General features: G+C 52.1%; 3 protein-coding genes across 14 annotated transcripts; all 3 read left to right on the top strand.

Annotated features, from left to right (window-relative positions):
- The first annotated feature begins 2,273 nt into the window (after nt 1-2,273).
- Nucleotides 2,274-20,866, top strand: UBA1 (ubiquitin like modifier activating enzyme 1). Its single transcript, XM_080653559.1, has 26 exons — nt 2,274-2,478; nt 6,804-6,920; nt 7,042-7,100; nt 7,204-7,372; nt 7,468-7,602; nt 8,561-8,667; nt 9,414-9,504; nt 9,620-9,752; nt 10,262-10,359; nt 10,454-10,600; nt 10,722-10,898; nt 11,024-11,128; nt 11,218-11,298; nt 11,881-12,036; nt 13,908-14,073; nt 14,200-14,396; nt 15,370-15,434; nt 15,668-15,863; nt 16,552-16,626; nt 16,738-16,927; nt 18,470-18,558; nt 18,828-18,920; nt 19,048-19,239; nt 20,059-20,160; nt 20,306-20,406; nt 20,539-20,866. The coding sequence occupies exons 2-26, from the start codon at nt 6,804-6,806 to the stop codon at nt 20,672-20,674; spliced, it is 3,177 nt and encodes a 1,058-aa protein (XP_080509685.1). The 5' UTR covers nt 2,274-2,478; the 3' UTR covers nt 20,675-20,866.
- Nucleotides 20,867-23,056: 2,190 nt separating this feature from the next.
- On the top strand, nt 23,057-34,499 carry CDK16 (cyclin dependent kinase 16). Of its 8 annotated transcripts, none has more exons than XM_080653675.1 (16): nt 23,057-23,475; nt 27,933-28,140; nt 28,659-28,810; nt 28,917-29,042; nt 29,149-29,205; nt 29,303-29,417; nt 30,088-30,182; nt 30,276-30,338; nt 30,583-30,706; nt 30,849-30,969; nt 31,082-31,179; nt 31,263-31,368; nt 31,454-31,496; nt 31,618-31,708; nt 33,069-33,146; nt 33,499-34,499. In XM_080653675.1, exons 2-16 carry the CDS (start codon nt 27,939-27,941, stop codon nt 33,540-33,542), a joined length of 1,515 nt encoding a protein of 504 aa, XP_080509801.1. In that variant the 5' UTR covers nt 23,057-23,475; nt 27,933-27,938; the 3' UTR covers nt 33,543-34,499. The 8 variants fall into 8 exon arrangements, with proteins under 8 accessions (XP_080509801.1, XP_080509798.1, XP_080509799.1 ...); XM_080653672.1 differs by having other exon boundaries at nt 23,063-23,475; nt 33,502-34,499; XM_080653673.1 differs by having other exon boundaries at nt 23,063-23,475; nt 33,232-34,499.
- Nucleotides 34,500-37,380: 2,881 nt separating this feature from the next.
- USP11 (ubiquitin specific peptidase 11) lies at nt 37,381-55,057 on the top strand. 5 transcript variants are annotated; one of them, XM_080651981.1, is made up of 21 exons: nt 37,381-37,594; nt 44,908-45,017; nt 45,212-45,342; nt 45,806-45,923; nt 46,307-46,452; nt 46,557-46,618; nt 46,739-46,838; nt 47,211-47,384; nt 49,005-49,163; nt 49,533-49,757; nt 49,885-49,968; nt 50,087-50,181; nt 51,128-51,334; nt 51,994-52,046; nt 52,233-52,475; nt 52,575-52,645; nt 52,841-52,953; nt 53,848-53,997; nt 54,082-54,197; nt 54,364-54,452; nt 54,536-55,057. In XM_080651981.1, the coding sequence occupies exons 1-21, from the start codon at nt 37,449-37,451 to the stop codon at nt 54,671-54,673; spliced, it is 2,730 nt and encodes a 909-aa protein (XP_080508107.1). In that variant the 5' UTR covers nt 37,381-37,448; the 3' UTR covers nt 54,674-55,057. The 5 variants fall into 5 exon arrangements, with proteins under 5 accessions (XP_080508107.1, XP_080508106.1, XP_080508109.1 ...); XM_080651980.1 differs by having other exon boundaries at nt 37,430-37,594; nt 52,230-52,475; XM_080651983.1 differs by lacking the exon at nt 37,381-37,594 and adding an exon at nt 37,991-38,227.
- Nucleotides 55,058-55,408: the final 351 nt, after the last annotated feature.

The following is a 55,408-nucleotide window of genomic DNA, read 5'->3' as shown; positions in this document are numbered from 1 at the left end:
AAGCCCTAAGCGCTTCCCGAGGGGACAGGGTTCCACCGAGCCTTCATTAGCCCGGCTTTCAGCCATTCATTATTCATGAGGAGGTGGGGCTGTTAGGAAGTCCATTTTTGCCTCTTTTGCACCTAGTGCGCTGGAAGTATGACTTGTGAATTATTCAAGAGGGTTGGATGAGCATGCTGAAGGGTCGTTCTACAGTCTTTCTGGCAAACTAGAACTCATTGATAAATCGTAAAGGTGAGTAGCTCTCCGAGTTTCCTGTAGCTTTTCTAGGGGCGTTGTGCATAATTCACGAGGGGGCGTGGCTTACACGGCTTCATCTACATGATCCACTGTTAGCTTTCCCTAGAGTCTCCAGGATTTAAACCTTTCCTCTAGGGAACGGACGAGGCCTCCCTCATACATGGTTCATTACTTTATAAACCCACTGATCGCAGATTATCGACAAACGCTGTAGACTCAAATCCCATCGATCCTTGCCAGCTGTGTGATCTTTGGCAAATCTTCCTGTGAGCCTGAAAAAATAGGTATAGGCAAAATGATGATCAGATTAGTTTACATGCATTTAGCACTTTATTGGCCCATTAATCCCCACAACAGTCCTAGGAGGTAGCTTATTATTATCCCATTTAATAGATGAAGAAACTGGGACACCAGAAGGGTAAGTAATTTGCCTACAGTTACAGTCAGTGAGTGGCTGAGCCAGCATTCACACCTGACCAGTCTAGATCCAGTCTGTAATTTGAATCAAATGCTAGAATCGACCCCCCTTCCCCAATTTAATGGTACTACTACTAATGTCAGTCATATAGCACTGTGTTCCAGGCACTGTTCTAAGCCCTTTCTGCATATTTACTCATTGAAACTGCGTGACAAGGTAAGTCACTGTTCTCATTCTGTGGGTGGGGAAACAGTGGCCCAGATAAGTGAACTATCTGGCCCCAGGTCACACAGCTAGTCATCCGTGGGTAGGAATGATGTTTGTGAGGGTTTAAGAACTCTAAGGAGGTTACCTTTGAGCTGCGACCTGAAGGACAAGAAGGAACCGATTTCCTGTTGGTGGTACAATGCATAGAAAGGAAACACCACAGGAGCCACCGTATGTATTAATGGGATCTGTTGTTATTCGACAGTGTTGGGTGCTTATTGTGTGCCCAGGGTTTATCTCTGATGATCTGGTAGTCTGCCCTACCTATTTAATGGACATTGGTGGCCTTAGCATTCCAGTGTCCTTCTGGGAGGGACATATTACCTTTGTATTAATATATAATATTTACATTTTTATATATTATATATTAATTTAAGGGTCCTGTGCCAGCACTGCCCTGAACTCATTCCATAATTTATATTCTCTAATTTTGATAACACACATTGCCTTTATGAGGTGAGTACTATCGCCATTTTACAGTTGTGGAAACCGAGGCACCTGTCAAAAGCATAAGTGAGTATGGATTTGGTTGGACCAAGGCAGCCCTGATTCACGTGCAGTTAATCAGGGGTGGGGAGGAGGCAAGTACATTTCCCCTGTGGCTCGCATCCTTGGTCTTTAATTATTCATGAACAGGAAGGAGTGGTCTTATTGCCATGCTGGAGTATCCTAATCCCGACTTGCTGGGCAGGGCTGTCCATCCAGCCTCATGCAAAATTCACGATAAGTGTGTGGGACCTTTCTTGACCTCCCCGAGTTTCCAGGTTAAGCTGCTGCAGCATCGTTATTCATTATTCATGAGCGAGGGCGGGGTGGCGGGGCGGCGGGTGTTTTTCCTGTAGTAACCCTATTTCCCTGCTTACAGGGTGTTAGACGAAGCAATAGGGCGGACCTGTCCCTTTTGTTCCAGCCCACCGGGATTAGTGCATTATTCATGAAAGATGTGGCCTCGGTCTCCTTGGCTGCCGGGCTGCTGCAAGTTCATTCATTATTCATGAGCAGTGAGGCGTGGCTTCATGTTTTAACATTGACTTTCTGGGTGCCGGGTGTTCGGCAACCAACCACCTGTCCGCATGCATAATTCATGATCCGGAGGTGTGTGTGTTTGATGCCCTTTCTTGGTTTCCATGGCAACAGCAAATATATTCATTATTCAGGTTCAATGGGGCGTGGCCTGTTTTACCTGTTTTCCTACCTGTTTTCATCGTTAGTGCCATAGTAGCCGCCAGGTGGAGCTATTCCTCTTTGAATGAGTCACAGACGGGCAGGGACCAAAATGGGCGCGGTCTACTTGCATCCGGGTTCCTGGGGGTGGGGCCGAAGGTTTTGTTCCGGCCTCGCGCTCAACGGCCGCCATCTTGTGTCGGCTGCTGAGTTAAAGGAGGTGGCAGGGACGAGCACAGCCACTACAGCCGGGGGAGGAGAAGGCGGCTCAGGCGGCAGCGACTCTTAGCGGCCCAGACAGCGGGGAAGAAGAGAAGGAGGGTGGCGGCCGAGCTCGGTTTCGGCTCCTAGAGGAGTTGGCGGCGGCGCGACCCGGGGAACCGGCATTGGTAACGAATGGCTGGCTGTTCTCAGCACCTTGGCAGGGGGTTCGGGGTGCATTGGAGGGGAGCCGGCCAGCGCTGGGCTCGGCCGATGTTGGGGTGGACTGTGCTGATTGGGATGCTGGGGATCGGTGGAGGGGGACAGATCTTGGGGCGGGGCCGACATTTCCCGTAAGGGACCAGCCAAGTATAAAAGACCTTCTCTAGAATCTCCCTTCATACACCCCTAGATCCTCATTATTTGCCCTCGCAAGCTGCCAAGAGGGGCCAGACCCTGGGGAAGAAGGATTCATTGGCTTTCGTTTCTGAGATCCTTCTCTAGCATCTTCCTTCATACACCCCGCCGCGCACGCACAGTCTGCCCTCGAAGCTTCCAAGCGGACTAGACCCTATTGAAAGACCAGCTGGGCCTGGCCTTCATGTCAGAGACCCTCTTCCACATCTCAGGTCTCCCAACCCCACCCTGGCCCGAGCATCTTCCATCAGAAACCCGCAGGGCCCGGCGCTTCTATTCCGAGGGTCCCGTCAGCATTTACCTTTAGAGCCTCCTTTCAATTTCCAGAACGCGCTCCTAGAAACGATCTCTATAAAGGAATGCCTCCTTTTTCACGATCCCAGTGTTCTCTTCAGAGACAGCCCCTTGCGGGCCTCAGCGTCGCCCCCATCGGGTACACCTAACCCCCAGTATCTTCCCTCAGAGCCTCCCAGGGGACCAGGCTCCGGAGAGGATCAGCTTAGACGCGTAATCATCCATCAGGGATCCCCATGCCAGCATCTGCCCTTGCAGACCCTGTTGGCTCCTAGCCCCCCTCCACCGGAGATTTGCCTCTCAAACCCCACCCTTCACCTCAACCTCTGCCTTCAGAAGCAAACCAGCATTCCAGCTTCTCTTCCAGATCCCTTAACCTCCCGTCAGGCTTCAGAATCTACCCTTGGAACCTTTCGAGGTCTGCACCATCTTCAGTCCGAGGCCCTCCGCTTTCATTTTCAGTTTCATAGGACCCCACATCACCGTCAGATGTCCCTTCCCTCAGCAGTCCCAGTTGTTCTCCAGCAGAGTAGAAAGCCCGCTTCTCAGCCTCTGCTCTCTAAGCCTCCATAGGATCCCACATAATCAGTCAAAGAAACCCAACCCCACACGGTAACCTAGCCAATATCTGCTTACTGAACTTTTTAGGCCCCGAACTATCTGAGCTTAGCCTCTCTACCCCCTCAGAGAAGATGTGATTCCCTAGCCTGTATTGATGGGATCTAAACAAGGCCTTCGTGCTCCCGTAGAAATCCCTTCCCAGCCCCACCCTGGGCCTCAGCATCCACCCTCCTAGCCTCCTGGGACTCTGGCATAGATGTCAAAGACACCCTTCCCCCTGAAAGCCCCTATTGTTTGTCTTTGCAAGTCCTTATTTTTTTATCAAAGGTTTCTCTCTGCCACCTGCCCCCAAAAGAACCTCAGGACCCCTGCATCCTCCTGATGGAAAGTACCCCTCCCCCCAGACCCCAGCATTTTCCTGCAGCCTCTTGTGACCCCAGAATCCCCCATGCATTACTCGAGCAGCTTCCCTTCTACCTTCTTGTAGCCTCTGGGGACCTCCAGTGTAATTTCTAGGCCCTTCCCAAAAGCTCTCTTTTCAATAATTTGAGTCTCACCCACCTGGCCTGCCCCGTCCCACCTGGCCCCAGGGCTTCTCACATCTCCTTCCTCGGAGCCTCCCTGCACTCAGACAATTGCCTCCTGACTCCTCTCTTTTATGTTCCTAGGGACTTCTCAGTTAATCCCTCCTAGGAGGCTTAACAGGCCCCAGCATCCTGTGCCCTAGGTTCATCCTAATAACCTGACCCTGTGCCTGCCCACTCTCAAACCCGCTCCAGGACTCCTACCTGAGACCTTCTCTGGTTTGAGTGATAGAGAATGCGCAGGCTTCAAAATCACCAGTTTGGAGACCTCAGGCAAGTTCTGAAACTCTTGAGTCCCCAGTTCAGCTTTGCTGAACAGTTGATAGTGTTTGCGTCCTGATCGGGGTCTGAGCATATGTTGAGGGAGAAAGGGTATCAATTTTGTGTTGGGGGTGGGGGGATCTTTAGCTCCTCCCTGGGGTTTATGCCCAGACCCCTTCTGTTTGCCTTGAGACTGGCCTGTTTCAAACCTTTGCAATTGAAATGCACTCTAGAACAATGAACCAAAAACCTGCTCAGGCCCTTGCTGCTAGCATTAGGGGTCCAGAGGTAGAAGGTGAAGATATTCAAGATCTCTCGGGCCCTCGATCATCTCTGATTTAAGCAAACCAGTGACAAGGCAAGGAGTTAAGAAATGCAGGCCACTACATGTGCCAAGGGAGGAGCTTGCTTATGTTCTCAGATCACTGAGTTCTGCCCACAGACCTTGATTTTTTTTAACCTTCCCAGCAGCCCCTTGAGGATATTTCCATTTGTCCCCACTTTTGGAGAAAATGGGGCTCAGAGGAAATGAGATCCCCAGGTCAGAGAGTCAGTAAATGGAAAAATATGATCTGCCTTTTCTCCCTAATTCACCACATCTCTTCCTACCTTGGTTGGTTGTTAGCATTCCTAGTCATAGAGCTGGCTGACTCGGGCCCTAGCCTGTCTCCTCCCCCACCCCTCATCCCTTAGCCCTGGGCCCTAGGCCCTGAGCTGGGTCCTGATTCTATTCCCCCAGGAAGCATTTGGCAAACAGTTCCACAAGCTCTAGGCAGGTGATTGGCCTTTGTTTTCTTTGTGATGTGGGCATAAGGTTATCGGGTCCTTGGGTATTGTTAGGATCAGACAAAGCCCTTTACTCTTTGACTAACAGGCAGTAAGTCCTGGGTAGATAGCCGGGAGCTCCTGTCATCTTGCTTAGCGCTAACTTGTGCACCTGCCAAGATGGAATGCTACGTGCAGCCGGGGGTACTCGGTGTGATTGTGTGTTCAGAAAGGCCCAGTGTAGAACAGAGGCCTAAGGAAGCCTCAGAGGCGAGGGGAAATGATTCTCTGGCGTCTGCATCCAGTCACCGGCCCCACCCCTAGGTTTCATTTCCACAGCAGTCTGTATTGTTCTGTCTCTGGCACCTAGCGTGTGACACTTGGCAAGTTAACTTGCCCTGTAACCTCAGGTTTTTCCCATTTGTCTGGCAAAGACGCTCAGCCCAATCACACTGGGAGGCAGCCTGGGCTCGGGCATAGCAGATCTTGGTCTGGGTCCAGCTTGGCCATTCTTTGTGGGAACCCCAGTCCCTATGTGATTTTTTTTCCCCCTTCAGTGTGAGTTAGGGAATGTTACTGGTAGCACTCCCACCTCAGGAGGGTGCTCTGAGAACCAAGTGTAAAGTACTTAGTATGATGATTAGCCCAGGGAGGGCTCTAATAAGCACTTATCCTTGTTAACCTGCTTAAGGGACTCTATGAAGACAAGGCTGGGGTTGGGGGGGGTGTCTTCTCTCCCTGCCAACTTACTGGCCTGGGTATCTCCCAGAGCTGTGCTGGGAGGAAGGGGAGGGGGTGGGCTTTGTAAAACTCCTCTCTTAGCCCCTCTGGGAACTGGGTTCTCTGCCATCACGCCACCCTGATTGATGGGTGTCCAAGCCGTGTTTCCCTCCCACACCCCTGTCGCCAGGGTTAAGGGAGAGGAGAATGGCTGCTCATTCTTGCCCACCTGCTCTGGGCCAGGCTCTAGGGCAGCCGTGGGCAAACTATGTTCTATCCGGCCCGCGGAGCCGAAAGAACGGAGGGTTCTCTTGCTCTCCCGTCCGCTCCTTTACTTTGAATTTATATTAGTTCACACAAACACTCCATCCATGCTTTTGTTCCGGCCCTCCGGTCCAGTTTAAGAACCCATTGTGGCCCTCGAGTCAAAAAGTTTGCCCACCCCTGCTCTATGGTCTGTGTTCTTTCTCAACAACTCCATGGGGTAGGTAAGTGGTATTATCAACCCGATTTTACAGGTGAGGGGACCGAGCTCATAGAGGTTAAATGCGATCTGATAAGGAGTGGCAGGCTGACCTGAATCTCCATCCCTCCTCTGACTTCCCCCACAAGCACATTCTTGTTACTCCTTTCACCCTGCAGGAGTGGTGTCTCCCTCATTATGCTGGGCTGGGGAGAAAGGCCAGTGGCCTGGTGGTCAGCAGCATGGATTGCAAGCCAGACCACCTGAGTTCAGATCTTAGCTCTGATAGCTGTGTGACCCTGGACAAATTGCCTCACCTCTCTGTTCCTGTCTCCTCTTGTAAACTGGAGATACTAGCCCTTAAGTCTTCCCTTCCCCCACAGTCGCCACTAATCAACAGAAACATACATGTTCATCAGGCCCACCTGACCCTCCTTTTTCCATCCAGATGTCCAGCTCGCCGCTGTCCAAGAAACGTCGCGTGTCCGGGCCTGATCCAAAGCCGGGTTCTAACTGTTCCTCTGCCCACTCTGTGTTGTCTGAAGTGTCCTCAGTGCCAACCAACGTGAGTGTCTTCTTCCTGGAACTGGCAGGTGGGGTGGTGGGGGGGGGAATATACTTTGTATCACTGCCCATACCCTACACCTTCGTGCATCCTTGACCCTGTTCTTGCCCTCTATCCCTAGGGAATGGCAAAGAACGGCAATGAAACAGACATAGATGAGGGCCTTTACTCCCGGCAACTGTAAGTGGGGCCTAGGTTGGATGGAGCGGTGGGGGTGGGGCTCTGAGAGGATGTGGTCAGGAGGGCCAGGCCCTGACCCTGCTTGCCCCCCCTAACCTGGCAGATACGTGTTGGGCCATGATGCAATGAAACGGCTGCAGACATCCAGCGTACTGGTATCAGGCCTTCGGGGTCTGGGCGTGGAGATTGCCAAAAACATCATCCTTGGTGGGGTCAAGGCTGTCACCCTCCATGACCAAGGCACTGCCCAATGGGCTGACCTCTCCTCCCAGGTACCTTTTCCTGACCCCTTCCTGCCCTGCCAAGGCACCAGCCCCCCCGCCAGGCTCCGTAGCCACTTCACTTCATCCCCCACTCTGCTTTGCAGTTCTACCTGCGGGAGGAGGACATTGGTAAAAACCGGGCTGAGGTCTCCCAGCCCCGCCTCGCTGAGCTCAACAGCTACGTGCCTGTCAGTGCCTACACTGGCCCCCTCGTTGAGGACTTCCTTAGTGGCTTTCAGGTACCTCAGGCACAGCCCAGCCTCCTGCCCAATTCTCTCAGAGCCCATCTCTGGTGTGTTCATTTGTCCGATGTTTTTACTGGACTGGCCACGTGCCAGGTTTCATGCTGGCGGTGCATCTCGGGGATGCAGGCAGGATTTAGATCCTAGACCTGCCTTTTGGGGAGTGGCGGGGTGGGGGGGGTGCGCCATGTGGACAGAGCACCTACTGGAGCCAGACTGCCTTGGCGTGAATCTCTGCTTCTATTAGTATGACCTCAGGCAGGTCAATCTGTGCCTTACTTTTTCCTGTTTGTAGACTCAGGTGTGGTAGGAAACCAACCTCATAGAGTTTTTGTGAGGGCTAAACACTTAGCATGGCAGCTGGCACATGATAAGGTCCACCTGGTTGTTTGTTTAATAAAAACTCGGGCCGGAAAGAGGAACCTGGGGAGCTGAGACTGCCCTGGGGTGTCCCAGCAGCCAGGACGCACTGCCATGGAACCCTGAGGTATAGGGGTAGGAGCTCACCCTGGTGGGGAAGGGTGCTCATTCAGGCAGAGAGCAAAGTCCCAAGGATTGTGGCTGAGTAGGCATTGTCTTGAGAATTGGGAGCAAGTGGGTGTGGTAGGAGTGAGCTCAGACTTTGGCTGGGACAGTTTTACCTCTTCTGCGACTCACAGGGCATGGCAGGGTTGTAGGCAGGCAGCAGTGGGTGTTGGCAAATGAATGAGTCAGATGTTCTCCAGACTCTTGTCTTCCCAGCTGCCTCTTTACCTTGCCTGGTGTGTTCTAGGGATCCGATTCCCCTTAACTTGCGTTTCACCTTTTCACCGGCTTTAAGTCTGATACATAGTAGATACTCTGTATCTGTGAAAGAGTTGAACCCGCAAAGCCTTCCAAGCTCTCCCTGACCCCTCCCACCAACCTTCCTCAATTACTCCCTCCGTTGAGCCTCCGCCTCTCTGCCTGTCCACAGGTGGTGGTCCTCACCAACAGCCCCCTGGAAGACCAGCTGCTGGTGGGTGAGTTCTGTCATAGTCGTGGCATCAAGCTGGTGGTGGCAGACACACGAGGCCTGTTTGGGTGAGTGTCCCCACCCTTTTCCCCCAAACCCTACCAGGCCCAGGTCAAGACCCCCAAGCTCTCACTGCCCTCAGCTACCCAGGTTTTATTTATGTATTTATATCCTCACCCGAGGATATTTTCCCATTGATTTTTAGAGAGAGGGAAAGACAGAGAAACATCGATGTGAGAGAAACACATCAATTGGTTGCCTTCTTTTTTTTTTTTTTTTTTTTTTTAATTGATTTTTTACAGAGAGGAAGGAAGAGGGATAGAGAGTTAGAAACATCGATGAGAGAGAAACATCGATCAGCTGCCTCCTGCACACCCCCTACTGGGGATGTGCCCGCAACCAAGGTACATGCCCTTGACCGGAATCGAACCCGGGACCCTTCAGTCCGCAGGCCGACGCTCCATCCACTGAGCCAAACCGGTTTCGGCAATTGGTTGCCTTCTGAACGTGCCCTGACCAAGGGCCTGGGCCAGGGAGGAGCCTGCAACCCAAGGTACATGCCCTTGACTGGAATTGAACCGCATCCCTTTGGTCCCCAGGCCGACGCTCTATATCCACTGAGCCATACCGGCCAGGGCAGCTACCCGGGTTTTAGATGCTGTGTGTTCACCTCCCCATGTGGCAAGAACACCGTCCGATTCCCAGCAGGGATGGGCTGAGTTTGCTCAGCAAGTATTTGCAGCATCTTGAGGGACAATATGGGGTCCCTCTCACCATGGAACTCAGGCATCAGCCCTGTTTGCCCCCTCTACAGGCAACTCTTCTGTGACTTTGGAGAGGAAATGATCCTCACTGATTCCAATGGGGAACAGCCACTCAGTGCTATGGTTTCTATGATCACCAAGGTGAGGAGACCAGCCTCAGGGGTCCTGGCAGGCAGGTGGGCAGCGGCAGGAGGCCTTCTTGTCTGCTCCTGTTACCCTAAGTGTGCCTCTGAAGACTCATTCTTCCTTTAACCAGGACAACCCTGGTGTGGTTACCTGCCTGGATGAGGCCCGGCACGGGTTTGAGAGTGGCGACTTTGTCTCCTTTTCAGAAGTACAGGGCATGGTTGAACTCAACGGAAGTCAGCCCATGGAGATCAAAGTCCTGGGTAAGCTCGGGCCGATGGGGAATTGGAAGATAGGAGGTGTGTCCCTGGGCTCTGAGCGAGAGGAATTGAATGAGAAACAGTCTGAGTGGCTGAGTTGAACCAGAAACAGTCCCTAGGGGTCCCAGCACAGCTGGTGGGCATGGGGGAGAGATGCTAGCTTATGTCTAGCTGATCCCAGGAGAATAGGTCCCTGGTATTTATGCTGAGGGGGGAAGATCTCTGGTACTTGAACAGCAGATCAAAGGATCCCCTCGTGTCTGAGCTGATTTGGACAGGGAGAAGGGAATGTCTCCCAGTGTAGACTTGGGGTCAGGGACACGGGGTCTCTTGGGCTCAGAGCTGGATCTAGGGCAGAAGGGAGATGGTTCTGATGTCCAAGTGGGACCTGGGGTGGAGGAGAGCTGGTTCCTGATGTCTGAGCTAGGCCATGAGTGGATTTTTCCTTAGCTTGTGGGTGTTGTGGCTTTTCGGGAAGGTAGGCAGCCTGACCGCTTCCCCATCTCCCATAGGTCCTTATACCTTTAGTATCTGTGACACCTCCAACTTCTCTGACTATATCCGTGGCGGTATCGTCAGTCAGGTCAAAGTACCTAAGAAGATCAGCTTTGTGAGTGTGGAGGGTCAGGGGCTGTAGGGGTGGTTCTGGGCATTTCCAGGTTCTCCGTTCCTCTCTTCTGGTTCTGATGTCCTGACTCCCACAGAAATCTTTGCTGGCCTCCCTGGTAGAGCCCGACTTCGTGATGACGGACTTCGCCAAGTTTTCCCGCCCTGCTCAGCTGCATATTGGCTTCCAGGCCCTTCACCAGTTCTGTGCTCAGCACGGCCAGCCCCCTCGGCCCCACAATGAGGTGGGTAGGTGAGCCAGGGCAGGTGACCTTGGCACTGAAGGCCCACCATGTCTCTCTGCCTCGCCACCCTTACCCACCGTGGTCTGAGAGGGTGCGTTCTTGGTTCGTTCTGCCCCACCAGGAGGATGCCACAGAGCTGGTGGCTTTAGCGCAGTCCGTGAATGCTCGAGCCCTGCCAGCAGTGCAGCAGGAGAGTCTGGACGAGGACCTCATCCGGAAGCTGGCATATGTGGCTGCTGGCGACCTGGCACCCATCAATGCCTTCATTGGGGGCCTGGCTGCCCAAGAGGTCATGAAGGTCAGCATAGGTGGAGAATGGCAGGGCTGGGGATAGGCCAGGCACCCCCCTGACTCCATCACTTGCTATTCTATGTTTTGCCCCCATTAACCCTGACCACTTTCCCTCTCTTCCCCGATTTCCAGGCCTGCTCTGGGAAGTTTATGCCCATCATGCAGTGGCTGTACTTTGATGCCCTGGAGTGTCTCCCTGAGGACAAAGGAGCCCTCACAGAGGACAAGTGCCTCCCGGTATGTGAGTGTGGCCCATGGGGAAGGCACCACTGGGGAGCATTTCTAGTAAGGCCCCTCTTTGACCCTCTTCCCTTCTCATTCCTCAGCGCCAGAACCGTTATGATGGGCAGGTGGCTGTATTTGGCTCAGACATGCAAGAGAAACTGAGCAAACAGAAGTACTTCCTTGTGAGTGATCCCCCTGGACACCTTCTCCCTTCACCTCTTCCTGGCCTGTGGCCATCTCTTCAGGGGTCTCCTGCCTCCTGAGGGAGGGTCTTTTGGTTCTTATGCCTCTATCACATGCCTTTTGCTGTTACCTATCTTGAGGGAAAGCCTTGTGCAGCCTTCTGTTAACCCCCCTCTGGTGCTGCCTCCCTCACATGACTGGCTGGTTATTTCTTACAGCCCTGGGACTTAAGTATGTGGCACTAGACCAGCCGTGGGCAAACTACGGCCCGCGGGCCAGATCCGGCCCGTTCGGCTGTTCTATCTGGCCCGCGGAGCTGAAAGAGCGGAGGGTTCTCTTGCTCTCCCCTCCTCTCCTTTACTTTGAATTTATATTAGTTCACACAAACACTCCATCCATGCTTTTGTTCCGGCCCTCCGGTCCAGTTTGAGAACCCATTGTGGCCCTCGAGTCAAAAAGTTTGCCCACCCCTGCACTAGACCCTCATCCAGGCTCCTACTGTCTTCAGGGGGAGTGAGGAGTGACGGGCAACCCTAAGCTAACCTGCATTAACCAAGCTCTGTCTCTTGGCTGCTTCCTAGGTGGGTGCTGGAGCCATTGGCTGTGAGCTGCTTAAGAACTTCACCATGATTGGGTTGGGCTGTGGGGAGGGCGGAGAAATTGTCGTCACAGACATGGACACCATTGAGAAGTCAAATCTGAACAGACAATTTCTGTTCCGGCCCTGGGATGTCACGGTAAGTTGGGGGTGGGGGGCAGGTGCTTTTTCATTTCACGTTCCTCCTGTTCTTCGTTCCCATTCTTTCTGGAAAGGAGGCCTTTCTGCCTTTTTCTTTCCTTTAGTTTCTCTCTGTCACTCATTCAACCAACATTGATTTGAGTACCCTTCATTGAATCTACAATTTTTCATCTGTTTTTTTTTTTTTTTCCTTGACCCCTTATCAGTGCTGTTGGGACAGTTTGTTGGGTGGGGGTCCTCCAAACTACCCCCAAGTTCAGTGACTCACGGAGAGAACTCACAGGACTCAGCATACAGTCAGGCGTAGTCACAGCTATGAGTTCTTCCACCAAAGAACACAGAGTAACATCAGCAAAGGGAAAGGGCACTGGGGCGAAGTCTCCTTTCCCAGTGGAGTCGCACAGGACACGCTTAATTCCCCCCAGGAGCCCGTTGCAACATGTGAAATGTTGTCAACCAGAGAAGCTTCTCAGAGACTCGGCACCCAGGGTTTTCACTGTGGGCTGGTCACACAGGCACCCTCTGCTGGGCACCTACCCAAGTTGCAGACTTCCAGAAGGAAAGCAGGTGTTGGGCACAAACCACATTGTTTGCCTAAGTAGTCTAGGCACACAGAGCCTCCTTATCAGGAATGGTGGGAACCCGCCCCAAATCCAAGTTCCCGGACGCCAGCCAAGGGCCAGCCTTCCAAGCAGGCCTTTCCTCGGGGAGTGCCTTCCGCCTGCTAGGCTCACTCTTCTCTACACACGTGGGAGCTGGGTGGGTTCTACAGGGATCTAGCTGGGAAGCCTTCTGTGGGGGACAGCGTCCTTTACAGTCCGTGATAAATGCTGTGCAAAGACAATAGCAAAAGCCAAAACCGGTTTGGCTCAGTGGATAGAGCGTCGGCCTGCGGACTGAAAGGTCCCAGGTTCGATTCCGGTCAAGGGCACGTAACTTGGTTGCGGGCACATCCCCAGTAGGAGGTGTGCAAGAGGCAGCTGATCGATGTGTCTCTCTCATCAATGTTTCTGACTATCCTTCTTCCTTCCTCTCTGTAAAAAATCAATAAAATATATTTTAAAAAAAGAAAAAAAAAAGACAATAGCAAAAGGTGGGTTTGCAGTTTTGATCACAGTGGTTGAAGAAGGGGCTGCAGACTCGCCAAAACCGGTGTGGCTCAGTGGATAGAGCATCCGCCTGCGGACTGAAGGGTCCCAGGTTTGATTCCGGTCAAGGGCACGTAACTTGGTTGCGGGCACATCCCCAGTAGGAGGTGTGCAAGAGGCAGCTGATCAATGTTTCTCTCTCATCGATGTTTCTAACTCTCTATCCCTCTCCCTTCCTCTCTGTAAAAAATCAATAAAATATATATATATATATATATATATATATATATATATATAAAAGAAGGGGCTGCAGACTCGAAGGATGTGAGGGAGTAGAATAGTGCCCAGACCATGATCCAGAGTGGGAGGGTCGCAGAGGAAGTGGGTCAGCTCCTTTGACCCTCGGTGGAGGTGGGTGCTGGGGTATAGTTATGAGCAGAGGAGGGACAGGACCTGACTTGAGGCTTGGAGAGCATCCTGCTTATCTGCGTGCTTACGTCCTGTTTTATTTGGGGGGATGTACCCCAACCCTGGGTGCTGTTGCCTGAAAGAATAATAGATGTTGTGTAGGCAAAAGACCAGATGGGTCGCCCGTTGTCTCCAGACGGTGTCTGGACACCGCTTCCCTGTCCACTGAGTCCCTGCCACATTCGTCACAGCCCCAGCCATGTGGCAACGTCATGGACTGTTTCCTGCTAAGCCAGGGAGCCTCCTGAGGTTGGTTTGGTGATGCACGAATAACTGAGTTCTGTTTCCCCATTCCCACCCTCACCCCCGCCAGAAGTTAAAGTCTGACACCGCTGCTGCGGCTGTGCGCCAGATGAATCCGCACATCCGGGTGACAAGCCACCAGAACCGTGTGGGCCCTGACACGGAGCGCATCTATGACGACGATTTCTTTCAAAACCTGGATGGGGTGGCCAATGCCCTGGACAATGTGGATGCCCGTAAGTTTGGAGGCGGGTGAGGAGGTCAAGGGCAGGTGTGTGTGTGTGTGTGTGTGTGTGTGTGTGTGTGTGTCGGGGGTGCCTGTCTTTCTGTCCTCTCCTAATGTCCCTCCCTCCCACCCCCAGGTATGTACATGGACCGCCGTTGTGTGTACTACCGGAAGCCACTGCTGGAGTCGGGCACATTGGGCACCAAGGGCAATGTGCAGGTGGTGATCCCCTTCCTGACAGAGTCGTACAGCTCTAGCCAGGACCCGCCTGAGAAGTCCATCCCCATCTGCACCCTGAAGAACTTCCCCAACGCCATCGAGCACACCCTGCAGGTGATCAGCTAGCAGGGGTCCTCAGACTTTTTAAACAGGGGGCCAGTTCACTGTCCCTCAGACCATTGGAGGGCCGGACTATAGTTTAAAAAAAAACAAAAAACTATGAACAAATTCCTATGCGCACTGCGGGCCCGGGACGAGTCGGCTGCTAAGCCGGACAGGCAGCGGCACCCGGCGGGCCGGATCAATGTCCTCGGCGGGCCGCATGTGGCCCGCGGGCCGTCGTTTAAGGATGCCTGAGCTAAGGGGTGAGGGAAGGGTGTCAGCACCCTGCCTCTCAGCATCCAGGGCCCTGGCCTTTAGGTGTTGCAAGCCTAAGTACAAGATGTGCTTTTTCTCCAAACCTTCGTCCTTCACTTCTTATCCAGCAGCCTAGATTTTTAGCATGGTTGGTTTTTTTTTTTGGTTTTTTTTTTTAACTTTTATCTTAGAATTCTTTTCAACATGTAAACAAGTATAAAGAGTAGTATGGTGAACTCAAATACCACTTGTCACCTAGATTTAACAGTTGTTCCTGTTTTGTCACATTTTCTACTTAGATTTATGTGGTTTTTTTTCCTTTGTGCTGAAGTCAGTCATGGACATCACAACACTGCACTCCCTGATACTTCAGTGTGCTTCTGCAAAGGGGGGATGTGTTTCCGCATACAAAGTCTCAACCTTGACATTTTTCTTAAATTGAAACATAACATCAAGTAAGGTACAGGAAGCTTAGGGATACTTTTTTTCTTTTGTAAGTGGTTACATTCACTATTGTAACCACTGCCAGGGTCAGGTTCATTTGTTTCTAAGTTGAGGCGCTAGGGGGTGGGGGAGTGGGGAAGTTTAGGAGCAGTGTTTGAGGGGCTTTCCTTCTCCCAGAGCAGTGTTCTTCGTATTTGATTTATTCGCTGATGGTCTCTCTATAATGTCTCTGGAAACCGAATTTGTCGGCCACTGCCCCCAAGTCATTCGTTTGCTCTGTCTGCAGTGGGCTCGAGATGAGTTTGAAGGCCTCTTCAAGCAGCCAGCAGAAAACGTCAACCAGTACCTCACGTAAGTATCAAGTGCCCCCTTGCTCCTTCCCCTGCCTACCAGCCAAGGCATCCTGTCTGCTTTCCTCAGTATCACCCAGCACCAGGGAAACGTCACGTGGACTAGTGAATGCTTGGGCTTCATACCACTGCGGGTCAGAACTAGCTTTCCGAGGAGAAAGTGGGGTTGCCCTGGAGCCCACTCCTAGGGCCGCTATGTAATCCTGCCCCTTTGACCACTCCAATTCCTGATAGAGACCCCAAGTTTGTGGAGCGGACCCTGCGGCTGGCGGGCACCCAACCCTTGGAGGTGCTGGAGGCCTTGCAGCGCAGCCTGTTGCTGCAGCGGCCACAGACCTGGGCCGACTGTGTGACTTGGGCCTGCCACCACTGGCACACCCAGTACTCTAACAACATCCGGCAGCTGCTGCACAACTTCCCTCCTGACCAGGTAATGCCCACTTGCCAGGTCTATTTGGCAAAACCTGAAATAAGAACCTGCTGTGGGCACCCCCTAACCATGTGGCTCCTCCCGGTCATTAGTCCAACTGTGGCAGGTGGCCCAAAGCATGGGGAGCTTGTTTTTTTTGCTGTTCCCTTTCCTTTGAGCAGGAGACTTGTGCTGTGGGCTGAGTCATACCAACTTTCAGGCCTCTAGGGATTATGGGGGAGACATTTTGGACTTGAGATCACAGGAATCCGTGTGCATTCAAACCCCAGCTCCATTTGCACTTGGGCAAGTCACATGACCACCTCGCATCTCAGTTCTCTCCTCAGTGAAGTAGAGATAATAGCACCTACTTCGTGGGGATTTTTGTAAGGACTTACTGGTATTGACTAATATTACTTTTCCACAGTGTTTGGCAATCCATAAAAGTTAATTGAATGCCTGTGTGTCTTGCACAAAGCAAATGCCCAGGAATTGGTGGTAGTTTTTTCCACGAGGTCCCTGCTTCAGCCTGGCATTGGAACTTCCATCTGCAGGACCCTGCCGTTTGGGTCTTTGATGATTGACTCCAGCCCCCTGTGCGTGCCAAGCTGTACTGAGTCAGGGCCCATCCAGGGCCAAGGTGAGGAGTTAGGATTTCAGAGAGGCCTCCACTCTCAGTCCTGCTCCTCAAAAATCTCTACTCCCTTAGCTCACAAGCTCAGGAGCTCCCTTCTGGTCTGGACCCAAACGATGTCCACACCCCCTCACTTTTGATGTCAACAATGTAAGTCTCCTCCCCGGGGTCTCCTAGGGTCAGTGGGTGGGTGAGGAGGCGGCAGAGACTCCCCAGATGGGGGCTGATGTGCTCCCCCTCCTGCGCCCTGCCTTCCCCTAGCCCCTGCATCTGGACTACGTGATGGCTGCCGCTAACCTGTTTGCCCAGACCTACGGACTGGCAGGCTCTCAGGACCGAGCTGCTGTGGCCACACTCTTACAGTCTGTTCAGGTCCCCGAGTTCACCCCCAAGTCTGGCGTCAAGATCCACGTCTCTGACCAGGAGCTGCAGAGCGCCAGTGCCTCTGTTGGTGAGGGTTTTTGGCGAGGAGTCACCATCCTACTCGTCCCCTGCCCAGCTCCGCCCCCCCACCAGTCCTTTGCCCCTGGCTCTGCTCTGCGACTCCAAGCCTGAGGCTTCCCCCACACCTTCCTTTGAGCCCCCCTTCCTGAAATGCAGAGGGTTGGTTAGGGCAGATTCTCCCTTACTCCTTCTCCCTTACCACTCGCTAGCCCTCCGGAGAACTACCTGTTTCTTTTCTCTTGTTCTGAGCTTATCCGCCTTGAAAGAAAAAGTGTTTCCTCTTGATCTTTACATGGGGGGCGGGGTGGAGATATGATATCCACCAATGGTCTTTGACCCTTGGCCTTAGTTTGCTGACCCTTGGTCTATGTATTTATCCATGTACCCTTCCCTTCCATCTGTCTCTCTCCAGAGGTAATGTGTCAGTAGCTATGCTATCCCCCCCTGCATTTTCCTTCCATCTCCCCCTCTCCATGTCTTCTCCTGTCTCTCGCCATCTCCCATCTTCCTTTCCAAATATGTACCCCCACCTGTTCCTCTCTGTATATCTTTTCCTATCTTCTCTTCTTTCATTTATTTTCATCCATATACTCCCTCTTCTTGTATGTATGTGGGGTATTTGTAAAACGTATATAAAACCTCCCACCTGTCTCAACCTCTTACATGCCGCTATTCTCCCCTTTTCGTGGCTTCTTTCTCCCCCTCCATATAATTCCTCTACATCCATGTCTGCCTATTTCCCCCCAACTTCCTCCCCGTGTATCTACTGCATTCCCCCTCCCCCATCTCTTCCTCCATGTCTCCCCACCTCTCTGTACATTCTCCCTAAGACAGCCGTGAGCAAACTACGGCCCGCGGGCCGGATCCGGCCCGTTCGGCTGTTCTATCCGGCCCGCGGAGCCGAAAGAGCGGAGGGTTCTCTTGCTCTCCCCTCCGCTCCTTTCCTTTGAATTTATATTAGTTCACACAAACACTCCATCCATGCTTTTGTTCCGGCCCTCCGGTCCAGTTTAAGAACCCATTGTGGCCCTCGAGTCAAAAAGTTTGCCCACCCCTTAGAGTAGAGTCTAAGCCAGCCGTGGGCAAACTACAAACTACGGCCCGCGGGCCGGATCCGGCTGTTCTATCCGGTTCTCTTGCTCTCCCCTCCACTCCTTTACTTTGAATTTATATTAGTTCACACAAACACTCCATCCATGTTTTTGTTCCGGCCCTCTGGTCCAGTTTAAGAACCCATTGTGGCCCTCGAGTCAAAAAGTTTGCCCACCCCTGCTAAGATCTCCAGCTCTCACCTGGATCTCCACTTTCTTGTGACATCGTTTAAGTTCCATAGTATCTCTAGAGATCTTGATATCCCCCCCCCTTCCTGTCTTCAGGTTTGTGCTCCGTTGCCTTGCTTTACCCTCCCCCTTACCTCTCCTCCAGGATGGCTTTCCTTTTCCAATCCGTTATCTATGTGAATACCTTTTGCCCCAACCTGGGCTCCTGTTTTCATCTCGGACTCTGGCTTGGGATCTAAGGAGCTACTGTGTCTTCTCTCTTCCTGCAGATGACAGCCGTCTAGAGGAGCTCAAGGCCACACTGCCTAGTCCAGAAAAGCTCCCTGGGTTCAAGATGTACCCCATCGACTTTGAGAAGGTGCTGTGTGGGGACCCTGGGCAGGCAAGGGTGTGGGCTAAGCACACATGGCTGGGCAGGACAGATCTCTGGGGATCTGGAGGCGGCCCCAGGCCTTTGTAGGGATTAGATCACAGGCTTTCCATGCGGCCCTGAACAAATAAGTGTTCCCAGCCATGCCTTTGTGATCCGAGAGAGCCCAGCAGGTAACTGCAGTGTCCCCAAAGGCCAGGAATCCTCTTCCTCTTCTGATCTTCATTATCTTTCTGTACTCCCCCTGCCCATAAAAGGATGATGACACCAACTTCCATATCGATTTCATTGTGGCTGCGTCCAACCTCCGGGCAGAGAACTATGACATTCCCGCTGCAGACCGGCACAAGGTGAGGGGATCTACACCTGCTGCGTCACCCGCTCCCAGGCTTGCGTTCCTTGCATTCCATCCCTTCTGTAGACTGGGCACCGCCTCCTCCTTAACTACAACCTTCCTCGGTGTCTCCTGCCTCCCAGAGCAAGCTGATTGCAGGGAAAATCATCCCAGCCATCGCCACAACCACAGCAGCTGTGGTTGGCCTCGTGTGCCTGGAGCTGTACAAGGTGGTTCAGGGGCACCGAAGGCTTGACTCCTATAAGAATGGTTTCCTCAACTTGGCCCTGCCTTTCTTCGCCTTCTCTGAACCCCTTCCCGCACCCCGTCACCAGGTGAGGGTCTGCGTCAGGGGAGGTGGGCTTGTGGTTGGGGTGTTTCTCTCTAGAGCTGGCTCTAGTTGGCTTCACAGGCTTTTGCCAGGTGGGGGTTTCTTGTCAGTGTGTAGCTGCTCCTTTTGTGGGCCCCTGGTTTAGCCACTCATATTTTTGAGCACCTTCTGTGTGCTAAGCACTGGTCTTATTCTGCCTGTGGAAGCCCTCAGAAAAGATGGGACATTTGATAGGAGATTGTTAATAACTGAACAATAATAGCAACAAGCATGTATTAGGTGCATACTATGCTAAGTTCTTTTACTTGCTTCGTTTATTAATTCACTGAAGTATTTCTTGAGCAAACCCCCCCCCCCCCAAAAAAAAAGAGCAGGCTAAGGAAGTTGAGAGTACCGGGTGGTAAGGGGTTGGGTTTGGGATTTTAAATGTGAGATGGCCACAGAGGACCTTGCTGAAAAGCTGAAGTTTGAGTCCAAACTTGAAGGAGGTGAAGAGACAGACCATGCAGGCTTCTGGGAGGAGGGCATTTCAGACAGAGGGACCAGTCTCTGGAAGGGTAGCCGTGTGCCTGCCTGGCATGTTTGACAAAGAAGTCGCTAGAGCACCGTGAGTGAGTGAGGGGAGGCGTAGAGAGCAGGACTACACTGACGTAGGGCCTTGTCAGCTATCCTAAGGTTTCAGTGCTTAGGGTGAGGCGGAAGCCACAAGAGAGCTTTGGACAAAAGGGGCTTGTGATCTTGCTTAGCGTGTCTCTGCATGAGCGGAGTGGGGAGAGTGATGGGGCTGGGCCCCCATAACACTGGTCTGCTTCTTGTCCCACAGTACTATACCCGCGAATGGACGTTGTGGGATCGCTTTGAGGTACAGGGGCTGCAGCCTAATGGCGAGGAGATGACCCTCAAACAGTTCCTTGACTACTTCAAGGTGAGGCCCCTCCCTCCCTCTTTACCCCTCCCTCCCTCCCTCTTTACCCCTCCCTCCCTCCCTCTTTACCCCGCATAGAGGCGGAGCGTGCATGTGACTGGCCTGCCCACCTTTGTGACACGCCCATCCCCCTTCCCTCCTCCAGACAGAGCATAAATTGGAGATCACCATGCTGTCCCAGGGCGTGTCTATGCTCTATTCCTTCTTCATGCCAGCCGCCAAGCTCAAGGAACGGTTGGATCAACCGTGAGTTCGGTGGCAGAGCCTCAGCCTGCAGCTATCCCACTCCTGTTCACCACCCTTCAGCTCCTGGCCCCCCCGCCTGCCCTGCCTCTCTCTCCCTTCTGCCTCCCTGACACTCTGCTCCCCCGCCCCCAGGATGACAGAGATCGTAAGCCGTGTGTCGAAGCGAAAGCTGGGCCGCCATGTGCGGGCACTGGTGCTTGAGCTGTGCTGCAACGACGAGAGCGGCGAGGATGTCGAGGTCCCCTATGTCCGCTACACCATTCGCTGACCCCAAGCCCCCCCCCCCCCCACCCCCCGGTCTCCAGAGCCCTTCCCGCCCAGGGCTCCCATTTGACTTGTGGCAGTGGCCCAGCTAGCCAAGCCTGGTATTCCCTCCTCATCCCCCTACCTGACCCCTCTTGCCACTGCTTCCTACCTTGTTCAGAACCTTGAATCCTAATAAACAGTTATTAACTCGGACATGGCATGTCCTGCTGGTTCCAGGGAAGGAAAGGACTTCCTGGAGCTGTCTGGTTCAGATGGTAACCCCAAAAGCTAACCCCACCCCCACCCCACCCCACCCCCAGTTACCTATTTTCTGGGCAGAGAAAATGTGGGAATTGCCATCTTCTTCCTCCTTCCCTCCCTGCTTAGGAAGAAGCGGAGGCACCGGTGAGGCCATAGAGAACAGGTACCTGGGTCCAATTTATTTGAGCTGGATTCCAATTCTACCTTCTCCATCTCCTAACACCCTGCCATGCTATATTACTGTTAGGTCAACAGGGCTTATGAGTGTTTAGCTGAGGACACCTGTAGAGGAAAGGACCCTTTCCTGCCCCGTCCTTCCTGTCTCTTTCCCCTGCCCCCCCCCCAACCTGGTCTGTCTGACCTGAGGCCTCTTAACTTTGAGAAGAGAGTCAGCTGTGGGTGGCTAATTGGTTAGAGTAGGAAATAGGAGGCTCACCCCAGTCCCCAACAGGACTGCATACTCTGTCTGCCCTTGGTCTTCTTGGCTGAACACTCCAAACAGTTGAAAGCACCAATGTGGCCTCTTTGTGCCTAAGGATGCCACTCATACCTCTGTCCCTCACCCAACCACTTAAAAACAGACTCCTCATCCCTTCACTCAGTTCTGGATATTGGGAGTAGCACAACCTGAAATGATGGGGCTTCAGGTGGGCATTTTTAAAGAGGGTAGTCAGGGAAGGTTTCATGAAGGTGACATTGTAGCAAGGACTTGAAAAAGGTGAGGGGATGAGGCCCGTGAATGTCGGAGGGAGGAGCATTCCAAACAAAGGGAACAACAGCAAGTGCAAAGTCCCGGAGGCTGGGTTGTGCCTGCTTTACTCAGGAACAGCTAGGAGACTAGTATGGCTGGAGCAGAGTGAGAGAAAGCAGGGTAGGAGATGAGGTCAGTTAAGTCATGGACCTGATTAGCTCACAGAAGACTTGTCAAGTACAGTGTTTCCTCATGGTCGCCTAGTATAACCCTCACTGAATAGCTGGTGTGAGCAAGGCTGTCATAAAGGGCAGCTCAGGACAGGCTGTGAGGCTGGCTTTGGGCTGAGGCGCAGTGTTAGAGATGTCCCGGAAGACCTGCTGAAGGTTGCTGCCCTGTGAGTTGGACTTGGTGGGGAGTTTTAGGCAGAGAGAGGGGTGAGGGATTAGGTCTGTCGGGCAATGCTTTGACACAGCAGGCACCCAGGAAGTAAAAAAAACCCCACAGAGCCAGGAGAGTCAGGGGCAGGGCTCTGGCGGGCAAAACAAAGATAGTTGAGAGGTGGCAGGAAACACCAATTCTGGGAGCAAACAATAGTTTTGAAGCGGAAAAGAAACCCGGGTTTTAGCCCAAAGTCGCGAGCATGCGCAGTAATGCACTCGCCTGTTTAAAGGTCCGCCTTCTTTAGCCTAGGCTCCACCCCGTGCGCCTGGCTGAGAAAGGGAGGAGGGAGGGTTAAAGGCGGGACAGGAGTTGATTGAACGTTCTTTTGACCAATCAGCTTGCGGGATATTTGGCCTATGATGAAAGGAGCTCGGAACAAAAAGGAGGGCCCGCCTCCCGGCCATGAAAACCAGGCAGAGGTGTGGTAGGCAGCGAAATCACGCCTCTTCGGTTCAGCCACGCCCTTCATTCTTGCACTGCCTCACCCCAGGGAGCAAACCCGATTGGCTGGGCGACAACCTCAAAAGGCGGGGCCGTGCACCGTCACAGTGGGAATAAGCTAGCGGTGTGGGAGTGGGGGCAAGTGGGAGGGAGAGCAGCTGGGCGGGTAAAGGCCAATGATTCTCCGGGCAGCCTTTCCCAGAAAAGTCATCTCGCGAACCTTTAAAATTCCTGCTTCCCAAGGCACCTCCAGGGGCTAAGACTGCCTCTATCTTTTTCCTCCTTGCAAAAGTCCCATTTGCTATCATGGGGATGTACCAAGTGAGACCGAGTAGGGGGAGCAAGTGGTGACTGGTACGCCGGTCACCAGCTGCTGCCCGCTTACTAGCAGTTTTCTAGCTAGATCGTAACTGAGTACCAAGCAACCTCTCCAATCCTCCCTGGCGCCGTTCCAGGGCTGGCGCCACATTCCCTGGTGGGCGCGCAATGGCCGCGTCGCCTCCCGCGGCGGACGGGGCTTTTGGTACGTGCAGTCCGAGGTGAGTCCCCTCCTTCCCACTGCGCCCTGGCCAGCGCGTGCGTGCGCATGCGCGGAGCGCGGCGCGCGCGGTAGTTGGGTCGCAGGCAGTTCGGCCCTGGGAGCCACCGCGTCTCCGCGAGCAGTGGGCTCCGAGCCGCGAGCCGCCGTGAGCTCTCGGATTCGAAGCGGCGCTGACGAACTCGGGGGCATCGCCCGCAGCGGCCAAGCTCATGGCCGGCTGAGCGGGACGCCGCCGCCGCCTCAGCCACCGCCGCCGCCGCCGCCGCCTCCTCCTCCTCAGCCGGCGGCGGCCCGGGCCCAGCAGCCATGGCCGAAGACTACTGGGACGGGCGCCTGCGGCGAACCGGAGGAGGAGAAGGAGGTCGCGCGGCCTCAGCGCGGGCCGCCGCCCCAGGCGCCTCCGCGCCGGCCCCGCGGCGCTGAGGTTGCTCGCGCGCCCCCGCCGGTGAGCGCGTCACCGAGACGTGGGGTGGGGGCTGCCCTTTCTTCTACAGAACCCACCCAGACCCCAGGCGGTGTCCGGGGGTCTGGGCTGCACTATCCGCATGGGCCTCCACCCCGCAGCGAATTGCCCAGAATGCACCAGGGCAGGGGGTCATTCAGGGCCTCCCTGACCTTGGCCCCGCCCTGGGCCCAGTGTGGGAGCTGGGGGTGGGAAGCTGCTAATGGGGAGGGGCGTGATCGAAGGACTAGAGAGAGTAGAAATGGGTGGCAGAGTGGTGAAAGAGTCGAGGTTGGCTAAGGGGGGGCCTGAGTTTTGGAGGGATCAGAGATGTGTAAGGTATGGGGTCCAGTGTGTGCTAGTGGGGGGGTTGCAGGAGGGTGGAGGGCCCCAAACGTGTATAATAGACTAGTGAAGTCAGAGAAGTGCTGACATACGCAAATTGGGTCCTAGCTGTAGAAGGGCCCTCTGTGTTACCAGGGGATAAGGTGGTAGAGGTACCGGAATGTGTGCTAACAGGATCAGGGTTTGAGGCCCTGTGTGGTGAGGGTCAGGATGGTGTTAATACGGGGTATTTGTCCATGAGGACTGCAGCGTGTGAGGTGCCAAAATGTGCTCATGGAGGGCAGCCTAGTGAAAGGACCAGAGTGTTGAGCCTTGCTAATGGGGGTCATAGCTGCAGAGGGTACAGGCGTGAGGTAATAAACGTCTGGGTAGCATGAGGCCCAGTCTATGCTTATGGGGGCAGAGGGGTGGAAGACCTGAGCCTGTGCTAATGGCTGTCAGTTGTGGATGAGGGAAGTGTTTAGCACTGTAAGAGGTTCAGTGCATTCAGGATCAAGATGGTGTGAGATCAGTGTGTGTCCATGAGGGCCGGGGATGCAAGACTCTAGGGTGCGCTAAGAGGAGGCAGGGTGATATATGAAGTTAGAGGGACTGCTAATGTGGCTTTAGAGCCTTGGAGGCCCTTAAATGTGTGCCAGTCGGGGGAGAGTCAGAGCTGTATGAGATCTGGAATATGCTAATGAGAGTCAGAACATTGCGAAGACAGTATGCTCTTGTGTCCATGGATGTGTTGAGGTTCCAGGGAGTGCTAATGAGGGGTAGAACTGTTCAGGGTTTCTAGTGTGCAAGGAGGAGGATCAGGGCTGTGAAGGGATCCAAGTGTGAATCAGCCAGGCTTAGAGCTGTGGAGAAGTTGAAGCAAAGAGAAATAAGGAGCAGGAATATGTGAATGTCTCGCTGTGCTAAAGTGGATTAGAGCCATGGGTGGCTGAAATGTGTGCTAAGGGGGGGGGGGGGTCCGGGCTGAACGAAGACCTGTGTGCACTAATGAGGGTCAGGCCATTATATAACAGCGTGTTTGCCCCTGGAGATAGGACTGAGGAAGGGTTCAGGGTTATAACAGTGTGTTTGCCCCTGGAGATAGGGCTGGGGAAGGGTTCAGGGTTATAACACTGTGCTTGACCCTGGAGATAGGGCTGAGGAAGAGTTCATGGTATGCTACTGGGAGGCACTGTGTGAGGCCCAGTGTGTTCTAATAGAGGTCAGGGTGAATTGAAGGTCTAGCTTGTGCCGATGGGAGGTGGCAGAGACAGGATAGTGGGAGGACCAGAAGATGTGGTAATGATAGTCCTATCTATGGAGGGGTCTGAGCTTGGACGAAAACAGGTCAGGGAGCTGCAAGGTTCACTTTGTGTTAATGGGATTTAGGGCAGTGTGAAAATCCAGTGAATGCTAATGTGGGTCAGCTGTAGAGGGTCCCAAGTGCATGTTAATAGGGGTCAGAATCATGTAGGGGGAACAGTGTGTCAACGGGGTGAGTGCTGTGGAGAAGCGAACAGGCAGCTGGGCCTGGGAGGGACCCAAGAATGTGGTAGGAGTTCACTTTGAAGATTCTGTGCTCTGTTGGGGCTTTGAGCTGGCGGCAGTTAGAGATAAAGGGTAATTGCAGGTGCTGATAGCAGTTAAAATGCCGAGGGGCCTTCGCGGAAGGTCCAGTATATACTGAGAAAAGGAGGACATTGAGGGCCCGGTGTGTGCTTATGGGAGTCCGGACAGGATGAGGATGGTATGATCTTATGGGACTTAGAAGAGTGTGACGCCTGTGTCCTCAGTGGTTCGGTGTAGCGCGAGGAGGTAAGTGTCCTTGGGTATTATGAGAGTATTCAAGTTAATATGTTCAGGTGTCTCTGCTCACAGGGTCCCACCCAGGGCCCCCCTACTGGGGGTGTTGCATGATACAAAGATTTTGTAGCCCATCTTCCTAAACTCCCCATAAAACTGAACTCTGGAACCTGTCCAGCCCTTGGAGTTTCCAGTTAGAGGTCATGGACCCATAGCTCCTCTAGCTCCCTCCTCATTGTCCATCCAGCCCTACTTATAATCCTCCACCCCCACCCCGCCCAGCTCCTCTATTCCCTGCGACAGCAGACAAGTGGACTGGGGATCTGTGCCATGCAGACACAAGACAGTCTTTGGAGCTGGCCATACTTCACCTGCCTCAGTTTCAGGTCCAGTGTTGAGCCTCCTGGGCCAGGATTTTGTTGGTATCCTGGGTTCTCTGGACGGAACTCATCCTCTTCACTGCGGTCTTTCTGCTAGGCTGGCCCCTCTACCCCTCCTGAGGGTGGTGAAGGCAGGCAGGCAGAGGCAGGGTGTGGGGACCGCTGGAGTAATACCTGATTTCAAGGTAACAGATGACCCACTTCTCTCCTCGGATCCAGGCCCAGCCTCATCCTCGACCTCCTATCTAGCTTCACTTCCCTTGGGCCCAGGGCCATCTTAGGCCCTGCTGTGAGTCCAGATGGTTCCTGGGCCAGGTCTTTCCCCCTCCTTGCTGGCCCAGAGCCCAGGTGGAAGCAGAAGAAGGCCAGCCTAAGCCTTTTGGTGGCCCTGTTCCCTCCAGCAGCCCCATCTAGGTAGGTCATCTTCCTGCCGATGCCACCTTGTCTGGGGTTGTTCGTGAGCAGCAGGGACTCACTCTGGTAGAGATTGGTTCTAGGTCCTCAGCCCCCTGATTCCATTAATTTCTGCCATAAGCACTTTTTGAGCATCTACTCTGTGTCAGTTACCGTTCCAGGTCCTCAGGATATAGCTGTGACCTAAACAGACAGAAATTACTCTGGCGGAGCTGATTGTCTAGTTATGGCGGTGAGGAGACAGTAAACTGATAAGTAGATGGTGTCATTTCTGAGGAGGTGATGAATTCTGGGGGATAATTGACAAGGTGAAGGGAGCTCAGGATGGTTGAGATTTTAAATAGGCTCAGAGGTCAGGGTTCAATCCCCAGTTAGGGGGCGTGCAGGAGGCAGCCAGTCAATGATTCTCTCTCATTGATGTTTCTCTCCCTCTCCCTTCCTCTCTGAAATAAAAAAATATTTTAATTAAAAAATAAATAGGGTTATTTGTTGAGGATTATCCATGAAAAAGGTAATATTTGAGCGATGGCCTGAAGGGGGTGAGGGAGTGAACTGTTTTAGAAATCTGGGGGAAGGGTATTTCAGGTATTTGCACGGGAACAGCCAGTACAAAGGTTCTGAGGTGAGACTGCTGGGTGTGGTTGCAGAACAGCAACTAGCAGTGATTGAGGGGCAGGTGAGGCCAGAGAGGTAATAGGGGTGAATGGGGTCAGACCATATGGGCCACATTGAGGACTGGAACATTTATTGGGGGTGATAAGGGAGATGTGGTACATTCTCAAGTACAGGAGAAGTGTGACCTGGCTTATAAAAGTCTGGGTGAGACCCTATGAATCCCAACCTGATTGAACCTTTCCAGCAGCGGTCAGGATAGCTTGTACTCATTGAGATCCCCCCACAACTCCACTTAGTGGTTGTGTCTGGGTCAGACCCTCCTCCCCCTACACCCCTCCCTTGGGTAGATCAGTGGCGTAGTCTACTAGTCACCATGACGATGGTTGCTAGGGGAGGTTAGAGGTCCTTGTAGCCATACAGAGCAGTCTGCCTTGGCAGTTGGGGGTGATGTTGGGTTGGTGCCGGCGGAAAATGCCTTTCTACGGGCGTGCCCAGGGTTATGTCAGTTGTTCTGAGGTCCCGAGCAATTCCCCCTCCCCACCCATGGCTAGGTTCATCACTGCCGCTGCACCCAAGAATACCTGCTGCTCCCACAGTGGGGCTGACCCCATAGAAACCAACATTCCATGGGTTGGACCCTTGCCCTCAGCCATCCACCCAAGACTCAATACTCAGGTGGGCTACTTAGGAGCAGGGTCCCCAGGGGCTAGCTGTAGGCAGGCAGGCACTGACAAAGGTCCCTGTCCATGCCAGGTTTCCAGAAATCCTGAGTGGTTCCAGGACTCCTCAGTGGTTGGGTGGGCACTGACAAAAGTTCATGTCTGTGCCTCACTAGGTTGTCATGGGCTTTAGGGGGCCCATGGTCAGGCAGATGCTAACATGGATCCCATTCCCATCTATGCCCTGCCCCCGCCCCCCTCTCAGGTCGCTATGGATCGGATGAAGAAGATCAAACGGCAGCTGTCAATGACACTCCGAGGGGGCCGAAGTGTAGACAAGACCAACAGTGCCCCTGAACAGATAGGCCTGGATGAGAGTGGCGGTGGTGGTAGCAGTGACCTTGGAGAGGCCCCCACCCGCGCTGCCCCAGGGGAACCTTGCTCTGGGCGGGGACTACTCAGCTCTGCACCAGGTGGGTCTACTGACCACTTCCTCCCCTAGACTGGTTCCCAGGTGCTGCTTTCCAGCCAAACTCCTCTTAGACTTGCGTTCTATTAATTGCCATTTCTCCATTCCCTGCCATCCTCTCTATCTGTGCCCCTTTTGTTGGCTTGCTGCCCAGGCCTTGCCCCAGCTCCCCTAAGCCTCCTTGTACGCTTCTCCTACACTCTGCCAGTACCCTCAGGCCCCCTGGTGCCTGCCTGCCCTGGGTCTTTGGCTGCCTCCGCCTGCCCCTAGCCCCAGGCTAGCCACAGTCTCAGCTCACCCCTGGAACCTGGCGTTCCACACTAGGTGACTATTCCCCCTGCCCCATTCAACCTTCCTGCCCTGTCTGAACCTCCGTAGGCCTTGCCACCCTCTCCCTAAGGGACCCCAGGCTGCTCTGGGGGACATATGCACACCTGTATGATGAGCGAATGTCATTGGGAAGAGGGTATCCTGGGTCTCCTGACTCCACCTGGCCTGCCCTCCCCCTGTTGCCACCACCAGAGATTGTACACGAGGACTTGAAGATGGGGTCTGACTTGAAGATGGGGTCTGATGGGGAAAGTGACCAGGCTTCAGCCACATCCTCAGATGAGGTGCAGTCACCAGTGAGGGTGCGCATGCGCAACCATCCTCCTCGCAAGATCTCCACTGAGGTGCTTAACCCTCCTGTCTGGGTGGCGGGGGGCGGGGCTGGAAAAGAGGGTTAGACCTGTGGTGGTGGACCTCATGGTCCTGTTTCTCCCCTCTCTCGCCTGCTAGGACATCAACAAGCGCCTCTCACTACCAGCTGACATCCGGCTGCCCGAGGGCTACCTTGAGAAGCTGACCCTCAATAGCCCCATCTTTGACAAGCCCCTCAGCCGCCGCCTCCGCCGTGTCAGCTTGGTGATCATCTGCTATTCCTGTCCTCTTCCTCCTCCTCTTTCCCTACCTCCTCTCCCCCCTATACCCTTCCCTGAGCCTGCTTCAACCTGTGTCCTTTACTCCACAGTCTGAGATTGGTTTTGGGAAACTGGAGACCTACATCAAGCTGGACAAGCTGGGCGAGGTGAGGGACAGCCAGGAGGCCCATGATGAGGGTGTGGGTCAGTGGGAACTCCCCCTAGCCTCAAGCTCCTCTCCCATAACTGTTCCTCATTCCCCAGGGTACCTATGCCACCGTTTACAAAGGCAAAAGCAAGCTCACAGACAACCTTGTGGCGCTCAAGGAGATCAGACTGGAACATGAGGAGGGAGCACCCTGCACCGCCATCCGAGAAGGTACAGACAGCCGGGAAGATCTGCCCCAGGCTTCCTACGCATTCCCCATGGTGTGCACACCCCCCCCCCCCATAATGAGACTGGGGGTTCTGATACTTTCCTCCTGATACTCTGGGCTTCGTGAGAAAGTGCCCGTCACTCACATGTCTAGGTAATAATCAAGGTAACCAGGAATCTGGTCCTGTTGGGAGAAGAGGCAGAAGAATTGGAAAGCAAGGTTCTTGCTTTGGTTCCGAGGACATCCATCCCTGAAAGTGCTCACCAACTTACTTGATACAGTAGTCAGTCAGAACATCACATGCAATGATTTGAATTGCATCAAAATTGAATGTGCAAACTGGGTTTCAGATGAAGCTACAGGCCTGAGGGTTGGAGCAAGGCCCCTTTCCAGAAACCAAAAATGGGTTTAGGAACTGTAGTGTCACATAATCCTGGGGCTGCGGTCCCACGTTCTTGTTCCATACTCTTCTCTGAGCCTTAGTTGCCACATCTGGATCATGGGCACATGCCTTCCTGGCATCAGGTGGGCTAGAGCTGGTGGCTGTGAGTCCCCACTCCAAACTGCACAGGGAAAGAAGGAAACCCTGGGCTCATCCCGGTCTAGTCCTTGTCGTTATCCCGAGGGTGGGGCCCTGACTCTTCTCCCGTCCCACCCCCATGTTTCCTGCAGTGTCCCTGCTTAAGGACCTCAAACATGCCAACATCGTCACGCTACATGACATTATCCACACGGAGAAGTCCCTCACCCTTGTCTTTGAGTACCTGGTAAGGTTGGGTGGCAGCGAGTCCCAGGGGGAAGTTGGGTGATGGCCAAACAGGATGTGACCTTCTTCCCTCTACCTTATCTTCTCTCTCCAGGACAAGGACCTGAAGCAGTACCTGGATGACTGTGGGAACATCATCAACATGCACAACGTGAAAGTGGGTGTGGGGCAGGAAACGGGGGCACAAGGGCCACTCACCCAGTCCACCCCACAAATCTCCCCGAAACGACGTCCCATTTGGCTTTTTTGCTGGGAGCCCTTGCAGGGCATTGGGACCCTGTCCTCTTTTGTGAGACAAGGCTCTGGGCTCAGTGTCTGTGTTTGGGAGGGGGAGCAGTGCCTGTTGGGAGTCAGGGTGCTGGATACTCTTTGACCTCTGCCTGCCTTTCCTGGGTCCCCAGCTGTTCCTGTTCCAGCTGCTCCGTGGCCTGGCCTACTGCCACCGGCAGAAGGTGCTACACCGAGACCTCAAGCCCCAGAACTTACTCATCAACGAGAGAGGAGAGCTCAAACTGGCTGATTTTGGTACCCTCGGCCTTCCCTTCCCAGAGACCCCCCCCAAGCCTTACTCTCCCAGCCTCCCCCTTCCCCGTGACCACCTACTCTCAGTCCCCCAGCCTGTTCAGGACCACCTCAATCCCAGCTGCCCCTTCTCGCCACCTCCCAGGTCTGGCCCGGGCCAAGTCAATTCCAACGAAGACCTACTCCAATGAGGTGGTGACCCTGTGGTACCGGCCCCCCGACATCCTGCTCGGGTCCACAGACTACTCCACCCAGATTGACATGTGGTGAGGACAAGTGGAAGCGTGGCAGGGGCCGTGCAGTGAAGGGGGTGGCTTGGTCACAGTGGCCAACCAGTCAGCTGCCTCCCCATTTATTCACTGTGCCCTCCCTGCCCAGGGGCGTGGGCTGCATATTCTACGAGATGGCCACAGGCCGACCCCTCTTCCCAGGCTCCACAGTGGAGGAGCAGCTGCACTTCATCTTCCGCATCTTGGGTGAGGAGACAGGAGCCCTCAGAGGTGTGGGGACAGGCAGGGAGGCCCTCTGAGATGCTTAGGGTAATGCCTCTTCCCACCAGGAACCCCAACTGAGGAGACATGGCCGGGCATCCAATCCAATGAAGAGTTCAAGACACACAACTACCCCAAGTACCGTGCCGAGGCCCTTTTGAGCCATGCACCACGGTGAGGCTGGTGCGGGGGGTGGGTGTGTGTTAGGGCCGGAGTGCCCAAACTCAATTTAAAGCAGGTCCCCTTGTCCTTGTGGTAGACTTGATAGCGATGGGGCTGATCTCCTCACCAAGCTGCTGCAGGTGAGACCACTTCCCGAGTCAGCCTTGGGGCCTGGGGGTGTGGGGGAAACAGGGAGCTCCGGGGTGGGGAGGAAGAGAGGCTTACTCTGTGGAAGTGTCAATACTCCCCCCACCCCCTCAGTTTGAAGGTCGCAATCGGATCTCTGCAGACGACGCCATGAAACACCCATTCTTCCTCAGTCTGGGGGAGCGGATCCACAAACTTCCTGACAGTGAGTGGAGCTGGGGAAGGGAGGGCCGGTGGGGGGCTGTGGGAAACAGGACTGCTGTAGACAGCCAAGCCCTCTTGCCCCCATCCCACTCGGTGCTGTTGAGTAGGGGCCCTGCCAGGAACTGACCAACTCAGCGAGGAGCCATAATGTGTATATGTGCACAGGCAGGGACGGGCATGTGGGGGGGGGGGGCGGGTTATGCCCAGGTGTTAACCCCTAAACCCTGGGGAGGGTGAGGCAGGGCAGGGACAGTCTCTGGGGTCAGTCCCAGATGGGTGGTTACCTCCCCTTCCTCCACTCTCAGGGGGTACACATTTGTTCACGTGTGTGACATCACCTCTTAGGGGGTACACATTTGTTCACGTGTGTGACATGTTCATTACAAACAAGTTGCTTAGTTTTCAGTTCCTTTTACCTTGCATGGAAATTTCCAAATATACATAACAATAGATACAGTGTTGCTTTCCCTTTTTTAGAGTAAACATTTCCTTGTAAAGTATGTACTGAGAAATGCCCAGGTCATAAGTATACAGCACAGTGAATTTTCACAACACACACGTGACACAGGCATACGGTCAGAAAACAGGATGTGAGAAGCTCCCCCAAAGTGCCTCAGGTTCCTTCAGATATTCCCAGCCCCTCCCCAAGGGTTACCTCCAGATGGACTTCTAACAGCTTACATAAATTTCCCCCGTCCTTGTACTCTGCAGAAATGGGATCATACGGGGTGTTCTCTTTTTACATCTGACTTTTTAAAACTTTTTAATATGGGCGTTTTTAATTAGATATGTTCATGTATTAGACCAAATACTAATATACTAATATAATATACTAATACTAATATAAGTCCCCAAGTTCTCTATCAGGTCATCAACTCATAGTGAATCTGGTCTAACCTATATTCTCTCTGATTATTTTGAATCAAATCCCAGACATATTATTCACCTATAAATGATTTCAGCATGTATCTATTAAATCTTTTTTTAAACATAACAATGTCATTATTGCACCTAAAAAATCTTGGCCCACTTTGCATACCTCCCCATTGGACTAATCCAAATGAAATCCCAAGCACCATCCAATCGCCTAGAGTTAGGTGATAATTACAATACCATTATCACTTGAAAAATTAATAATAAAAAAAGAAAAATTAATAATGCTTTCTTGGTGCCATGTAATAGTCCATATTCCATTTTTCCTAATTGTAGCTAGTTTTTGTGTGGGATTATTTCACAGATGAAAGTCAAGCCTCTCAAAGAAAAGGCAGCTTTTTCTAATTCCCCCAGTGGGGCCACATGGGAGGGTGGCTCTGGATGACCCCATGGGTCATTTCCTACTTCTGTCTCCACTCCACCCACAGCTACTTCCATATTTGCACTAAAGGAGATCCAGCTACAAAAGGAGGCCAACCTTCGCTCTTCGTCGATGCCTGACTCAGGTAGGTGTGGCCCTCGCCCTCTTCTCTGCCCCATCCATCTACCTGCTTGTTCACCAACAGCCATCCGCTCTGCTTTCGCCCGCAGGCAGGCCAGCTTTCCGTGTGGTGGACACCGAGTTCTAAGCCACAGACCCAGGCCCCAGCAGGCAGCAGCTGGAGGGATGCCACACCCCTCACAGGGCAGCCCCCAACTGCATCCTCCCTGCTTGCTGCCTGCCTACCTGCCTGATCATGCTCGCCTGCCCACGTGTTCCCTGCTGCCTGTCCAAACATCCATTGGCCTGTCTGCTGGGTGCTAACAAAGCTCTCATCGCTCCTTCACCTGGTCTGTCTGTCTCTCTCTCTGTCTTAGTAGTAGCCGGCGGACAGCATGGCCGTGCCAGCCTCCCACACTGAGGCCAGGCCTGTAGCCCTCCCCATCATACCCTCCCCCAGGACCACTACCCCATGGCCAGCGAGGGGTCCGGCCAGCCCAGGCTCGGGATCTCAACTCAGACAAGATGTGGCAATGCCTTGGGTCTGAGGTTCCCCCTGCCTGCTTTCCTGCCTGCCCCACCTGCCTCATGTTGTGTGGGCCTTTTTTGTTTCATTCATTGTTGTTTTTTTTAATTATTTTAAAGGAGGTTTTCATTTTTTAAATGCAATATCTCTGTACAGACTGGCTGGGCCCCACCCCCCGTGGCCCTCCCAAAGTATTTTGTGCAATGAAGCCCTGCTCCCAGCCTTTCCAAGGCAGGGACACAGCCCCTATTCAGAACCCTGACCATCCCCAGATCGTGGGGTTGGCTAAGGGCAAGCATGCCTCGACTACTCGCCTTCCTACACACATACACACAAACACACACACACACCCTCCCCACCGCCTGCCATCCCAGGCTGCAGAGGTACCTGAGGACTACTGGAGACTCTGGGAGATGGACAAGTGGGGGCCCCCACTCTTTCCCTCCTGCAGTTCCATAGTTGGGGCCTCCTTCCGTCTCAGGGTCTCCCCAGCCTAGCCCTCTTGCCCCCATCCCACTCGGTGCTGTTGAGTAGGGGCCCTGCCAGGAACTGACCAACTCAGCGAGGAGCCATAATGTGTATATGTGCACAGGCAGGGACGGGCATGTGGGGGGGGGGGGGCGGGTTATGCCCAGGTGTTAACCCCTAAACCCTGGGGAGGGTGAGGCAGGGCAGGGACAGTCTCTGGGGTCAGTCCCAGATGGGTGGTTACCTCCCCTTCCTCCACTCTAAACCCTGGGGCCTTCAAATGGGGTGGGAGGACATGGGTGGGGGCCCTCCTAGTGGGGTTTGGGAGGTTGGGTTCCTGAATGCACCATAATCGCTGTATGAAACATTAAAAAGTCTGAAGTGAAAAATGTGATTGCAAATCCCTGTAGAGGTGAAGGTAGACTTGACCCATGGTGAGTACTAGGACTTTGGCGAATTCGTACCTGGTCCCCGCTGTCTAGGAGAGCACTGGGAGTGGGTCAGGGACACGTCATGACTATAAAAAAGGCATCTGAGGGGTTGCACATGCAACAGTGGAACTCTGAATTGAAGCAGGTAAGGCAGGCTGAACAGAGGATGGGCTAAGAGGCATTAGATTTATCCAAGAATATGAGGAAGCCAGACAGAGGGTGGATGCCGGAAGGTGTAGAGAGGCTGTTTGAAAGACACTTGGAAGGCCCAATAAAACCAGGAGGTGGGGAGATGAGACAGGCCCAGAACGAACACCACGTGTGTGACCGGGACACCATGAGGCAAGCCAGTTGGAGAGACACTTCAAAATAGATTTTTGGACCACTGAGTAGGTAGGGGAATCCTAATACTTGGATTAAAAATTGGGAATGGGGTCATCAATAGAACTGGAAGTTTGGATTATTGGTATCTGGGAAGTAATGGAAACCCTGGTGAGACATGGGTGAAGTGATCCTGGAAAGGAAGCAGTGATTTTGAGAGTCACAGAGGGAGGGGCACATCCTGGGACTTGGCCTAGTCCATACTTAGCTCCTGTCCCACCAATTTGGGCAAAGCCAAGAACAGACTTCCAGGCAGAATAGGTGGGGTGGGCAGAGCCAGGCAAACGCTGCAGGTCACAGGAAGCCTAATTAAGTGGCTGGTCAGTGAAGTCCGGGAGCAGGGGCCCGAGGGCTTCTAGTCCATTGTGTCTCAGCACTTGGGTGATAACCTCAGCTTGCAGCCTTATGATTCCACAATGGCTGCCACGTCCCCAAAGATGGGAAAGCGGGCAGGGAAAACGCACCCTCCCTCCCTCCCTCCCTGCCGGTTTCCTTGTAACAGGTCTGTAACTTCCACAAGTTCCTACACAGACTTTCTGTGCCATCCCTTGGCTAGAATAAAGTACGGCAGCCAGGGAAAATGAGGATCTTGCAAAGGGGGACAGGATTGCCAGGCCAAACTTAGAGAGGTTAGAGTTCACACAACTGCTCTGGGAAGTGGCAGGGTCATTGATGTGGGGCAGAGGTTGGCCTCTGGAAGGCGGAGAGACCCAGTCCAGGTCTGGGGAGGGAGGTCCGTTGGATTGTAGGAAGGACAGGCTACCCAGGTAAATGGGGAGGGGGAGTCTGCAGAGGGGCAATGAAAAGAGTCAATTCAGAGACAAGATGCGGCTGGGCTTGAAGAGCCAAGTGCCAAACTAAAATGACACTCTGGCTGCTCCCTTTTCTGTTTGCACAACAGTTGTGACCCCCTCACTTGTGCCAGGTGTGGGCGGAGGGCTAGAATCACAGTAATAAAGATAACCCCTGCCCCGCAGAGGTTAACGAGACATAGAAGTAAATTAGGAGATTGTGCCTGGTGGGGGGGGGGGTGTGCAGAGAAGAGGGTATTCTGGACACACCAGGGACCTGTGTGCATGCGCCTAGAGATGTGGAAAGGCAAGGTGTGTTACTGCCTGTGGGAATGGGTGGCGAAGTGAAGGAAGTCACTGGAACAGACCCAGAACCATGAGCCTGGTTTGGGGAGTTTGATGATCACTTGGGGATAGCCAATGGAAAGGTAGATTGCAGGGAGCCAGAGGGACCCACATACACCTGAAACTAATACAATACTGGGAACTATAATTGAAAGATGGAAGTTACCACCAGCATGTAGGGCCAAGAGTCCTGGCAGAGAAAAGGATGGCATAGCCTAGTGCAGTGGTTCTGAGCTGGAGATGATCCTGCCCTGCCCCCAGGGGACATTTGGCAATGTCTGGAGGAGACACTTGGTTGTCCCAACTGGGGAGTGTTACTGATATTTGTAGTGAGTAGGGGCCCAGAGAGGCAGGGAAACCTCCTACAATGCTTCCCACAGTGGAGAAAGGCCAGCAGAGAAAACCCAGACTACTGCAATGGTTGTTAAACTTGGTCTCGGGATCCTTTTATAAAAAGTGGACATCCAACAAGCTTTTTTTCTTTTTTTGGCTTATGTCATGTAGCCTCTGCAAAATTCTACCGCACATGCAAGAGGGAATGGCAGTGAAAATAGTTTTGACTTTGGGAACTCCCCTAGGGTCTCCTGAACCGTGGAAAGCCCCTTTTGGGAATCTCTGGCCTGGTGTTTAAGGTCACAACTCAGGAATACAGTTCTGCATACTAGCTGGGGCAAAGTGAAGGAACGTTTCTGGCCCTCAGCTTGACCCGCCAGGTGATGTTATCTGCTGCCTAAATACCTGCAATAAAGCAAGGCTATTACGAGTTATTGCTGTAACTACCTGCAGATACAGAGGGCCTGGGGCTGACTTGCCTTCAACATATTTGTCTAGAGAATCTAGTTCAGGCAGGGAAGTGGCCCGCAGGCCTTGGTGGCGCTCTGGAGGTGGTGACCTGTTTTGTACTGGGTTTTGAGGAACGAGAAGAGCAGTGCATTGAAGGAAGGGCATTTTGGTCATGCTAAGAAAAACATCGCTCCCAGGGTAGGGACCCGCGGTCCCCAGCAGAGCACGGACCAGGGAAGACCCAGAACCTTTGTGTGCCTTTAGGCACTCCCCTGTATATCCCCGTCCACCCGGGAGACCTCTGCCTCCACATTCCAAACAACCGCTTGCCTGGACTCAACATGGCGTTAGAATCCCACAAAACACCTTTGTCTTTTTTTTAAAAGCTCCATGTGGGGGTTTCACCCTGCCTATTCACTGGCCGCAGAGACCCCCGCCCTCGGTCCAATGCCGCCTAACCCTTGCACGCGCCTCACCGCGGGGTCAGACCCTCCGCGGAATAGGGGGCTCCCTTTCCGTTTCCGGGACTAGAATCCGGAAGTGGCGGTTGAGGGGCCGCTTCCTATCTCCCACTGCGGGGGCTGAGAAGCGGGCGAACGGCGATGGCGTCGGTCAGAGGGAACCGGCTGCCCCGGGCTAAAGGTAGACAGCCCCGGCGCAAAAGGATGCCACGCCCGGACAGACAGTGGTGCCAGATCGAGAGTTGCGAGAGTGGGCGGGGGCGTCCACTGCGGGACGGCGAGAGCTGGTGAGGCTGAGCTGCGAGCCTGGCCGACGGGACCGGGGGAGTGCTGGCTATGGTGGGGGACGGCGCGGAGGTCTTCAGAGCGGCTGTGGGGGCGGGGGAATGGCAGCGCGCCGGAGAATGAGCTCGGGCGGGGAAGTGCTTGTGAATGGATCGACTGGTCTGGGAAAGAGGCGGGGCCCGCGGCGGAGCCTCAGCCTGAGAACTCGGTGCGATTGGCTGTGCAGGAACGGAGGGCAAGGCCTGAGAAGAACCGGCCAAGGAGGTGGGCCCGGGCCTGCGCAATGGCGCCGGGAGCCTGGGAAGAGGGCGGTCTCCATGGCGGAGGCGGGGATTGTGGCGTCACGTGGCTCAGCGGGAGGGGCCGGTCCTGAAGGCCCCGCGAGGCGAGGCGGTGACGTCAGTCAGAAGAGCGAAATCCGAGCCCAACGGCTCTGGGCGGGAGCGGGGAGCCCGCGCCTGGGAACGAGGCTCGTGACGCGGCGGGGGGCGTGGCCTGAGGCCGAGCGAGACTGCAGGCGCGGGAGGTGGTGCCGCTGAAGCAGAAAATGGCGTCTTCGGATGAGCAAAGGCTGTGACGCGGCGAGGTTTTTGCCTCTGGCGGAAGCCGCCTTCCCCGGACTGGAGAAAGTGCAGGTGATTGGCACGGGAGGGGCCTTCCATGTTGCATTTGTTTTCGGTTTCAGTACTGTTTCGTTTGTGTCATCTGGGCAAACAAGGCTATTTTTTAAATATGTCAATAAATATCTCCATAAATCGCCTTGTTTTACTGGTTGAATTGCTAACCCGTGCTTGCAGTGTACTGTTCCTGGGCTCTTTTTTTCTTTTTTTTCCCTCGCAGAGTTGCATCTCGATTTTTAAAGCGTGAGCTACGTAAGCCCTAAACAGGTTGTATGAAACGTTTATTCTATAAAAATAAACGGTCCATGCAATGCAAAAATTTCAAGGTCGTGAAAGACAAAAGATGAAGAACTATTCAAGATTGAGGGAATTAATGGGGTATTATTTAACGAGTCATAATAACTAAATGCAATGTGTGATCATGGATTGGATCCTGGAGCAGAAAAAAATTAAAAATCAAGCTTTTTCCTCATAAAATTAATTTTCTCTCTTTTACTGTAAAAGATGTTAATGGGAAAACGGGCGAAATTTGACTAGTTCTGCAGATTAGATATTAGTACTGTTAGTTTTTTGCTTTCAATAATTGTGTGGTTATGAAAGAGAATATCTTAGTAGTACACGCCAAAATATTTAGGGGTCCCATCATGTAAGCAACTTACTCTCAAATAGTTGAAAAATAGGTTATATTAAAATGTACTTAAACAGTAATTGAGCAAATGGGCAAACTGTTAAATTTGGGGTATTGGGATGAAGGGCGTATGGGAAGGCTTTGTATTGTTTTTGCAGTTATTCGGAGCATTTCAAAATAAAAAAAAAAAAACACGTGAGCAATAAAAACAAAATTTTTAATTCAACACCCAGGTTAAGATTCAGACTTTTACTTTAAATACTCCTGTGCACCTCGCCGATAAAAACCCCCCTCTCTGCGCCACAGGAAACTATTATCCTGAATTCTTTTTTTTTTTTAAATATATTTTATTGATATTTCACAGAGAGGAAGGGAGAGGGATAGAGAGTTAGAAACATCGATGAGAGAGAAACATTGATCAGCTGCCTCCTGCACACCTCCCACTGGGGATGTGCCCGCAACCAAGGTACATGCCCTTGACCAGAATCGAACCCGGGACCCTTCAGTCCGCAGGCCTACGCTCTATCCACTGAGCCAAACCGGTTTCGGCTATCCTGAATTCTTAATCTAATGTCTTTCCACCACTACACGCACTCACAAATAGTACTTGTGGTCCAAGCTTTCATTTTTGTGGAGACTCCATGTGAAATCATACTGGATGCAAACCGTGTGCCTCGTCTCGGGTGGTACATGGTCTCCACATGACGTCATTGGTGACGTTGCCCTTGATCACTTGCTGAAGGTGCTATCTGCCCGGTTTCTCCATTGTAAAGGTGCTATTTTTCTCTTTCCGTAGACAGTAATTCTTTTCAAAACATCATTTTTTGTCCATCCATTACTCAGCATTTCAGCAGCTCCCCGTCTCCTGGCGTGCAAGTGCTAAAATTCTCACAGTGACTTGCAAGGCTTGATGGTTGGAGGCTGATCCCGCGCTCTTGATTTCGCACTCTCCTGGGTACCCTCCCCCTCCCCCTCCCCTTCCCCCTCCCCCTCTCCATCCGGCCATATTGGACTCTGGCTGTTGTTCCTGGAACGCATTGAGCGGGCTCTCAGGTTCCAGCGGGCTCTCTCACCCGAGGGCCTTTGCAGGGAGGTTTGCACGTCTGACCGAGAGCTTGAATCACGGTACTGGTAAAATTATATATTCCTCTTACTGGGGAGACGACGTCGAGATTCCCTAAATCGGGAATACAAAACTGAGCATTTTTTTAAAAACCGTCACGCTATAGCTTTCCAACAAGGAAAAAAACCTCAGTCCATGCTGAGAATAAACAATAACTGGACCGTTTTTTTTGTAGCCTTTTGGAGGTGTTCGGGGTTTCCTTTGGGGGGGGGGTGTTGAAAATATCTTGGAACTAGATAGAGGTTGTGGTTGCGCAACATTGTGAATGTATGAATTGCTGTATTGTTCGTTTTTAAAATGGTTAATTATGTTACGTGAATTTAAAAATTAATGTCCTGTTAAAAAAAATTAGCCCACCAGCGTGGGGGGCAATGGGGAGATAAGGACACATATGTAATACCTTAATCAGTAAAGAAATTTTAAAAAATTACCCCACCAATGTTGGTTCAGTATTAAAGCCAATGTATCTCTGCTATGGTGGATAATAGGAAGCGTTTTTTCTTAACTGCATTTTTTTTTATGCTTTACCTCCTTAGGTAAGAGCAAAGCATCTCAAGGTTCTTTTTCTAGAGGTTTGCTGCAGGGGTCAGGAAATTGCTGTTTAGAAAGCATTTCGAATTCGTGGACTAACCCCCAAATCATATACCTCATGTCACTATTAATATTTGTACTTTCTGTTTTTTTGCCAGCTGGCAGCTGTGAGCAAGAGCAATTAATTTGGCCATCTGAACTGATTGCATTTCTAAGAGAAACTTAGAGTTTAAGAGTAAATTCAAATCTCTGATACAGCATAGCTTCCTTGGCAAATTTTAGTTTTTATGGCTCATCCTCTTTATTATCTACAAACGTAATTAAATCAGGGAAAGGGGAGGGGGTCTGTGCAGAGTGTGGCTAATTTCCGAACAGGTAAGCAAGCGTGGAGTTCTTTGTTCAGGTAAAGGAAGGAGGGTGGTTGGATTCAGTGTTCCAGGATGGATAGTGATGTGTGACGGCAAAGCAGCGTGTTCATTGAAGATAAGGACTAGCCTGAAAATGTTGAGCTTATTCTGTCAATGGAGAAAGCTGCACAGCTGAGGGGAATCATTCATTTAATGAAGACCCTAAGAGCTAAGTTGACTGAAAATTTCACATGTGTGGTTTGCCAACTGCTGCTATAGCTCTTACACAAGGTAGGCTATGCCTTGGCGACTGGATCTAATTCTTTTGTAATTAAGTGCTTGTTCAGACTTTTCATGAACCAAAAGGGAAAGGGGATTTGTGAATCTAGAATCCTGGAAGGGCGGGGGGGGGGGAGGGGGGAATCTTTTGCTAGACATTCACTGTACCAGTCTTTGTTGCTTGAGCATGAGTATGCTTTTTAGCTTAAAAGTATGCAGTTATTGGAAAAGATTTATATTAGCATATCTAATTATATCTAAGTATAATGAACCTAGGAAGATAAACTTTCTGTTTTGTCATTTTTTTAAATATTAAGTTTGAAAAATGGAAGCGCTTTTCTAAAAAAATGTAAATTAATCAAAATTTTGGAGAATTTTAGATAAACCTAATTATGCCTATTGTCATTCCTTTTATAGAGTGAAAGGAGCAAATCTTTGTTATCTCCCAGAGATCTTTAGGCAAACAAGACCATTTAACAGTGTCATCATTCTCAATTTGGAGCCTAAATTTGAGAACAAGAATAGTTGTTAGAAAAGACAAGATATAAGTTGAAGTAAAGACAAAATACATATAGTAAACTTTGTAAAAACACAATGATAAGCAGCAAAGATTATTAAGAGCTTAACTTATTTTTCAAGCAAGGAATCGCTTTTAAAAATGAGTTAAGGAATTTTTTTAGTGATCTGAAGGGATATCAGAAAACCAAGAGTTAATAATTTGGTAACAAAAAAGGGATTTCTAATCTGCGCGTAAATGAATGTCATTTTACAGAAAAACATCTAAATTCTAATTTTCCTCCTTTGGTACATTCATGTAACAATTTACAGTAAAGGATTTATTTGTATGTCTTTATATATGTATTTAGGCTTGTGCAGATATATGAATAATAAATTCAGAACAATGTAATATTACATTTGCCATCTGAACAAGTTAATTATGTCTCTTAATTTATACCCATATTTCTATTTCTCGTAATTATTGTACCTAGCATATTAACAAATTATGTAAATTATTATCTTAACCAAAATAACCAATTTCATTTTGTCTAGACACAAGAGAAAACTGGAGGACAGAGAATCTTGTTCAATAATTTATTTCCATAAGCACATATTATTCATAGCATTTTAACTAATTTGAAGAAGCACAAGTAAACATAAGTGACTTCAGCAAGATCAGTTGTATCTCTATATACTAGCCAGAACAAATGAGAAAATTAAATTTTAAAGGAGGGCATTTACAGTAGCATCCAAAAATAAAAATCTAATACCTAGAAGTAGATACAACAATGTGGATACTTTTCAGTCAAACAGTGATAACTCTGTATGACTGCCACCTGGGCTGACACATTATGAGACATTCCAATTTCAAAGATGTAAAAATTTTTAAGTGTCTTTGAATTAAAGAAACATCGTAGTAATTTGTGTAAAACTTCAGTCTTCTTTGAAGCCTTTAGAAATTCGAGGTGTAGCCGGGTCTGGTGGTTTTGCTTACCTCTATAAAGAGTGGCTTGAATGTTAATTTTCCCTAAAAATCTGCTTTTTTAAAAAAAAGTTGAATAATGCCTCCTTTTGTATTGAAAGTCCCATTATCAATAAATTCACTTAACTGAATAAATGAAGCTCATAGACTGTCAATAGAGGCAATGAAAACCACGAAGGGAAAGGATCTAGGGTAAGTGATGGGAGGGAGGTTTGTGGCAGGAGCCACGGGGTGGGGAGGATGTGTGTCTTTGGAAGGAATGAAGTGCAGGGTTTGTGGGGGCGGGGGGACCCACAGAAATGGTTGCCTATTCAGGCAGCCATTGTGACTATCCCAGGATTTTTTCTACTACTCCATCCCCCACCTTGCTAATCCTTTTATAAACTGTAAACAAAGGAAAGTGGCCATTTTAAAGAATCCCCTTTATAGGGTTAAATTGCTGGAAAACGAACCAGTAAGTATTACATGTTTTTCATCAGTTTTGTAATTTCTTGAAAAGTGTGTATTTGAGGCTGTCAGAAATACCAGCGCTGAGCAGGTTTGGGGGGGCCAGGGATTGTGTGTCTGTGTGTAACATGAGCTTTTATGTTGAAGCCCTGGGATTGAACAGTAACAGTTAAACGTTTATTTCACACTTCCTATACGTCAGCTATTTTTCAGACTGGAAAATTTCTCAGGACATTTTACAAAGGCAGATGCCATCAGCCCTAACTGTTTACCTAACAGCCCTTGTAAAAGTTCCTCCTGTAAAAGAGCTAATGGAACTGTATACTTAACAGTGTATTGTATTATAAAGCCAAAAGAAATCCTAAATAGGAAATGATGAGAAATAATGATATGTGGTCTTTGAAGAAAACCTTATGGTTCTTTTAGCATTTAATTTTTTTTTTTTTTTTTCAGTTTTTGAGCAGATTTTCCGAGTTTACTAATCCACTTATTGGCTGAAGATTTTTGCCTCCGTTTTTGGCTTGTTACAAACACTGCCCAATTAACGAAGGGCTAAAGCAGGGGTGGGCAAACTTTTTGACTCGAGGGCCACAATGGGTTCTTAAACTGGACCGGAGGGCCGGAACAAAAGCATGGATGGAGTGATTGTGTGAACTAATATAAATTCAAAGTAAAGGAGCGGAGGGGAGAGCAAGAGAACCGGATAGAACAGCCGGATCTGGCCCTCGGGCTGTAGTTTGCCCAAGGCTGGGCTAAAGCCTAATAACATTAGCTGCAGATAATTTCACTGTGTTTTTGTTTTTTTTAAATATATTTTATTGATTTTTTACAGAGAGGAAGGGAGAGGGATAGAGAGTTAGAAACCGATGAGAGAGAAACATTGATCAGCTGCCTCCTGCACACTCCCTGCTGGGGATGTGCCCGCAACCAAGGTACATGCCCTTGACCGGAATCGAACCCGGGACCCTTCAGTCCACAGGCTGACGCTCTATCCACTGAGCCAAACTGGCTAGGGCAAATTTCACTGTTTTTTGAGCCTAACTTAACTGTGTTACACCACAGACTAATGAATTGTTTATTCTATAATAAAATCTCATGTTTCCCCAGCACTGTAGGTGTGGGGTTTTCCCCTTTTTTGAGCACATCTTCTTTTATGAATCAAATTTCTTCTAGTACCCTAAGAAGTTAGGTAATCTCACCCTGGCTGGGTTGTTCCATTGCATCCCAAAAGGCTAAGGTTTCCGATTCTATCCCTGGTCAGGGCACATACAAGAATCAATCAATGAATGCATAAATAAGTGGAACAACAGATTGATGTTTTTCTTTCTCCCTTCCTGTGTCTGTCTCTCAAATCAATAAATTAAAAACATTTTTTTTAAAATATATTTTATTGATATTTTACAGAGAGGAAGGGAGAGGGATAGAGAGCTAGAAACATCGATCAGCTGCCTCCTGCACACCTCCCACTGGGGATGTGCCCGCAACCAAGGTACATGCCCTTGACCGGAATCGAACCCGGGACCCTTCAGTCCGCAGGCCGACGCTCTATCCACTGAGCCAAACCGGTTTCGGCACATTAAAAACATTTTTAAGTTAGGTATCCCAATCTGAATTTCACAGTAAGTTCTGCTTCTGATTTTTATATGATGCTGAAACTATTTTTAAATTTGAATTCTAGGAGGAATTACTTTCTTTTTAATTGAGATATCATTGACATATAACATTGTGTTCATTTCAGGGATATATGAAACGTGTCGTCTTGATTTATAATGTGTTGGTACTTTTAGTTTAGTAACCTTGGGACGTGGCAAAACTAACCCCCAGACAACCATGTGACACCCTATTACTTCTCTGGTCCAGGTTCCTTGTGGAGCGGAACTGGTACAAACAGTGGGAAGTGTATGTGCAGGTAGAAGACGAAGACCCCAGCATCATCCCTGGCTGTATCAATAATGATAAGCTCTTTGAAGGTACCATGCCTCTGCCTCCCCACAGCAGCCTAGCCCTGGAGTTCGTTTCCCTTCTGTCCCTACAAATGATCATAGCCCCTTCTCTGTGTTAGGTTATTGGTGACATGGCCAGATGACTCATCACTTTCCTTCCCTGATTCTTCCTCTGCCACCTCCTCCTGCCTCCCTCCCCCCCCCACCCCCCCCCGCCACAGACAACATAAACTGGCACCTCAAGAAGGGACTGGTGGAAGGTGAGGACTATGTGCTGCTTCCCACCACTGCTTGGAATCACCTGGTCAGCTGGTATGGCCTAGAGCATGGCCAACCGCCCATTGAACGCAAGGTATAGTGGGTGGGGAGGGTGCTGGGAGGTAGATTTGGAGGGAGGGGGTAGAAGGAAGGCCTTACGGGCCCAAGATGGGTCCAGATCAGGGGTGGGCAAACTTTTTGACTCGAGGGCCACAATGGGTTCTTATACTGGACCGGAGGGCCGGAACAAAAGCATGGATGGAGTGTTTGTGTGAACTAATATAAATTCAAAGTAAAGGAGCGGACGGGAGAGCAAGAGAACCCTCCGTTCTTTCGGCTCCGCGGGCCGGATAGAACAGCCGAACAGGCCGGATCCGGCCCGCGGGCCGTAGTTTGCCCACGGCTGGTACAGATCCATGTGTGTACATGTGTCTCCACATGTACTGTATAGATACACCTGTGCCCACACTTCTCTCCCCTCACATTATACAGTTGTCTGTGTATCGCCTGTGTGTGTGTGCTGTGTGGGTACACTGTGTGCTCTTCCACCCTGCCAGGTTGTGGATTTTCGTGGCATCTGTGAGGTCGAAGTGTATCCACTAGAACTACTGCTTGCCCAGCACAGTGATATGGACACACCTCATACCGCTCAATTCAGCCAAACAGACTCCATTGGTGAGTCTAAGGGCCATGAGTGAGCTGGACTTCCCAGCCCTGTGGGTCATAGTTCAGTGACCTAACAATGCAGGGGGTTCCGCTGTGGCAGACAGAGAGAGAGCACTGGGCAGAGTTCAAAGGACTGAGAAGTCATTGGTCAGGTGGGGCAGAAGCCTTGAGGGGTCCCGAGGGTATGTGAGCTGCTTCCCAGCGGTGACGCTGATGTGGTAGAGGGGATCTGCTGTGTGCCGCAAGTCCTGAGTATGGGTCAGCCACTGGAGGTTGACTGGGAACAAGGTTATGGCCAGGGTCTGTGGGGATGAGGTGGGGTCTGGGGCCAAGATGGGTTGGTTATTCAGGATCCCAGGATGACCTCGAATGTGTCCCTTCACTCTGTACAGACCTAGTTTTGCGCACCGCTCAAGACCAGTTCGTGGTGAGCCCCCAGGAAGAGACACGGCTTTGGGTCAAGAACGCAGAGGGCTCCTTTGAGAGGTTGTGCAACACACGTGTCACATTGTGTGACGCTTCCCTCGAGTCTGGGCAGGTAAGGGTGGGGAGGGCCTGTGTGCTCCCCAGCGGTGCTCAGACAGGGAGGTGAGGGCTAGGTGCCCATCAGCCTTTCCCGTCTCTCGCTCTTCCTCCAACCAGTTGGTCATCATGGAGACCCGAAGCAAGGATGGTACCTGGCCCAGCCAACAGACACGCATTGTGTAAGCCCTTGGGGTATCTGGTCCAGAGTGGGGTCCCACAGTAGGCAGAACAATGGAGCCCCCAGCACAGTTCACCTGCACGTAGTAGGCCCTCAGCTGACAGTTTCTCACCCACCACAGGAGCAGCGGGCCGAAGGAGGAGGAGGAATTCCAGAGCCAGCCAGGCATCTGTGGTCTCACCAACCTGGGCAACACGTGCTTCATGAACTCGGCCCTGCAGGTGGGGCCATTAGGGCTATGACAGGCACAGCCACAGGGCTGGGCTTCAAGCAGTGGGGACTGAGGACAGGGTCTTTGGGGCAAGGGGCCACAAGTCTGACCTCACATGTTCACGTTCCTTCCTGAAACATCAATAGCTTCTCTTGCACTCGCCTCCTGCTTTCCTTTTTCTTCTCCCTCTTGTCACTGCATTCTCCCTTCTCCTGAAACACTGCCGTCTTCTCTCCCCTACTCCTGCACCTTTCCTTCTCTCATCCACCCCCCTGCCCCTTCTCTCTCCTCCCCCTTCCTTCTCACTTCCTTTTCTCGGTTCCTACCTTGGTCACCTCTCTCTCTTCTTTTCCACCTCACTCCCCTGGCCCTGCCCCTGCAGTGCCTCAGCAATGTGCCCCAGCTTACCGAGTATTTCCTCAAAAACCGCTACCTGGACGAGCTCAACTTCTGCAACCCGCTGGGCATGAAGGGTGAGATTGCAGAGGCCTACGCGGACCTAGTGAAGCAGGCCTGGTCCGGCCACCACCGCTCCATCGTGCCCAATGTGTTCAAGGTGTGACTCAGTTCTGGGCCGCCCTTTCCCTCACCACACATACACGCGCACGCGCACGCGCACGCGCACACACACACACACGAGTGGCCAGATTGTTATGATCTCTTGAACGCATAATAATCTGGCCACTCAGAGTGTGTGTGTGTGTGTTAGAGTCCCAGTGCATGAATTCATGCATGGGTGGGGTCCGGCCAGCCTAGCCAGGGGGAGGGGACATGGGCGGTTGGCCAGCCTGCCTGCTGGTCGAGAGGACAATTTGCATATTAGCCTTTTATTATATAGGATATACACTGAGTAGCCAGATTATTATGCGTTCAGAGATCATCATAATCTGGCCACTCAGTGTACACACACACACACACACACACACACACACACACACACACATATATCCTATATAGTAAAAGAGTAACACTCTGCTACACCCACAAGCCACGCCCACAAGCCAATCAGGAGCGAATATGCAAATAAACCCAACCAAGATGGCTACCGCCACAGAGAACAGGAGGGAGGCTTGGGTTTCCCCGGCAATGGAGGAAGCCAAGCTCTCTGCCTGCCCTTGCCCGCCTAGGCCTCCACTCAAGGCTACAAAGTTTCAATGATAGAAGATACATAGTCCAAAGAGAAATGGCAGCAGCCACAGAGCTGGAAAGAGCAGGAGGCTAGGGTTGCCCCCGGTGATGGAGGAAGCCAAGCTTTCCACACACCCTGGCTGGCCCAGGCCTTGCTTAAGGCTACAAAGTTTCAATTATAGAAGATTTCAAAAAAAAATGGCTACCATGGAGCAAGCAGAAGTCTTGGCTCCGCTCCAGGCTACAAAGTTTCAATTGTAGAAGATCAATAAACCCCAGATCCCAGGGCCTCCGCTTGGGTTGCCAGGGGGCGTGGCCAGCCTGCAAACCACCACAGGCCCCTCGCCCAGGCCACCCCACGCCCCAAGGGAACCCCCACCCTGATCCGGGACACCCTTCAGGGCAAACAAGCTGGCCCCCACCCATGCACCAGGCCTCTATCCTATCTAATAAAAGTAATATGCAGATTGACCATCACTCCAACACAAAGATGGCTGCCCCCATGTGGTCAAAGATCCTGCCCCCATGTGGACACAAGATGGCCACCACAAGATGGCCAGCAGGGGAGGGCAGTTGGGAGGGAGCAGGCCAGCAGGGGAGGGCAGTTGGGAGGGACCAGGCCTGCAAGGGAGGACAGTTAGGGGCAAACAGGCTGGCAGGGGAACAGTTAGACATCAATCAGGCTGGCAGGGGAGTGGTTAGGGGGTGATCAGGCTGGCAGGCAGAAGCGGTTAGGGGCAATCAGGAAGGCAGGCAGGCGAGCAGTTGGGAGCCAGCAGTCCTGGATTGTGAGAGGGATGTCCGACTGCCCTCGAGGGGCCCCAGATTGGATAGGGTACAGGCTGGGCTGAGGGACACCCCCCCCACCCCTGTGCATGAATTTTGTGCACCGGGCCTCTAATATATATACATATACATATATACATACATATATATATATATATATATATATATATATATATATATATACACACACATACATACACACACACACTTCCCTTGACTTCTAAATAACCTCTTGCACTGCCGGCCCTGTCCGTCTTCTCAGACCAAGGTCGGCCACTTTGCATCCCAGTTTCTGGGCTACCAGCAGCATGACTCACAGGAGCTATTGTCATTCCTTCTGGATGGACTGCATGAGGACCTCAACCGTGTCAAGAAGAAGGAATACGTGGAGCAGTGTGATGCTGCTGGGCGGCCTGATCAAGTAGGTGCTCCTGAGGGCCCCCCCAATCCTGACAGCCCCATTAAAGCCACTAGGGCCTCTCCCTCGGGGATTCTCTGGCTTCCCTTAGGATGTCCTACACCCCAGCCCCAATTCAAACCTCAGTCCCAACCTTGGTTGCAACACCATATCTGCCCTTGTACCCCACCCAAAGTTAACCCTCACCCAATCTGCTGTACAAAACAAACCACAGCCCTGATAGCAAAGGCTCCAGACAGCCCTGGCCCCTGGCCATAAACCTACCTCTGAACTTTACCAAGGGCCCTAACCTTTAACCCCACGTATATCCACCCCAAACCATGGCTCCCCTACCCCGAGTGACTCCGCCACCCACCATGATGCTGTCAACAGGAAGTTGCTGTGGAGGCCTGGCAGAACCACAAACGGCGGAACGATTCTGTGATTGTGGACACTTTCCACGGACTCTTCAAGTCCACGCTGGTGTGCCCTGATTGTGGCAACGTGTCTGTGACCTTTGACCCCTTCTGCTACCTCAGTGTCCCACTGCCTGTCAGCCACAAGAGGGTCATGGAGGTCTTCTTTGTCTCTATGGACCCCCGCCGCAAGCCAGAACAGGTATGGGGACATGGGGACATAATGAGGGACGTGTAGTCAGCTCGTCTGATGACTCCACCATGCCTCAGGTTCCTGCACTAACTCCCTGCATGCTCTCCTGCTCTTTTGTGGTCACTTTCTCCCACAGCACCGGCTTGTGGTCCCCAAGAAAGGCAAGATCTCGGACTTGTGCATGGCCCTGGCCAAGCACACTGGTGTCTCACCAGAAAGGGTGAGTGAGGCTCTGTGGGTGGAGGGAGGGAGGTGGGATTCAGGGGCAGGGAGGTCGGAGGGCCTGTGGAGGGAGGCCTTACAGACTGACCAGCCCCTTCGCGGCATCCTGTTCGCAGATGATGGTAGCCGATGTGTTCAGTCACCGCTTCTACAAGATATTCCAGCTGGACGAATCTTTGAGCACCATCTTGGATCGGGACGATATTTTCATGTGAGTGAGGGGCCCTGGGAGATTGGGGCTCCTCAGCGATATCTTTTGCTTAATGACGTTCCCTCTCCCCTCCTCGTCCAATGGACAGGCACCTGCCCTGCACAAGGCTTTGGCCACATGCTTCAGTGGGGTAGGGGCTTGGGGCCAGCAGTGGAATGGGTGACAGATACTAATACAGTGCATCTTCCTTGTTTTGTGAGGGGGTTCCTGATTCTTCTTTATTTCATTCAGCACTTATTGAGCACCTCCTATGTACCACTGACCTGCACTCCTTTCTCATATTGCAGTCCTCAAAAACACTAGATGCTTTCTGAACCTCAAAACATTAAAATCCTCGGGTAGCTAAAATAGAAAGTGGTTCATGAGTACAGAAGTTCTTTGTAACCAAGCAGTGTTTTCCAAAAAGAAAACTTTTTTTAATATATATTTTTTATTGATTTCAGAGAGGAAGGAAGAGAGAGATAGGAACATCCATGATGAGAGAGAATCATGGATCGGCTGCCTCCTGCACGCCCCCTACTGGGGATTGAGCCCACAACCCAGGCATGTGCCCTTGACCGGAATCGAACCTGGGACCCTTCAGTTCGCAGGCCAACACTCTATCCACTGAGCCAAATCAGCCAGGGCAAGAAAATGGTTTTAAATCCCTTCGTCAATAGAAGTTTTTGTTTACTCCCTCAGTGCTTTGGTAGCACCGAAGTACTTTAGAAACATCCCATAATGCACCATTTCAGTCATCGGACCGTTTGCAAAGCGCACAACACTGGGAGACTTAAAATCAGTGGGAAAAAATAGCAGGTGGGGATTTAATCCTCAGCAGGTGAGGATTAAAAAAATAAAGATGTTTTCAGGCTGTGAGGGGTGAGTGAGTGGAGCAACTGGGTCAGAGTCCGAGAGGCCCTCTTGGGCGTCCCGATTGGGCATGACGTGGTGTCTACCCCCGCAGCTACGAGGTGTCAGGCAGGTCTTCTATCACGGAGAACACCAGAGAGGACGTCGTGATTCCCATCTACCTGCGAGAACGTACCCCAGCCCGTGATTACAACAACTCCTACTATGGCCTCATGCTCTTCGGACACCCGCTCCTGGTGTCTGTGCCCCGGGACCGTCTCTCCTGGGATGCCCTGTACCACATTCTGCTGTACCGCCTCTCGTGAGTTTGTCCTTCAGGGGACGGGGGTGGGGTCTCAATGGAAACCTGGTGTCTAGCTGCTTGGCTACCATCTCCCACCCACGGCGACAAGACAGCTCACACTTCATACAGCCAGAGAGGAGCATTGTAGGCTTTTGCTTTGTCTAAACCTCTGGCTTGGCCACCTCCTCTCCTAGGAGCTAGGGATGCAGAGGGGAGGAAAATGGACAAGATACAGACAACTTCACCTTGTGCTCGTTGTCTTCTCCCCGTACAGGCTTGCTTGCTTGTGTTTTCACCGGTGGGGTTTCATTGGGTTTACAATCCCGAGTCCTTACTGAGTGTAGCAGAGCACTGCGCTTGGCGTCTGGCTTAACCCTCCCTCATGTTACACTTACAAATCCACTCCTCACAGGCCTTCCCTGCCCGAAATTGACAGCAGATCAGGTGTCTGCTTGCCAGGGGCTCATCCCACTTAAGAGCCACACTCCTTCACTGAGGCACACCAGGTCCTCCGTCGTCCGGTCGCGTCTTCATGTGCTTCTGTGTCATCGGAGGCCTTCTGGGCTCTTCATTGACACTGCTTGTGTGGGTGCCCATCAGGGCTGCCCATCGCAGGCAGAGTCGGATCCTGGGCTCTGCCCTGCGCTCCTCCTGAGAGTCTCCTGCTCTTTCCCTAGACGCTATGTGACCAGACCCAGCTCAGATGATGAGGATGATGGTGACGATAAAGGTGAGGAAGAAGGCGAGAGGCTAGACAAGGATGAGGGTTTGTATAAGCGGTTCCGTAGCCAGAGGAGGGTTGCGGGGGGGGCTCAGGGTAAGCCTGACTCCCATAGAGTCCACCCAGATAGTTACTACCATTCGCCCACTCGGCTGCACACACACCGCTCTCTGACACCCTACCCTATCCTAGCAGATATAGAGGGTGGTAAGAACATCCCCAAGTCTGGAAGCATGGCTGGGGGCAGCTCCCAAGACACTGGGCCGGAGCAGGCTGGACCCAGCTCTGGAGTCGCTAGCGGGAGCCGGGCCCCTGCGGACAGCTCTCCCGGACCATCTCACTGGCCCCAGAGGACACGGCGCAAGCACCTGTTCACCCTGCAAACGGTGAACTCCAACGGGACCAGCGACCGCTCCAACTTTAACGAGGATACTCAAGGTTTGTCCTTGAGCTGCAATCTGGGGTGGGGGGCGTGGGAGGCCGGCAGGAGGGGGTTTCCTTGGCAGCAGGGCCCATGATCACCTCCCTCGCCCCCAGCCCAGCCCTATATCGCCATCGACTGGGATCCAGAGATGAAGAAGCGTTACTACGACGAGGTGGAAGCTGAGGTAAACAAAGTCTGGGGAGGGGGGGGGGGCGGAAGGCACTTGAAGCTTTGTCCCTTAACTCTTCATACATCCACCCAAGGCCTTCAAGCTGTGACCACAGAGTTCCTGTTCAGGGCCTCAGATTCCTGTCTTCAAAGTCCATGCTCTAAACCACTCTTTTATCTGCCCACACCCGCGGGCCACTCCCCACTGTAGGGCTACGTCAAGCATGACTGCGTGGGGTACGTGCTGAAGAAGGCTCCTGTGCGCCTGCAGGAGTGCATTGAGCTCTTCACCACCATGGAGACCCTGGAGAAGGAGAACCCCTGGTGAGGGACCGGGGCCTCGAAGGCTCTAGCTGGGTGGGACCGCCTGCCCAGATCCCTTTACCTCTAAATATACTTCTTTCTCCCCCGGCCCCCCTCACTCAAACCCTCGTGCCACTCTGGCCACCAACACCCCAACTGTAGTCCCATCTCGGAGCCTTTGCCAGGGCTGTTCTTTCTCCCAAGAATGCTCTTCCTCCGGTTCTGGCCAGGACTCCTTCATTTTATTCAGCTTTCCTATCCAATGTCAGCTTATCAGATGTTCTCTTACTACCCTGTCTCCTCCGTCTATGACCTCACAGTGCTCTTTTCTTCCTGGCGGGGCATTACTCTTTCTGGCTCAGTAACACCACTTGAGGTCACATCCTAGATCCCCTTTTGCGTCATTATTTGTCTTATCTGTTAGAGTAAACCCCCTGAGGCTGAAGACAATGGTTATAATAGTGTGGGGTATGCAGTTGGGTGCTCAGTAGATCCTTGCAGAATAAACAAAACATGAAGAGAGGCCCAAAAAGATCAAGCCGGTCTCATAAACAAGAGCATCTCCGTGGAGCAGCAAGGGAACAGAAATAAGTGGTGCCAAAGGATTGAGCAGTACAGCCCGTGAATGCCTAGTGAGCGAGTGAAATAGAGAGAAAGCGAGGGGCCAGAGGCGGGCTCTGGAATAGGACCAGCACTGCCTCCTGGGCCAGAACCCAAACAAAAATACACACCAATACAGAAGCATATATAGAGCAGGTAATTGGTGAGCCCTTGAATGACACGGGAAGAGCAAACTAGAATAACCAGCAGGCTAGAAATAAGATCAGCACCTCTGGACTGGACAGGTCCCATGAGGGCCACCTGCTACAGAGCACGCCCAGAAGGTGTCTGTACTGACTCGGACTCTGTCTGCAGGTACTGTCCCAACTGCAAGCAACACCAGCTGGCCACCAAGAAACTGGACCTGTGGACACTGCCCGAGACACTCATTATACATCTGAAGCGCTTCTCCTACACCAAGTTCTCCCGAGAGAAGCTGGACACCCTTGTGGAGTTTCCTATTCGGTCTGGAGCCCAGGGAGGCTGGCTGGGGGGACAGCAGGGAGTGGGGACAGGGCAGGCTAGTATTAACCTCCCCCTCACCCACAGGGACCTGGACTTCTCCGAGTTTGTCATCAAGCCACAGGACGAGTCAGCCCCAGAGCTGTACAAATACGATCTCATTGCCGTGTCCAACCATTATGGCGGCCTGCGTGATGGACACTGTAGGTGGCAGGGGCATGCCCTGGGTGGGGGGGGTCATGATGTCCCCGCGGGGTGACTAGATGTATGAGCCAATGGTGGGGTCATCAGGGTGGGAGGAGAATAGAGCGAACCTGGACACCTCTTAGGGGCCAGGGGTGGGTGAGGACAGTCCTCCCTCTCTTCCAGACACAACATTCGCCTGCAACAAGGACAGTGGGCAGTGGCACTACTTTGATGACAACAGCGTCTCGCCTGTGACGGAGAATCAGATTGAGGTGTGACTTCTGTCCTCCCTTCTCCCCTTCTCCCGCCCCTCCCTCCACCCTGATCCACACTGACTCCTGTGCTGTCCCTGCAGTCCAAGGCAGCCTACGTCCTCTTCTATCAACGCCAGGACGTGGCGCGTCGTCTGCAAACCAAGCCCCAGCCTGGCCAACCTGACCCCCCAGCACCTCCTGCCTGTGACCCCCTTTCTGAGTCCATGGATATAAACTGAACCACCTCGGGCCTACTGCAGGAAAGCAAGCTCTCTCTGCTCTCTTCCTTCTCCCCTCCGCTCCTGTCCTCTTAACCGTGTAGGTGCCCCGTGCCAGGCATCACAGGCTTAGTTGTGGCTACTGTTCTCTTGTGCCGCCGTATTGCTCTTTCCCGGGAAGAAGAGGTTGTGTTTCCTCCCGGCAGTGTGTCCCTGCCTGTGTTTGCCCCTTAGAGCATTAACCTTCCCGTCTCTCCTGTATTTATGGTTGTTCCCTTTCCTGTGTCGTTTATCTGGGGTGTACTGAAGGGTGGTGGTGGTACACCTCAGCACAGAGTGTATTTTCTTATTGAGACCCTGTACTTTGCGCTGTGTATATATAAAGTGCCAGTGTGTCCCTCGGCACTATGGGGTTGGTTTTTTTGTTCACATGCTCACCAAGCACCTGTGCTTCTGTGCTTATTGAATGCCAGGTGTGTGGTGGGTGCTGCCCAGGTGCTCATTGAGTGCCAGCCTGTGCCCGGTGCTACTCTTAAGATCTTGTTTTTGAAGCACCATCTGCACACCACACACAATTCCCAGCACCAGGTGACTGTGTTTTCCAGAGCGTTTTACACGTATTAACTCATAATCCTCACAGGAGGTGAGAGTTGTCATTTCCGGTTTCAGATGGGGAAACAGGTACAGAGGTCAAGCAATTGCTGAAGTTCTGTCGGGAGGTCAGCACACCTCATCGGTTACACTGGGGTTGGTCTC

This window comes from Plecotus auritus, assembly GCF_963455305.1.
Source record: "Plecotus auritus genome assembly, chromosome: X".
Classification (NCBI taxonomy): domain Eukaryota; kingdom Metazoa; phylum Chordata; class Mammalia; order Chiroptera; family Vespertilionidae; genus Plecotus; species Plecotus auritus.
Note: the sequence above shows the minus strand (reverse complement) of the source record. Positions and strands in the feature narration are given on the sequence as shown.

What these genes read in the sequence shown, in the direction of transcription:
- UBA1 (XM_080653559.1), top strand. Translation starts at nt 6,804, where the DNA reads ATGTCCAGCTCGCCGCTGTCCAAGAAACGTCGCGTGTCCGGGCCTGAT. An exon ending in CCTGGACAATGTGGATGCCC is followed by an intron (nt 14,074 to 14,199) that starts GTAAGTTTGGAG and finishes TCCCACCCCCAG; the next exon opens with GTATGTACATGGACCGCCGT. An exon ending in ACAACTTCCCTCCTGACCAG is followed by an intron (nt 15,864 to 16,551) that starts GTAATGCCCACT and finishes CTACTCCCTTAG; the next exon opens with CTCACAAGCTCAGGAGCTCC.
- CDK16 (XM_080653668.1), top strand. Translation starts at nt 27,939, where the DNA reads ATGGATCGGATGAAGAAGATCAAACGGCAGCTGTCAATGACACTCCGA. An exon ending in GCCTCCGCCGTGTCAGCTTG is followed by an intron (nt 29,043 to 29,148) that starts GTGATCATCTGC and finishes TTTACTCCACAG; the next exon opens with TCTGAGATTGGTTTTGGGAA. An exon ending in TCCTCACCAAGCTGCTGCAG is followed by an intron (nt 31,497 to 31,617) that starts GTGAGACCACTT and finishes CCACCCCCTCAG; the next exon opens with TTTGAAGGTCGCAATCGGAT.
- USP11 (XM_080651980.1), top strand. Translation starts at nt 37,449, where the DNA reads ATGGCGTCGGTCAGAGGGAACCGGCTGCCCCGGGCTAAAGGTAGACAG. An exon ending in AACCGCCCATTGAACGCAAG is followed by an intron (nt 45,343 to 45,805) that starts GTATAGTGGGTG and finishes CCACCCTGCCAG; the next exon opens with GTTGTGGATTTTCGTGGCAT. An exon ending in CTGGTGTCTCACCAGAAAGG is followed by an intron (nt 49,969 to 50,086) that starts GTGAGTGAGGCT and finishes TCCTGTTCGCAG; the next exon opens with ATGATGGTAGCCGATGTGTT.